This window comes from Lepus europaeus, chromosome 20 (assembly GCF_033115175.1).
Source record: "Lepus europaeus isolate LE1 chromosome 20, mLepTim1.pri, whole genome shotgun sequence".
Classification (NCBI taxonomy): Eukaryota; Metazoa; Chordata; class Mammalia; order Lagomorpha; family Leporidae; genus Lepus; species Lepus europaeus.
Window position 1 is genome coordinate 3,763,128 of NC_084846.1, and position 72,089 is coordinate 3,835,216.

At 41.2% G+C, this 72,089-nt stretch overlaps 2 protein-coding genes across 2 annotated transcripts; one reads left to right on the top strand and one right to left on the bottom strand.

Moving 5' to 3' along the window:
- Positions 1 to 9,464: 9,464 nt before the first annotated feature.
- On the bottom strand, positions 9,465 to 9,985 carry LOC133749187 (calmodulin-1-like). Its single transcript, XM_062178392.1, has one exon. It carries the CDS (start codon positions 9,983 to 9,985, stop codon positions 9,536 to 9,538), a length of 450 nt encoding a protein of 149 aa, XP_062034376.1. The 3' UTR covers positions 9,465 to 9,535.
- A 1,180-nt stretch (positions 9,986 to 11,165) lies between these two features.
- Positions 11,166 to 41,966, top strand: LOC133750021 (vomeronasal type-2 receptor 26-like). The gene is made up of 8 exons (XM_062179408.1): positions 11,166 to 11,246; positions 11,621 to 11,860; positions 28,590 to 28,675; positions 29,399 to 29,690; positions 30,914 to 31,720; positions 36,479 to 36,724; positions 37,916 to 38,039; positions 41,053 to 41,966. Exons 1-8 carry the CDS (start codon positions 11,166 to 11,168, stop codon positions 41,964 to 41,966), a joined length of 2,790 nt encoding a protein of 929 aa, XP_062035392.1.
- The last annotated feature ends 30,123 nt before the right edge of the window (positions 41,967 to 72,089 follow it).

Here is a 72,089-nt window from a genome sequence, read left to right on the forward strand (position 1 = left end):
TTATAAAGTATAACCAGTATAGTAGTATTTCATGTGATATGACATTTACATGACATTACTTAATGGATTGCCTTTTAAATAAGCCATTTTATATTAAGTTTTTAAAAAATGTTTTCTAAAACTAAGTAATGATAATCATTAATAATATAGAACAATGATAATATTCTCTAGTGGTTTAATTGCTTTGCTAATGAATACACTCACCCCAGAATCTTTCACACTTACACAAATACTAAAAATTGAATAAAACTTCCATTGTTCTTAAAAATGACAGTACTGAAATAAGGTAAACATTTTAAACATTAAGGTAATGCATTTCCACCCAGTTGAATCATAGAAATTTAATTTGTTTAAAATCTACTAAGATAACCTGGTTATCGAAACCATTTTTAGATGTCAATTTATAGAAACAGAGGGAAGCATACTTTTAGAATTCTCTATGTAACCTCTAAGGTAAAACAAACATATATTTTAAATAGAGATGGGGCTCAGGGACATGGATGACCATGGGCAGGGCTTACAGGCTGCTTGACTGCCTGTGTCCTGTGTGTCTCCAGCTCAGTGCAGGCTGGCTCACCTCTGTTGAGACTGGCTACCAAGTGTGCCCAGGCATGAGTATGCTCTCAATAACATCTAAATCATTGTTTGCTTTTCTCGAGGACAGGGATGAGAGTAGATATCCTTCCTACACACCAAGGAGATGGTCAGGATATGTCTAGTTCTGACCACACCATGCTCATAGTGCCATCCTCTCATCCAGAGTTGCCTCCCACTTCAGCCACTTATCCAGTCCTGTGGTCCCCCAAAGGCCTCTTGTCAGATATCCGGGTCTTTCGGAAAGCAAATCCTCTCCAAATCTCTCAGTTCAAGCCCTTTTCCAATAAAGGGTCCTGTGCTCAGAAACTGTAGACCCAGACAAATCCTGCTGACAATCATAACTTAAGATGTTAGAAGGCAGGAGGCTCCAATACTCTGGTAAGTTCAATAGGAGAGGAAAAATCCCCTTGGACCTCGGGTACAGTCAGCCCTTCACACATCCTGGGGAAGAAAAGTCAGAACCATGCACAAGGACAATTCAAATCCTGGCATCAGGAGAGACAATGTACAGATGTCCCCCTCCACACAGCCTTTACAATTTATTTCCCAGTCACAGGTGCAGAGCATCAGGGCTGGGGGTTTCTTTGGCTTCCTGGGATGGAGAGGGATAGAGCAATAAAAGGACACAGAGTTCTGATCTGCTCTGATCACAGAGACACATAGGCAAGGTCTCAGCACTGTGACTGACTTAGAAATCTCTCCCTTTGGCTTAGAGCTGTGTCCTTGTCTGGATCACCACACTGATGTGCATTCTGTAGGCTGTGGACACAGTAATCCTGTGATTTGGCTGTGCCCTGTACAGAGACCAGTTCACCCTCCAGAGGGCAGACCCTGCCGACAGTATCTACACCACGTTCTCCCCATTTCAGCTGACACTCTTGTCTCTGACTCTATGTTGGGGAGATCTTGACATGTCATCATCTCTGTATTTTCTTTGCCTGCAACTCCAACTCTTGCACACTTCACTGGATATGTTGATCTGCAGCTACCGAATTTATCTGAGGGTAAATGTCTACCCAGAAAGTCTACAGATAGAGATACAACCAGACTCTAATGTCAAACCAGTAAATACAGTGTCAGCATCTTGGTAAGTTCGAGGATGTGTGTATGTGTTAAGTATCATTTGTGACTGCAGGTGAGTGTATGTTTGTGCCTGTGTGTGTTCTGTCCCTATTGGCAATTCTGACAAATGTATGGCAGAAAGTCAGGTGAATGAAAGCAGAGGTCCTCACCCCTGTTGTGCCTTCCATAGAATCTTCCATTTGCTCCCCAGGCTTTCAGAGGCAGAGGACAGGCATCAAGATTTTTGTGCCCACCCCATAAGCACATTCTCTGACCCAACTCTGGGGTCTTGGCATGGATGAATTTTGAGACCCAGGACCACTAATAACAATGCACATATCTGTCTTGAAATGTGCCTAGGTATTCTGATGCATGCAGTAGCTCATTCAACCTTGCTGCCTTGCTTATTATTGTTCCATCTTATGACTGAAATTAATTTCTTATCGGAAGACAAGAATCTCTGTTTCATTTTGTCAGCCTTTGGGATGAGCTTCTTTCACTGCCCAATATTTTATTTTTTACCCATGTTGTACTGTATCAGTGAGAAGTATATTTTTTTTGAACATTTACATGGATTCTTTATATTAGCATATTTCTGGTTGCTTATAATAAGATGGGAATTTACAAGTATTTGTTCTTGAGCCTTCAATTTTTCTTCCAACTTTGTGCACAGTATAGAACTTAATAGATGACAGATTCATATTTTGGAAAAATATTAAAATACTCAATATTCAGTTGATTATCAGTGCTATAAATAACCCAGGGGTGAAAAATATACCCATCATAATGGCAAATTATATCACTAGGGTAAAAATGATTTTAATTTATTTTATTAACTTTTATTTAATAAATATAAATTTCCAATTACAACTTTTGGATTACAGTGGCATTCCCCCCCATAACTTCCCTCCCACCTGCAACCCTCCCATCTCCCACTCCCTCTCCCATTCCATTCACATCAAGATTCATTTTACTACATCATAAACAAGAGTGTCAATTTGTTAAGTCAACAACAGGAGTCACTGTGCACTTACTTCCCATGTGGGATCTCTGTCCTTAATGTGTTGTTCAATGTGAATTAATGCTATAACTAGTACTCAAACAGTATTTTACACTTTGTGTTTCTGTGTGGGTGCAAACTGTTGAAATCTTTACTTAATATATACTAAATTGCTCTTCAGTATATAAAGATAATTGAAAATGAATCTTGATGTGTATGGAATGGGAGAGGGAGCAGGAAATGGGAGGTTGTGAGTGGGAGGCAAGTTATGGGGGGGAGCCATTATAATCCATAAGCTGTACTTTGGAAACTTATATTTATTAAATAAAAGTTTTAAAAAAGAGACTCATTTTCAATTATCTTTACATACAGAACATCAATTTAGTATATATTAAGTAAAGATTTCAACAATTTGCTCCCACACAGAAACACAAAGTGTAAAGTACTGTTTGAGTACTAGTTATAGCATTAATTCACATTGAACAACACATTAAGGAAAGAGATCCTACATGGGGAGTAAGTGCACAGTGACTCCTGTTGTTGACTTAACAATTGACACTCTTGTTTATAGTGTCAGTAATCACCCTAGGCTCTTGTCATGAGTTGCCGAGGCTATGGAAGCCTTCTGAGTTCGCCAACTTCGATCTTCTTTAGATGAGGTCATAGTCAAAGTGGAAGTTCTCTCCTCCCTTCAGAGAAAGGTACCTCCTTCTTTGATGGCTCATTCTTTCCACTGTGATCTCACTCACTGAGATCTTCCATGTGGTTTTTTTTTTTTTTTTTTGCCAGAGTGTCTTGGCTTTTTATGCCTAAAATACTCTCATGGGCTATTCAGCCAGATCCGAATGCCTTAAGTGCTGATTCTGAGGCCAGAGTGCTGTTTATGACATCTGCCATTCTATGAGTCTGCTGTGTATCCCGCTTCCCATGTTGGTACATTCTATCCTTTTTAATTCTATCAGTAGTATTATCAGACACTAGTCTTACTTACGTGATCCCTTTGACTCTTAATCCTATCATTATGATCAATTGTGAACTGAAACCAATCACTTTGATTATTGAAATGGCATTGGGTACAGCAAAATGATTTTAAATAATTTAATTCACCACTCTTATTACTCAACTACTGAATTACTCAATGGATCCACAGCATAATTTTTGCACCAGATCTGTTTAGTGTCCCACAAGTGAGTCCTCTCTGTGATCAGAAATCCAATTTTGGTTCAGATGTGTATGGAAAAGGAACACTTGTTTATACCACAGGAGAAAATTTCAGATTCATGTGGAAGGATAATATATACAATACAATGTGACAAAGTAGAAAAGCGCCTTTATATTAAAAATGAAACACTGCCATTTTGAAACTGTGAATATACTATATGAAGGAACAAACGTGTTCCAAAAAAAAAAAAGAAATGTATCCCTTTGGTATTTGATACCATAGCTTACATGTAGAATATATTTAAGAGCTTCTATATCCATGTACATGGGACAAACACATTAATTAAATTAGTTGGAGGAATTAAAATCTGGGGAAAAGGCAAATAACCATATGTAAAAATTATCCTAGAAAGTTTCTTTCACCATCTAATTTCTCTTTTTATGCATAGTAATATTAATTGAAATGTTCTCTGTACTAAAGAATCCTTAGAAAAGAATGAATTATGGGGTTGGCACTGTGGTGCAGTGGGTTAATGCCCTGGCCTGCAGCACCGGCATCCCATATGGGTGCCAGTTTGAGATGTGGCTGCTCCACTTCCCATCCAGCTCTCTGCTGTGGCCTTGGAAAGCAGTGAAAGATGGCCCAGGTCCTTGGGCCCCTGCACCTGCGTGGGAGACCCGGAAGAAGCTCCTGGCTCCTGGCTTCAGATCGGCACAGCTCCAGCCATTGCAGCCAGCTGGGTAGTGAACCATTGGAGGAAAGACCTGTCTCTTTCTTTCTCTCTCTTTCTCTCTCTCTGCCTCTCCTCTCTGTGTAACTCTATAAAAAAATAAGTAAATCTTAAAAATAAAAAAGAAGTGAGTTTGTCAAAGGGTTCCAACAATATATTCCTGATATACCCTATATTAGGCATCTTATGACCCAGAAGACAAGGGTTAGCTCACGCTATAGATAATTTCAAAACAATGAGAAGATTTGGAAGTTTTCTTTTTGGTCATATCCTGAATTTATAATACCAAAAGGAATCACAGTCTCATAAAATAGTCCAATGGTAGAGACAGAAGAAAACCTGAGTGATATGTATACATAGAATTGCATTTATATATTTTTGTAAGTTTGGGCCTACCAGGTAATACAAGGTGCCTATAAACAGAAATTGTGAATTCTGAAAAATCTATGATGGATTTGTAATTGTTGAACAAAAACACAACTTGAATTTCATTTATTGAATTTAAATAGAATTATTTTAAAAAACTTAATCCTTATGTACACAGTAGTGCAACCTACACAAAAATCATAGAAACATCTCCATCCATGTTTTGCTTATGTTATCGAAGTACTACAATTAGCTAACATAATGTTGCAACCAAACCTCCGTGGGATGGGTTCCAGAACAGTCCATACCATAGCCACCCTTGCAACTACTTCATACACTTTTCTTGATTGAGTTAAAACAATGCCCAATTTGTTGAAAGGATGCATGGACAATCAATTTCTCATCATTTAAACTCATGAGATGGTGGCCACCAAAAACAAAAAACTAAGCTTCTACCAAAATGAAACCTTTAGGATAGGGAGTTGAGGAAAAATAAGGACCTCTGAGTACACATGCACCTCTCACCTCTCATTTGAGTGCTCTCTCTCTCCTTCCAAGTATGCCTTTCCTACAGCTTCAGCAACTTCCAAGGAAAAGCAAATTTTCAAACAGTGCTGGGGATGACATACCCTTCCATGATCGAGGCACTGTGTGACACACTATGATATCCACAGTGTGTGTATTTTCCTCTGGGTCTTGGGTTGTTGGCTAAAATTGGAGAGTTTCCCTGAAAGAGTGTACATGACCAAGTCTTGGTCATCAATGCAGAGATGATAGAATGGCCTCCTGCATTTAAGGCCATTCTGCCTGTCAAAATTAATTAATTAATTAATTAATTAGTTAAAAAAATTCCATGAGGCCAAGTGTCTACAGAGATGGAGACCTGGTACTGGGTGGGTTTCCCCCCTTTATTTCCTGGAACGAGAAACAGACATGGTCTCGTTATCTTTTTTATCCAGGCCAAATGATAAAATGGCAGTTAATTGATAAGTCCAACATTGAGTTATGTGTCAACTGTGGTTCAGACTGCAAGTGAGTGTGTGCTTGAATTGGTTAATCTTCTTGAGAATTCTAAAAAATGTACACAGAAGTTGTAGGAATGCAGATCATTGAAGGCTGGGGGTCCTTCCCTTCTTTTGCTTTTCACAACCTTCCCTTTCCATTTTATTTTGCTCTCTACTCCTTCAGGAGAGGAGAGAGAGAGACGGACATATTTTATATCCACTCTATTAATCTGATATCCTTATCAGCCTCTGAGAATCTTGAAATGAGTGAGACTAATGGAACTCCAGCCCCAATCCCTGTTCCCGCCCCTGCCTTCCCCAGCCAAAACCCATGATAGAGAATGGCCTGAGGACAGTGTTAGATCTAAGGCACTCACTCTGGGTGGCATTGCTAATAAATGTGCCTGGTAGAGAAGCTGCTCGTGTCTGAGATCTACCACCTGAATGAACAATGGGTCATAGAATAAATTAAAAGAGAAATCAAAATTTTCTGGAAGTCCTAAACAACACTCTGGCCTCAGAATCAGCCCTTAAGGCATTTGGATCTGGCTGAAGAGCCCATGAGAGTATGGTAGGCATGGAAATCCAAGACACCATGGAAAAGAAAAAAAAGAAGAAGACCTAAATGAAAGATCTCTGTGAGTGAGATCCCAGTGGAAAGAATGGGGCCATCAAAGAAGGAGGTACCTTTCTCTGAAAGGAGGCGAGAACTTCCACTTTGACTATGACCCTATTGGAATAAGATCAAAGGCAGCGAACTCTAAAGGCTTCCATAGCCCTGGCAACTCATGACTAGAGCCTAGGGAGATTACTGACGCCATAAACAAGAGTGTGAAATTGTTAAGTCAGCAACAGAAGTCACTGTGTACTTACATCCCATGTGGGATCTGTCCTTAACGTGTTATCCAATGTGCAGTGATGCTATAACTAGTACTGAAACAGTATTTTTACACTTTGTATTTCTGTGTGGGTGCAAACTGATGAGATCTTTACTAATTATATACTGAATTGATCTTCTGTATATAAAGATAATTGGAAATGAAAAAAAAAACCTGGTGTTAAATTGGAAATGGCATAGAAAATTAATTAATTTTTTAAAAAAAATATTATGTAGGATCTCTGTCTTTAATGTGCTGTACACTCTTATTTAATGCTATAACTGGTACTCCAACAGTATTTTTTTCACTTTGTGTTGCTATATGGGGGCAAATTGTTGAAATCATTACCTAATATATACTAAACTAATGTTCTGTATATAAAGAGAATTGAAAATGAATCTTTTTGTGAATGGAAGGGGAGAGGGAGCAGGAAAGGGGAGGGTTGCGGGTGAGAGGGAAGTTATGGGCGGGGGGAAGCCATTGTAATCCATAAGCTGTACTTTGGAAATTTATATTCATTAAATAAAAGTTTAATAAAAAATAAATTCATTTCTAAAAAAAAGAATGTATGTTTTTCTTTGTTATCAAAATTCTATTCAGTCTTTTTTACTTATATAACTTATTTCACATGATTTATATCTCATAACTTGGAAAAGCTAAACCTTATGAATTTTGGGATATACTGAACAAAATATTGGTTATGCATCAAATAATTTACCGAGTACCTCTCATGTACCAAACTAAACATGCTATGCATGGTTATAGAACAAATTATGAAATCACTGGGTGTCTACATGTGAAACAGATATTTTTATTTTTATTTATTTACTTATTTTTGATAGAGTTATACAGTGAGAGAGAAAGACAGAGAGAAAGGTCTTCCTTCCATTGGTTCACCCCCCAAATGGCCACTAAAGCCAGAACTACACCATCCAAAGCAAGGTGCCAGGTGCTTCCTCCTGATCTCCCATGCAGGTGCAGGGGCCCAAGCACTTGGGCCATCCTCCACTGCCTTCCCGGGTCACAGCAGAAAGCTGGACTGGAAGAGGAGCAACAGGGACTAGAACCCACTGCCTGTATAGGATGCCTGTGCTGCAGGCAGAGGATTAACCAAGTGAGGCATGGCATTGGCCCCGAAACAGATTTTTTTTTTATCTAGAATGATCACACATCCTGATTTGCTTCCTACAGCCAATTTATGCCAATAATCCTTAAATATTCATTAATATCATTTCTTCTTATTGTCAAAAGTGTACCAGCTTGGAATGTCAATTACATGGTCACTGTGGATATTGGAAGGAAAATGAGAACTGTTTACAGACATATAGGAGATAAAATCCTGACTTTGGCTTCTACCTGTTTATGACAACAAGCCTTGTTCTTCATCTGCTAATTAAGGATATTTCTACTGCAAAACAAAATTTTATTATGATCAAATTAAAGGTTTATAAAATGCTTGTCTCCTCTCTCACAAGTGTTCAGCATCCTTATAGATGAAATGTAATTACTTAATACATTTTTGCTAAGAATATATGCTTTTCTTTTTTTTTAAGTTAATGGTCTTTTTATTGGAAAAAAAAGACCAACATTTACAACTTGGAATGGACGTGATTGTAGTTTCTTGAACAGCCACGTTGACGGTTGTGCTGGAGTCCACAGCCACAGCCTACTCTGCCTGCTCCAAGTCATGCTGCAGGTTTTTAAAACAGAGAGTCCAGAGATGCTCCCTTGGGAAAAGTGTCTCATTAAAAATTTGCGTGAATGGTGACAGCCCAGCAGACGCTAAGCCAGCGCAGGCGGGTGTGCCACGAGGCTGCGTGGCTGTCACCGTGGGCCGGAGCACAGAGGGACAGGAGGACCATCCTGCAGTGGGCCTACGTCTCAATAGCTCACCCCTCAACCGTCTCACTGCACGGCGTCCTGACATAAACCAATTTTAAACGCGTTTGTTTTCAGGAAACCAGCTATGACAATTTATCCTAACAAATCGAACGAGAACCCATCTGGGTGAGTTTTGAATTTGTTGTTTTTTTTTCTTTCATTTTTTGGTTTTGACACAAACGCCTGACTGTACTGTCATCAGGCCGCATGCATGACGGACTGGCCAGCCCACACGCGTGTTAGGATCATCAGCAATGGGACCTGAAGGAGTCCACTAAGTGCTTCCTTATCGTTGTTAGTGCAAGTATGTATAGTGTAAAACGGATGTGTAGCTTGATCGTTAGGGACAGGACCACCAACCAATACATGCAGATTGTGTGTGTGTGGTTGTGTGTGTGTGTGGACAGAAGGTACTTTTTTTTTTATTAAACTTTTATTTAATGAATATAAATTTCCAAAGTATAGCTTATGGGTTACAATGGCTTCCCCCCTCCCATAACTTCCCTCCCGCCCGCAACCCTCCCCTTTCCCGCTCCCTTTCCCCTTCCATTCATGTAAAGATTCATTTTCAATTCTCTTTGTATACAGAAGATCAGTTTAGTATATATTAGGTAAAGATTTCAACATTTTGCCCATATAGCAACATAAAGTGAAAAAACTACATTGGATTACTAATTATAGCAAGGTACTTTTGACATTCAGTTTTGCTATATAGAAACAGAATGAATAAATGAACTTTTTTCTTTTTTTTTCTTCTTTTCTTTTCTTTTTCTTTCTTTTTTTTTTTTTGCAAGAGGTGAGTAAAAGATTCAATTTGATTCTTCTAGAGGGGGAACAGGAGCTGAAAGCAGGTCTTCATTTTGCGGTCATCATCTGTACGAATTCTTCGTAGTTGACTTGTCCGTCTCCGTCAATATCTGCGTCTCTGATCATTTCATCTACTTCTTCATCTGTGAGCTTCTCCCCCAAGTTTGTCATGACGTGGCGCAGTTCCGCCGCGCTGATATAACCGTTCCCATCCTTGTCAAAGACTCGGAATGCTTCGCGGATCTCCTCTTCACTAGCCGTGTCCTTCATTTTCCTAGCCATCATAGTCAGAAATTCTGGGAAGTCAGTGGTGCCATTGCCGTCGGCGTCCACTTCGTTGATCATGTCCTGCAGCTCCGCCTCTGTCGGGTTCTGACCCAGGGACCGCGTGACAGTTCCAAGTGCCTTCGTTGTGATGGTGCCATCACCATCTTTATGGAATAGGGAGAAAGCTGCCTCGAATTCAGCAATCGGTTCTTCGGTCAGCTGATCAGCCATGGCCCGGGCGAAGGGAGCACCATCGGAGGCAGCGAGGCTGGCTGCACCTGCGCGGGGGCTGTGACGGCGAAGGGGCCTCCGCTGCTGCTGCTGCCGCCGCTGCTGAGGCGCTGAGTGTGCCGCCGCCGCCGCCACCTGCGCCGCCGCCCGACTGCGAGTAACGGCGCCGCGTCCACGAGCCGCCCAGCGCCACTGCCAAGAATATATGCTTTTCAATCTTCTAGATATAAATTATCACTGGTGTTATCTATAACTTAAATAGTCAGCAAAATTGACCATTGAAGCAATGATAGATCTTGTTCTGCCTCCAGGTTCCAGGCTGTAGAATCAATCTTGCTTTATCATCAAATTTTTAAAAATTTTCCAAGTCTAAAAAATATTTCACACACAAGCACTTTTGTACCCTTATTTTTTTTTAATGAAACAGGGCCACATTTCAAAACATGTATCCATCTAATCACTATTAGAGACCGCTTTAAGTACCATGTCTTTTGAAATGACAGCATCAAGAACACTAAGTAGAATCTAATGAAAATCATTTTTTATATTCTAAATGTTTTTCAAGGTTATGAGAATCACAGAAATAGTTTGGAGATATCTTTTTTATTATGACTGCAGTTTATTGTAGACACTTGAAAGATGAGTTAAGAACACTGTAAAGATTTGAGTTTTGAGTGAGATGTCAGTCATGAGTACACACTACCATTGATGCTTGTGATCTCTGCAGGATTCTTATCAACTTTGTACATGGTCTAGAACTTAATACCCGGAAGTCATCTATTACGGGAAAAAAGAAGTAAACTTGCCAGCTTGCAGCTGACAACAAGTGCTGTAAGTAACCCAGCAGGAAAAAAAAGGCCTTCATAGGAAAATTAATTGCATTTAAGTAAAATGATTAAAAGCAAGAGACATTTCAATTAATACTCTTAATTTGCAATTCAAATAAGTAAATATAAGAATTAAACAGACTTCAGTAACATATAGATAGATAGATAAATAGATAAAATGGAATTCAGTGTGTGAAGAAAACAGTGAATAAAAATAAAGTGAATGTTGTAAGCATTCTGACAATTTGATGTTCTGAATGAAATGCTTATTTTCAAGGCACATACACTTGAATAAAATTTCTTCTGTGAGTGTTGGTATATTATATGGTAAATTACAGAAAAGGCTCATGAAAATGGCTTTGGTGAATAGCTTAGAGATGGTCCTGAATGCTTGGATAACTGACAAGTTAGATGTTGCCCAACTATTTCAGAAGGTACTGAAAACAGAGATGCTTACCTCTTGGGTTCCATCCTTAAGCAGAAGTGAAATCCCATGTTGGGGCACATCAAGGATTTCCTGAAGGGCTTGGGAAGGTGAGTGTGATCATGGACACAGTTTGCTTCAGAAGAGTCTGAGGATCAAACCACGATCTTCTAGAGCCCTTGGAACCTCACTCACTCCTCCGGCATGTGTCAGAGCTGAGGCACCACTGAGTGGCAGCCTGAGTCTGACCATTGCTGCCTCAGGGCATGGCTGTGTTGTTGCTCTGATTTCCATGGTGTCTCCCTGCTCCCTGATGCTGCCCCTCTCTTTAGGCAGCTGTGGAAGAACTACCAATATGTGCTGGCCTTCCGTTTTGCCATCCAGGAGATCAATAAGGACCCCCAGCTCCTCCCCAACCTGACCCTGGGTTTCCAGCTCTACAATTCCGTTACCAGTGGTCAGTTCACCCTGAGGAGCACTCTGCACTGGCTGACGGGGAAGCATCATCTCATCCCTAACTACACCTGCCAGACACAAGGCAAGACAGTTGCCATCATTGCTGGAACCACGTCAGCATTTTCGGCTGAAATTGGAACGATGTTGGAGCTGTACAAAACCCCACAGGTAAATGGGTTGTGAATTCTGGATTGAAATGCTTGCATATCCTGCCAGATCTGCCCAATTTGAGGCAAGGGTCATGTGTGGAAGCCAACTGCGTATATATCACCATGATTTGAAACATATTCTGGGGAATTCCTTAGACTGTGAGAAAGGGAATGAGCCCTGGATTATGAGAGCCTCAGCCCAGATCCCTGTCTAGGGCCAATGTATCCATTCCCACCTGCTGAGAATGTTAATTGCTGACTATTGATAGGAAATACAGCACAGACATATCCTAGGATGACGCAATGTTAGATGTGGGGATATAAAAACCTTGTCCTGTATTTTCCATTTGGAATGCACTGAGAACCATGACAGTCCCAAAGATCGTCAAGGAGTGTTTGAGGTTGTTTTACAGTTAAATGAGATTTTACCCTCTCTCTATGCCCAATGCTGACTTTCTCACATTCAGAAGATCCCTCCATGGGCTTTCTGTTCACTTCCCTGTGAAACTAAGAGATTTAAATCTTAGTGTGCATTTGACAGAATAAATAACAAGAGGGGCAGAGAATGCAAACCCCTTCACTGGTATAGTTACAAAATACCCACCATACTGCTGCTCCTGACTGCATGTGGTGAAGCATAGGCGTCTAGCACTCAATTCAAATCTCCCAAGAATGTGTCAGGAACCAATTGCATAATGCAATCAAGCTACCTACCAGGGTCTGTATTTTGCATTTCCTGAGTTCTTAAAGTAGACCCACTTCATATTCAAAGTGGAAGTTCTCTCCTCTCATCAGAGAAAGGTACCTCCTTCTTTGATGGTCCATTCTTTTTGCTGAGAACTCACTCATAGCGATCTTTTATTTAGGTCATTTTTTGACATAGTGTCTTGGCTTTCTATGCCTGAGAAACTCTCATGGGCTTTTTAGCCTGACCTGAATGTCTTAAAGGCTGAGTCTGAGGCCAGAGTGCTATTTAGGAATCTGCCATTTTATGTCTGCTGTGTATCCTGCTTCCCATGTTGGATCACTCTCTCTTTTTAATCTATCAGTTATTAGCAGACACTGGTCTTGTTTATGTGATCCCTTTGACACTTAATCCTATGAATGTGATCAATTATGAACTTAAACTGATCACATTGGTACATGCCACCTTGATGGGATTCAGTTGGAATCCCTAGTACGTTTCTAGCTCTACCATTAGGGGTAAGTCCAAGTGAGCATGTGCAAACTATACATCTATTCCCTCTCTTATTCCCAGTCTTATATTTAACATGGATCACTTTTCAGTTAAATTTAAATACCTAAGAATAATTGTGTGTTAATTAAAGAGTTCAATCAATGGTATTAAGTAGAGTCAAAAATACTAAAAGGAATAGAATAGTAAGTTGTTCCTTGACAGTCAGGACAAGGGCTGATCAACTCATTGTTTCTCATAGTATCTGTTTCACTTCTACAGTTTTACTGTTAGGTGCTTAATTAGTTGTCACAGAACAGGGAGAATATATGATATTTGTCACTTTGGCGCTGGCTTATTTCACTCAGCATGATGTTTTTCAGATTCTTCCATTTTGTTGCAAATAACCCGATTTCCTTTTTCACTGCTGTATAGTATTCTATAGAGTACAAATCCAATAATTTCTTTATCCAGTCTTCTGTTGATGGGCATTTAGGTTGATTTCATGTCTTAGTTGTTGGGAATTGTGCTACAATAAACATTGAGGTTCAGACAGCCCTTTTATTTGCCAGTTTTATTTCCTTTGGGCAAATTCCAAGGAGTGGGATGGATGGGTCATGTGGTAGGGTTATATTCAGGTATCTGAGGATTCTCCAAACTGACTTCCATAGTGTGTTTACCAGTTTGCATTCCCACAACAGTGGGTTAGTGTGCCTTTTCCCCCACATCCTTGCCAGCATCTGTTGTTGGTAGATTTCTGAATGTGAGCCATTCTCACCGGGGTGAGGTGAAACCTCATTGTAGTTTTGATTTGCAGTTCCCTGACTGCTAGTGATCCTGAACATATTTTCATGTGTCTGTTGGCCATTTGGATTTCCTCTTTTGAAAAATGTCTATTGAGATCCTTGGTCCATCCCTTAAGTGGGTTGTTTGTTTTGTTGTTGTGGAGTTTTTGATCTCTTTGAAGGTTCTGGTTTTTAATACTTTGTCAGTTGCATAATTTGCAAATATTTTTCCCATTCTGTCAGTTGCCTCTTCACTTGCCTGACTGTTTCTTTTGCAGTACAGAAACTCTCAGTTTGATGTTATCCCAATTGTTAATTCTGGCTTTGACTGCCTGTGCTTCTGGGGTCTTTTCTAAGAAATCTTTGCCTGTGCCCATATCTTGGAGGTTTTCTTCGATGTTCTCTTAATTTGAAGATGTTGGGTTGTAGATTTATATCTTTAATCCATGTTGAGTGGATTTTTGTGTAAGGTGTAAGGTAGGGGTCTTGTTTCATGCTTCTGCACACGAAAATCCAATTTTCCCAGAACCATTTATTGAAGAGACTGTCCTTGCTTCAGGGATTGGTTTTGGATCCTTGATCAAATGTAAGTTGGCTGTGGATGTTTGGATTGATTTCTGGTGTTTCTATTCTTTTCCATTGGTCTTTCCATCTGTTTCTGTACCAGTACCATGCTGTTTTGACTATAACTGCCCTGTAGTATGTCTTGAAATCTGGTATTGTGATTCCTCCAGCTTTGTTTTTGTTGTACAAGATTGCTTTAGCTATTTGAGGTCTCCTGTGCCTCCATATGAATTTCAGCATCATTTTTTCCAGATCTGAGAAGAATGCCTTTGGTATTTTGATTTGTATTGCATTGAATCTGTAAATTGCTTTTGGGAGAATGGACATTTTGATGATGTTGATTCTTCCAATCCATGACCATGGAATATTTCTCCATTTTTTGGTATCCTCTTCTATTTCTTTCCTTAAGATTTTGTAATTCTCATCATAGAGATCTTTACCATCCTTGGTTAAGTTTATTCCAAGGTATTTGTTTTTGTAGCTATTGTGAATGGGATTGATCTTAGAAGTTCTTCCTCAGCTGTGGCATTGCCTGTGTATACAAAGGCTGTTGACTTTTGTGCATTGATTTTATATCCTGCTACTTTGCCAAACTCTTCGATGAGTTCCAATAGTCTCTTAGTGGAGTTCTCTGGTTCCCCTAAATAAAGAATCATATCATCTGCAAAGAGGGATATTTTGAGTTCTTCCTTCCCAATTTGTATCCCTTTAATTTCTTTTTCTTGCCTGATGGCTCTGGCTAAGACTTCCAGAACTATATTGAAGAGCAGTGGTGAGAGTGGGCATCCCTGTCTGGTACCAGATCTCAGCGGAAATGCTTCCAACTTTTACCCATTCAATAGGATGTTGGCCGTGGGTTTTTCATATATTGCTTTGATTGTATTGAGGAATGTTCCTTTTATAACCAATTTGCTTACAGTTTTCATCATGAAAGGGTGTTGTATTTTATGATATGCTTTCTCTGAGTCTATTGAGAGAATCATGTTTTTTCTTCTGCAGTTTGTTAATGTGGTGTATCATGTTGATTGTTTTGCGACCATTGAACCATCCCTGCATACCAGGGATAAATCCCACTTGGTCTGGGTGGATGATCTTTCTGATGAGTTGTTGCATTCTATTGGCCAGAATTTTATCAAGGATTTTTGCATCTATGTTCATCAGGGATATTTGTCTGTAATTTGCTTTCAATGCTGCATCTTTTTTGGGTTTAGGGATTAAGGTGATGCTGGCTTCATAGAAATTATTTGGGAGGATTCACTCTTTTTCAATTTTTCTGAATAGTTTAAGAAGAATTGGAGTTATTTCTTCTTTAAATGTCTGGTAGAATTCAGCTGTGAATCCATCCGGCAAATTCATATAAGGGACTGCTCATCCCCAAATTTGGAACCAAGTCTTCTTCACTCACTGGAGAGTGTTGACACTCCGGAGACACCATTTGGGCAGATGGGCTTGACCTAATGATTCATGGAAGTCGCCCACTAAGCACAGGACATACATATGATCTGATACACCACTGTCTGTTCGTCTAATATAGGGAACCCCTGCATAATGCCATCAGCCACTGAGGTGCTAGGAATTGTTTTTTTTTTGGCAGAAGTGCTGTGGGTTTCTTTCCTTTGTCTAGAGTTGGCATGGCATGCCACTCTTAAGTGCTCAAACATGGGAAAGGTACCCCCTGTCAGAAACCCACACAGATTACCAAACATAATGAATCTGTGAGTTATAAGAGCCTGTCACTCCAGACATCTGCCACACAGGCAACAGTTGATAACTTGGGGAGAGATCTCTGACAGTGAAAATGACATGACAGCAGACAACACAGCAATGCTTAGTCATCCACTCCCCAAATACCCATGGGATGAACTTAGATGACCTCAAGGCAATAACCCATGTGAGGTCATCCCATCTGCACCCAGTGAGGATCCCCACATTTGTGGCAATTCCCAGGCACCCCAGGCTCTCAGGGCATCTGCTAGACTCCATCCCACCTGCATGTCTGTTGTTAATTTAGGAACAGACACAGAATTCAGGGCCTGGATTCTAATGATAGTGAATGACCTTACTATGCTAAAAAAGCCTTCTTAAGAGTCAGGTCCCAACTCTCCCTATTTTGGACAGGTGTTCACACAATGGGCAGTGAACCTTCAAACTCATTTTGACTGGGTTACACTGCTCAAAGCATGTTTGTTGAGACCACAGTTCTTACAGCGGAAAGCCTCCTATAAGGAAGAGGCTGTAACTGTGGCAAGGAATAATGCTGCCTATGGAATTGCAGTAACCTTTGATATGCTTACAGGACATGGCACCTACATATATCCTCTTGAACAGGCCCGCATTGGAGTAGTTGCCTATTTTGATCAGGTTAGAGATTTGGCACTTCGAGCCATAAACTATAAATCTTCCTAATTATAGTCAGCTCTTTAGAAACCTAGTACAAGGCCCAGGAAAATTGTTCCCCGATTTCCTCACCAGAGTCTTGGAGGCAGTGCAGAAAAGATTACCACTTGGTCCTGATCAAGACAACTTGGTCAAACAACTAGCTTGGGAAGGTGCTACCAAAGAGGCAAAAGTTGCAATTGCCCCTGTCTATAATGAAGACCTTTCTTCATTGGATAGTAGCTACAAAGGAGGTAAACCCTGCTGATACACCCATATAATCCCTGACTGTGTCCATTAACATACTGGACACAAGGAAGTCTAATTATCCTCAAATTTGTTTGGGGATGTCAGGAAACAGGACATCTACAGCAAAACTGCCCAAATACTGACAGGGCAAGCCCAAAACACTGTGTTCCAGATTTTAAAAAGGCTTTCATTGGGAAAGATACTGCAAGACCAAGCCTTTAAACTCCCATTGGGGCAACCTTCTGCCCAGCAGATAAGAGGGAGTCTCACCACCATTAACTGGTCGATGCCCATCTCCAATCTGAGGCCAAAATTGACCCTATACTTTGATGACATTGCCTTTTTGGGTTTAATTGATATAGGGGTGGATTCCACTGTCTTAAAAGCTAGGAACGCAAGGAAAATGCAGCATTGGAAGACAATTCCCTGGGCCCAACCTCCAAGGCATTGGAGGGTTAAAATTGGCTGATCAGGTCATCACGCCTGTAACTTGGTGAGATGACAGTGGAGATATGGGAACCATCTTTCCACTAATTGCTGAGGTTTCCATGACCTTATGGGGGAGCGATGTTCTCTCACAAATGCAAGTGGTCCTTACTATGGATCACAAATCTCCATGAGCTAACAGCTTTGATGGAGAGCCTACAAGTAAGATTCACCCCCATAGAATCCACTGCTCACCTCATACAAAACCCAGGCCCAAACCCCATTGAATGAGAAAAAACAAAACAAAACAAAACAGGAAACATCTAGGTAGTGCAGTGGCCAATATTACAATCCAAACTTGGCATCCTTAGAGAATTGGTACAGGAACAATTGGAAAAGGGACACATAGAGCCTTCCACTAGCCCTCACAACATGCCCAATTTTCTTACTTTTGATTATTTTGATTCCCAAGGGGTCATCCCAGCTTAAAAACACTGGGGATCCTCTCCATCCCAGACCCCAGATCCTACGGTTAGGTGGAAAGACTCACTGACTGGAGAATGGAAGGGACCACACCCTCTGCCAACAAAGGGCCGAGGATATGCTTGTGTCTTTCCAGAGAATGAGGGACAGCCCTTTTGGGTACCAGCAAAAACATCAAGCCTGCAACTGATAGTCAACCAGAACCAGCTGAGCAATTGAGAATCTGCCTTGTTAGCAGATGCACCTGGTACTGATTGTAAAGCTGCTGCTCTATCATCCTACCCTGAGAAACTGCCCACAGCCACATCTGCTACTGCTTTATACCCCACTTAGCTCAGATCAGCCACTCAAACAGCCCACAGCCTGTGTGCAGTCATGCCATTCCTGATTACCATTGTTCCTTATTCCTACCCCCATCTGAGCACGCACTCCTGTGTTCTCCATTTTGAGGGCTGGTTAGTCAATGATGGGTAAGATCCCCTGGGGACCAACCTAAGAGAGGCACAGCCACCTAGGGAGACCACATGGAAAGGGTCATCAATGGTATGGCCAAGAATCATGTCTCTCATTGCTCAAAAATAAACAAAAAGGGGGAAATGTGGAATAAGAAGGCCATGCCAAGATGGCCACTGGCAAGTCAGTGTCAGTTACTCAGGAATGGCTTCAGAACCCACCTGGCAATGGAGCCTCTCTGGCAACAGGCTGTGATTGGCTAGGGCATAAACCACCCCTTGACCGGATTGGCTGCCTTGGCTATATAAGCTGCTGTGCCAACTGAAATAAATGAGTCTGCAGGCTGCTCACCTCTGGCCTGCTTTCACCCAACTCCTGGTGTCTGTGTGGTGACTCTGCCCCTCTTGCCCCCACAGCACTCCTCTTAGAATGAATCCACAGCAACACAGATTTGTCTGGATATTATTCTACATTATCTGAATCCATCACTTACATGTAGAATAGATATAGTAACTCATGGGACATACAGATTAAATTAGTTGAAGAGATTAAAGTCCAGGAAAAAGGCAAATATGCATATGTAAAAAATCTCAGAGCTTATTACACCATCTAATTTCTTTTTTTACTTCTGAAAAGTCTATGGATAGACTTGTATTTGTTGAACCAAAATTGAGCTTGAATTTCATTTATTGTTCTTACATAGAATTTTAAAATAAATCTACAACTATATGTGTGACCTACACAAAAATCATAGGGACCTGTAAACCCATGTTTTGCATATGTTATTGAAGAACTAGGCTTAGCTTCCATAAAGATATAACCAAATCTTTGGGATGTGTTGCAAAGAGTCCATACCCTAGCCTACCTTGAAATACATCATACACCTATCTTGATTGTGTTAAGAAAATTCCCATTTTGTTGGAAGGGTTCATGGAAAAAAATTTCCCATCATTTGAACCTATGACATGGTGGCCACAAAAATCAAAAAACAAAAAACTAATTTCTACCAAAAAGAAACATTGAGGATAGGGAGGTTGAGGAAAAATGAGGACTGCTGAGTACATATCCACCTCCCACTTCTCATTTGATGGCTCTCTCTCTTTCCAATTATGCCTGTCCTATGGCTTCAGCAACTTCCAAGAAAAAGCCCACTTACAAACAGTGCTGGGGATGACGAATCCTCCTATGATCACAGCACCGTATGGCACACCATGATATCCATAGTGTGTGGATTTTCCTCTAGGTCTTTGGTTGTTGGTTAAAATCAGGTGTAGGGAACCAGACCGGAGGAACCGTGCCCCTAAGATGGCGCCGACTCCCTGCTTCCGGGTTCTTCCTCATCTCAGGGAGTTCCCGCTCTTGCTCGCTCCTTCCCGCCTTAGATTTCCCGCTCTAGCTCGCTCCTTCCCGCCTTGCCACGAGATTGTCCTATCCCCGCGCTTCTAGCCTATCACCTGATTTGTGACGTGTATTGTGCATATAAACCCTTGCTACGCGGGTGTAAGGGAAGTTCCTGCCCAGAAGAGATCGAAGCTGGATCTCCTGCTTGCCGAGCAATAAAGGAACCCCGTGCAAAGTGTTCGGTCTCTGTCTCTTGCTGGACGAGGACGGCGCCGAGCAGCTGGTGGCCCGTACGGGGAGCTTCCTCTACGTTGCCCGGTAAGTAGAAGGTAAGCGAGGTCAGTCTTACCGTCTGGGCCCCGCGAGTGAGGTATATCTCGTGGTTGGAGGGTGGACGCACCCTAAGATAGCGGACGTGTTTCCCCGCTTTAAACTGAAAGAATAGCAGACTTGTTTCCCCGCTTTAAACTGAAAGAATAGCAGACTTGTTTCCCCGCTTTAAACTGAAAGAATAGCAGACTTGTTCCCCCGCTTTAAACTGAAAATAAGATAGCGGACGTGTCTTCCCGCTTTAAACTGAAAATGGGAAATTCATCTAGCCATTCAATGTTGCTTAATCCGTTAAAAGCATTATTGCGTAGCAAAGGGATTAAGGTTTCTAAGACCACACTTGTCAGGTTCCTTGGAAGTGTTGATTTCTTTGCGCCGTGGCTCACCCACGAGGGCCAAATAACTCTTGAGTCTTGGGAGAAATTAGGAAAGGATCTCCGGCGCACAGTTAACGATCCCCAGGAACCCGATATCGACCCCGTTGTTCTCCCCTTATGGGAACTACTGCGGGCGTGCCTCCAAGAGGAGAGGTCGGTGGGAGCGGACCGCCCGACTCTTACGGCGGTTCGCGAGGCTCTCGAGGAAGTTCGTTCTCAGAGCTCGGACGGCGCCCGGGACCTCATACAATTTAAGGACACGGGATGCCAGACTTCCTCACTGGCCTCAGGCTCCGAATGTGGCTCCGCCTCCTCTGAGTCTGAGGGGGAAGGGGACGGCGATCCTAAATCCCCGCCTCCTACGTATGCGCAGCTGCGGCAAAAGTTAAAAGATGCCTGTTTACGCCCTCTAGTGCCTACGGCTCCTCCTATCGATGTCGTGCCCGCCCATCAGATTAAAGACGCAGCGCCTCCTACTGGCGGTCATGTAGGCGTGCCTCAGCCCCATCTAACACCCGTGCCGCCATGGCCATTAAACGTCCCAAATGTGCCACCTTTTTCAGGCAGACAGTTTCATCAACAAGCCTGGAAACAGTTGCGAACTGGCGCTCCCGCTGCCCCCGCTCAGGCTTACCCTGTTTTGGCTTTGGGCACGCGAGAGGCCCGGCACGAACCATTGGACATGACAGTATTAAAACAACTTAAGGCTGCGGTCCATGACTATGGACCCACAGCCCCATTCACATTGTCACTCCTTGAATCAGTCGGCCAGTCCATTTTAACACCTAGCGACTGGACCCAATTGGCTCGGGCCTGTTTAAGTCCAGGCGGCTTTCTTTTGTGGCAATCTATGAATACAGAGTGCTGTCATGACCAGGCAGATGAAAATGCTGAGGACGGCCACCCTACGTGGAATGCTGATATGCTTTTAGGGCGTGGACCTTATCAGGCTGACCAGACCCAATTCCCTAGACAAGTATACAGGCAAATTTCCAACTGTGCCCAACGTGCGTGGAGGCAGGCGTCCAATCCAAGTGACTCAGCTAGCCACCTCACCAAGATCGTTCAGGGCACGGCCGAACCCTTCGCTGATTTTGTCGCTCGCATACTTGAGGCTGCGTCGCGTATTTTCCCTTCCGAGGTTGACGTTCAGCCACTGGTCAAACAAATTATTTTTGAGCAGGCTAATAAAGAGTGCAAAAACATTCTTCGACAATATAGACATAAATCTCTGGACTCCTGGTTAAAATACTGCAGAGATACCGGTGGGCCACTTACTAATGCGGGCCTAGCTGCGATGCTGGCAAAAGTCAAAGAAAACAGTCCAAAATCTAAATCGACCCGACCCCCCATATCTTCAGGACTTTGCTTCCAATGTCATCAACCGGGTCACAGAAAACGCGATTGCCCCAATCTCAGCCATGGGTATTCCACGGCACAGCCTTCAGGCATAGAGCCTTGTCGCCGTTGCCGCAAGGGCCCTCATAGGGCAGAGGTATGCCGTTCTGCTTTCGATATCGATGGCAACCCACTTACAGGTAGCGCCCAGGGGCCAAAAAACGGCCAGAGGGGGCTCCCCAACCCAGCGAGGAGCCCCCAAAATCAAATCTACTCTCAGGTTCCACCTCCCGTGTCTGCGCTACACCCAGTGCACCCTCAGCCCGTGCCACTCACGGGTCCGCAGGCCTGGACCTCCGCGCCACCTCCCCTCTCCTCTTAACTCCGGAGATGGGGGTACAATTAGTGGAGAGCGACTGCTCCGGTCCTCTGCCCCCGGATTCGGTTGGATTAGTGTTGGGTCGGTCCTCCGCCGCCCTCCGAGGGCTAGCTGTGATCCCCGGGGTAGTTGACTCTGATTTCACTGGTAAAGTAAAGATCATGGTTCAGGCCCCTCAGGGACCTTTAGTAATCAATCCTGGAGACCGTATCGCACAAATGTTATTACTGCCCAGTCTTCACTCTTTAATCCCAGCTAAAAACCACGTTCGCGGCGCTGGTAACTTTGGGTCCTCTGGCATTAATTTTACCGGCTTACATATGCTTTTAAATGAACGTCCCACTTTAGTGTTGCAGATTAATGGCAAGGACATTAAGGGACTTTTAGACACAGGAGCCGACAAATCCATTATAGCAACAAAGGACTGGCCTAGTACATGGCCTACAAATGTGGCGGAACAAACCTTGCAAGGACTTGGTTTTGCTCATTTCCCAAAAATCAGTGCAGCCTTGTTGTCATGGCAGGATAGCGAGGGTCATAGAGGACAGTTTTCTCCATTCATTTTACCTCTACCCATTTCCCTTTGGGGGAGAGACGTCCTGGCAGAAATGGATGTTGCTTTGGTCACCACTTCCCCTGCAGTACGATCTATGCTACAAAATATGGGTTACGTCCCAGGCAAGGGACTCGGTGTCCAGCTCCAGGGCCACCCTTCCCCCATTGAACCAAAACAAAGACCAAGTAAAGTTGGCCTGGGTTTTTCCTAGGGGTCACTGTTTCGCCTCCTAAACCAGTGGAGCCTTTACCCATCTCGTGGCTAACGGACGTACCCGTCTGGGTTCCACAGTGGCCCCTATCTCAGGAGAAACTGGAGGCAGTCAACACTCTGGTCTTGGAGCAGGTCAACGCTGGCCATTTGATCCCATCCACCTCTCCATGGAATACGCCTATTTTTGCCATCCGCAAAAAATTAGGTCAATGGAGACTCTTACATGATCTTAGGGCAGTCAACGCACAGATGCAGCCTATGGGCCCTGTGCAACGTGGTCTTCCTCTGCTTTCGGCACTTCCCAACCAATGGCCTGTTATTGTAATAGATCTTAAGGATTGTTTCTTTTCCATTCCATTGGACAAAAAGGATACCCCACGTTTTGCTTTTACTGTCCCCACCCAGAACCAGGAACAACCGGACAAGCGTTGGGAGTGGACAGTCTTGCCTCAGGGTATGACTAATAGCCCCACCATGTGTCAAGTCTATGTAGCCCAAGTACTAAAACCTCTTAGAGACCGATATTCCGACTGCAGGTGCCTACATTATATGGACGACCTACTGTGTGCAGCCCCCACAGCAGAGAGGCTCCTGGCCTTATACAGTACACTCCAACAAGTGCTGGAAGGGGCAGGGCTGCATATTGCACCTAATAAGGTGCAATTGTCGTCTGTAGTTTCTTATCTTGGGGCTATAGTCGCCCCTACTCAAATTAGACCTCAAAAAATTCAAATAAAAATCAATGCTATCTCCACTCTAAATGACTTACAAAAACTTTTAGGGGATATCAATTGGATTAGGCCCTACCTTAACATTCCTAATGCTGCATTGCAGCCCCTCTTTAATATACTTAAAGGAGACCCGGATCTTGCTTCCCCCCGAACCTTCACCTCTGAGGCCAAACAAGCACTGTCAATTGTCAACGATGCCCTTAGTAAAGCCGCCCTAAAACGTTGGGACCCTGCGGGAGACCTTACTCTTTGGGTCCTCGACACCCTTAAACAGCCCACCGCGGTCCTATGGCAGGATGGGCCTCTCCTCTGGATCCATCCCTCAATGTCATCTACTAGATCTATTAGTTACTATCCCGTGGCAGTGGCGGAGATAACTCTCCTAGCCATTCAGAGGGCTATCCAACATTTTGGACGCGAACCATCCACCATTGTTGTCCCCTATTCCATGGAACAGGTACGTGTGCTAATCGCTTGTACTGATGCTTGGGCGGTTTTAGTCTGCTCCACTTCCGCAACTATTACAAACAGAACACCCTCTGATCCTTTGCTAACCTTTGTTCAGTCTCACCCAGTTATTTTTCCAAAGTCCACATCCCAAAAGCCCTTACAGGGAGCCCCAGTAGTGTATACCGACGGTTCTAAAACAGGAGTCGGTGCATATGTTGTTTCAGGATCTGTGCCAAAAACATTCCAATTCGCTACTAACTCCCCCCAGGTAACTGAACTTCTTATAGTTAACCAAGTCTTCTCTGATTTCCCCGGACCTGTCAATATTGTGTCTGATTCACGCTATGTGGTTAATTCTGTGTCTATCCTTGAGGCCGCAGGACTAGTCAATTCTTCATCCTCCGTAGCGACAGTTTTCCTCACCCTGCAAAAATCTATTTGGAATCGGTCTGCTCCTTTCTTTATTACTCATATTAGAGCTCATTCTTCCTTACCTGGACCCATGACCACAGGCAATGCTATAGCTGATCAAGCCACACGCCCCATTTGGATACTCCAATTTTCTTCCCCAGAAGAGCAGGCTATCCAGTTTCATTCAGAGTTCCATGTAAACGCAAAAACCCTTGCCGCCAAATTCGGTCTTTCTCGTGCTGCCGCTCGCGATATTGTTCGCCATTGTGCCGCATGCCCTACTTTAACCCCTGTGCCTTCGGTGGGGGTTAATCCCCGAGGATTACTACCAGGACATATCTGGCAGATGGATGTCACCCACATATCCGAGTTTGGGACCTTAAAGTATGTTCATGTGTCAGTTGACACCTGTTCCCAAGTAATTTTTGCTTCTCTGGAGACGGGTGAGCGTACCACCCATGTCATTAATCACTGCCTTGCTGCATGGGCAGCCTGGGGCAAACCAAAAACTTTAAAAACAGATAATGGTCCTGCATACACAAGTAAATCATTCCAAGATTTCTGCACCCGTATGCAGGTACAACATAAAACTGGAATCCCTTATAACCCTCAGGGACAGGCCATAATTGAAAGGGCTCATCGAACCCTCAAGGCTTTTCTCTTAAAACAAAAGGAGGGAATTGCCACGGGCAAAACCCCTCGAATGCGCCTCTCCCTTGCACTGTTTACTATAAACTTTTTGAATTTGACAGATCATTCTATGTCCCCCGCTGAGAGACACATGTTAAAGGAGCCATCTTCACGAGGCTATGTCCGTTGGAAAGATGTCCTCACGGGAAAGTGGTACGGCCCGGATCCGGTATTATGCTGGAACCGAGGCGCGGTCTGTGTCTTTCCACAGGAATCTGGAAGAGAACCTCTCTGGATACCGGAAAGATTGGTCAGAAAAACAGCCCCGCCGCCACAAGATACACCTCTATCACCTACGGACGACATCTCCCCCGAGATAACCGAGATTACCACGCTCTCACAGGACGACAAATTGCAACAAAACAACGAGACGTCCCTGTGTACTTCGCTGGGTGAGCTCCTTCATCAACAACAAGTTGGAGAGCGTCAGACATCAGTTCCGCGCGGCAGCGTATGCTGCTCTCCATCACCGTGATCCGGATGCATATGCCATGCTGGCTCGCATGACTTATGACCGGGTCCATACCAGCGATTAAAACCCTCGTCCCCCCATCCCTACTCACGCCTCACATATGGACAATGCCTCCATCAGGCACACACCTTCCTCGAGTTGTCTTGTTCCCCCTCTCATTCATTGGGCTGTATCACCCATCCCTGACGGGGAGCGAAAACTGGGTATGCGAGACCAAAGGTACTGCAGCAGGAGTCCACCCGGGGGTTCCGGGGGTCCTGGGAGAGCATATGCATATGCATGCAGGTTCAATTCCCAGCCTGCCCCAGCAAAAGGGAATAAAAACTGATCCCTAACGGAGACATCAGGGGTTGTGGCCAGGCCCTTGAAGTTCCGTAACTAACGGATCACAAGCACGCTGGGTATGCACCTCTACTCTCTGCCTAGTAAATATTCTCCCGGCCCTCATGAGCCAGGGCCGTCGGGGATGTGATTTGTGCAAAAACAAAAGGAGGGAGATGTAGGGAACCAGACCGGAGGAACCGTGCCCCTAAGATGGCGCCGACTCCCTGCTTCCGGGTTCTTCCTCATCTCAGGGAGTTCCCGCTCTTGCTCGCTCCTTCCCGCCTTAGATTTCCCGCTCTAGCTCGCTCCTTCCCGCCTTGCCACGAGATTGTCCTATCCCCGCGCTTCTAGCCTATCACCTGATTTGTGACGTGTATTGTGCATATAAACCCTTGCTACGCGGGTGTAAGGGAAGTTCCTGCCCAGAAGAGATCGAAGCTGGATCTCCTGCTTGCCGAGCAATAAAGGAACCCCGTGCAAAGTGTTCGGTCTCTGTCTCTTGCTGGACGAGGACGGCGCCGAGCAATCAGGGAGTTTCCCTGCCAAAAGTGCACATGACCAAGGGTTGGTCATCCATGCAGACAGCTAGAAAGGCCTTCTGCATTGAAGGAGGTTTCGTTCCATGAGAAGAATTCTAAACAGAGGGAGAGAGAGGAGATAATGTGTTAAATTTTAAGTATGCATTCAATTCTTATTTCACATGTATGCATAAAATATGATGTTCCTCACACATGTCATCAGCAAATGTCTTTCAATTGTGCAGCTTTCTATCAGCAGCTGAGAGAATATTAGGAACAAAGCTAATACATGGGTTAGAAGCAATTTAAGATAAAAGAAGCATGCACAACCACACACAACACAGCTGCTATATATATATTCATATATATATAAATAATTCTTAATGGCTTAATTATATATGGTGCAAAACTTTACTGTATTTTGAAGTATAGTGACCATAATTAGATTACATCAGATCATGTATAAGTGTAGGAATGAACTAATGCCCTTCTCTGGATATACTTATTTGCAATTCATGAAGACTGTTTTTCCATTAAAGTACTACAGGCCTGAGAGAGATATTAGGCACAGCTATGAAGAGATTTCCTGGGGTACATACAGGGTCATGAGTGGTGAATAAGACCTTTCACCTTCTTGATAAATAATTATTTGACATGATGAAACTGAGTATTTTTTAAAATTCCAACACTAATTATTTCTACAATTGCCAAATCCATAAAAATGCTAGACTGACCTAACAACTCTTGGCCCATGTGCATGAAGGTTTACAGAGCTCTGTCCCAGCAATGCCCTAGGGAGGAATGAGAGTCCAAAGCATGTTTTTCCAAAGCAGTTTTTCCCCTTACTGGAGAGTAGCAGGTACATAGCCTCAGGGTGGGGTGATGCTATGAGTTCCTGATTGGGACAGAAATGAAGCAATGGAAATATATAGAAACCAGAGCTGATCTGATCACAGGGACATTAAGTCAAGGCCTCAGCCCTGTGACTCCCTTTGAAATGTCTTCCTTGTGATTTCAGTTGGGTCCCTGTGTGACTCAATAGACTAGCACACACTGTCTACAGGTTTAGTGCATATAGCTATACTGGAATCAGCTGTGCCCTACACAGAGCTCTATTCTCCCTGCAGGGAGCTGAGAGAAAAGAAATAATCCAGACCATTTTCTCCTAATATCAACAGAGATTTGGGCCTTTAATTTTATGGTTGGTTGACTTGAGATGTGGTTTTCAGTGATTTTTGTCAATGTACTCCTGAATTTTTCATGCAGTTCACAGGACATACCTCCCAGGAACTGTTATAATTCCATGAGACCAAGTGTCTACAGAGGTGGAGACCTGGTACTGGGTGGGTTTTTCCCCCTTTACTTTATGGAACCAGAATCAGACATGATCCGGTTTTCTTTTTTATCCAGGCCAATGGATAAGATGGCAGTTAATTGGTAAGTGCCACATTGAGTTATGTGTCAACTGTGCTTCGGACTATCAGATTGTGCTTGTGCTTTATCTGTGAGTGTTTAACTGCACTTGAGAATTCTAAAAAAATAAATATACAGAAGTTGCAGGAATGCAGATAAGAGAGGGCTGGAGTTCCTTCTGTTCTTTTGCCTTTCACAACCTCCATTTCCATTTTCTGCTTGATCTCCACTACTGCAGAGAGTAAGAAATGGACATTTTGTATTCACTCTATTGATTTCAGCAGAAACATTTCAATTTAATGCTCCTAATTTCCATTAAAATAAGTAAAAGTAAGTATGGAACCGTCTTCAGTGGCATATTTTTTGATGGGTCTACTTAGTGTATAACAAGTAAGCTCTGTTTCTGAAATAAAAATCTTTTGGAATCAACCATTCATTGAATAGAACAAAATTTGACTATTTTTAGGTAAAAAAAATAAAGTTTCAAATTCTGTATGTAATAATAATACAAAATTGTATGAACCTTGAGAATAAATGTATTAACCTTGAATCAAAGACTGCATTTTAGAAAATGCATTAACATATTTCATGAATTTAACATATTGAAATGGCAATCTATAAAGCTCAATATTCAAACACATGAATCAATGCACCTACACCACAGATGATTGCATCAATTATTAAATTCTACATAGTCTATTGACAAGTATGTATTTCTTGACATTCAAATTATGGATGAATTGAAAAATAAGGAAAAAAATTTCCAAGAAGAAGAGCAAAGGTATCCATTGTGTGAAAATAAAACATCCATAACACTGTTGGACAGCTAATATTTGGGAGCCACTACTAAATCCCAAGAACTCATAATTTTGCTTAAGCTATATAGAAACATGCAGAGAATGTTAAAGAATAAAAGGAGAAATGTTAAAATAGATTTCAGTGAATGAGAAAAACAGTGAATAAAAACAAAGTGAACCTTGTAAATATTCTAACAATTTGACCTTCTGAATAAAATGCTCATTTTCAAGGAAAATATATTTGAATGAAAATGCTTCTGTGAGTGTTGGTATATTAAGTGGAAACTTACAGAAAAGGCTCACAAAAGTGGCTTTGGTCAATAGAGATGTTAAAAAACACTTGGGTAACTGACAAGCCAGATGATGTTCAACGATTTTAGAACTTACTGAAAAGAGAGATGCTTGTCTCTTGCTTTCTATCCCTTAGTAGAAGTGAAATCCCATGTTGGGGCACATCAAGGCTTTCCTGAAGGGCTCGAGAAGGTGAGTGTGATCATGGACACAGTCTGATTCATAGGAGTCCAATGGCCATTCCACAATCTTCTAAAACCCTTGAAACCTCACTCACTCCTCCTGCATGTGTCAGAGCTGAGGCACCACTGAGTGGCAGCCTGAATATGACCATTGCTGCCTCAGGGCATGGCTGTGTTGTTTTGCTCTGATTTCCATGGTGTCTCCCTTCTCCCTGATGCTGCCCCTCTCTTTAGGTGGCTGTGGAAGAACTACCAATACGTGCTGGCCTTCTGCTTTGCCATCCAGGAGATCAATAAGGACCCCCAGCTCCTCCCCAACCTGACCCTGGGTTTCCAACTCTACAATTCTGTTACCAGTGGTCAGTTCACGCTGAGGGGCACACTGCACTGGCTGACTGGAAAGCATCATCTCATCCCTAACTACAGCTGCCAGACACAAGGCAAGACAGTTGCCATCATTGCTGGAACCACGTCAGCATTTTCGGCTGAAATTGGAACGATGTTGGAGCTGTACAAAACCCCACAGGTAAATGGGTTGTGAATTCTGGAGCGAAGTGTTTCCATCTCCCAGCAGATCTGCCACATCTGAAACAGGGGTCATTGGAAGCCAAGTGACATGTACCACTGTGAGTTGAAAGAGATTCTGGAGATCTCATTTGGCTGTGAGAAAGGGAAGGAGCAGTGGAAGCTGAGAGCCTCCACCCAGATCCATCTTGGACCAATGTATCCATCCCCACCTGCTGGCAATGCTGATTTTTGACTATTCACAGGAAATACCCACAGCACAGACATATCCTAGATGACTCCATGTTAGACATGGGTATATAAATCATCGGCATATACTTTCATTTGGAACACACTGAGAACCATGACAGTCCCAGTGATCATCAAAGAATGTTTGGTGCTTAGTTGCAGTTACATGAGATCTCACACTCTCCCTATCCCAATCCTGACCTCATCACATTCAGCAGATTCTTTCACAGGGCTCCCTGATCACTTTCCACATCAACACAGTGATTTAATCTTAGAGTGTGTTTGATAGACTGAGAAACAAATAGAGGCAGGCAGTGCACACACATTCACTGGTTTAGTCACCCAATACCCACTATGGTGCTGGTACTGACGCTCTGTGGTAAAACTGAGGGACTAGCACTCAATTAAAATATCAAAAAAGTTTTCAGGAACAAAGTACATAATTCAATCAGCTGCCTACAAGGGTCTGCATTCACATTTCCAGCATTCTTAAAGGACACCAACTTCAAAGAGGTAGCAATCTGCACTGATTAACATCAAGCTAGACTGGAATAGCTTAGGAAGATTGTGGTCTGAAAAGCATCTTTACCAAAACTCATAGCTGGTAGGAGAATGAATTATTCAAGGCAATTTAGGTTATGCTGTGCAAACAAATGAAATTCAAACTATGAAGTGAACAACAGAGTAAAGGGTTGTTTGTCTCAGAGGTAGCATTTAACACCAGTTGCAGTGTGGGCTGCTCTCCATATGTGACATGGGGTGAGAAGTGGGGAAGACCAATGTCCTGGTCCAAAATCCATGCACTGTTATTCTCTTGGATGAATATGAAGATAAATGGGTGTCTTGCACATTTTCTTTTATGCTATGAATGAGGATATGTATTTCTCCTCCTGAAAGCAATAGGCATTGAAGCATAGATTTCTCTGAGCCCACTGGATAGAAATTGTCCTTCTCTACCCAAAAGAGCTGGATTGTGATGGTTTTCTTTCCATTCAGATCACATATGGTCCCTTTGATCCCATGCTAAGTGAGAGAGCCAAGTTTCCATCGCTCTATCAGATGGCCACCAGTGACAGCTCTCTGGCCTGCGGAATGCTCTCATTGCTGCTACATTTTGGCTGGATTTGGGTGGCGATCTTTGTATCTAATGATCTGAAAGGAGAGCAGTTCCTTCAGAATATTTTAGCCGAGATGGTAAAGAAAGGTGTCTGCTTGGCCTATTCAGTAAGGCTCCAGGACACTAAGAAAATGTATGAGAGAACTGACACATCTTTCCTAGCGCAGATCCAAATTTCATCAGCAAATGTGCATATTCTATATGGTGATGTGACGAGTCTCTATACCATGGAATTTCTAAGCAAATACTATTTAACCCTGGGGAAGGTGTGGATCATGGCTGCAAAATGGGAGATTGTTCAGCTCGAGACAGAACACATGCTGCACTCTTTCCATGGAGGCTTCTCATTTTCACACCACAAGGGGGAAATCCCTGGCCTCAAGCATTTTGTCAAGACAGTGGACCCTTCCCACTACCCAGAAGATTTCTTCCTCAGTCAACTATGGCTTCATGCTCTTCACTGCTTACCTCCTGGGTCACACTGTGGAACAGTTGGAGTCTGCCCCCCAAATGCTTCCTTTGAGTTTTTCCCAGGACACATTGACATGCTGACCATATCTGACTCCAGCTATTTCATCTACAATGCTGTGTATGCAGTGGCCCATGCCCTCCATAAGATGCTTTCAGAGCAAATAGAAAAGGGATCTCCAGGAGATGCAGCTCAACCTAGGATTCTTCCATGGCAGGTAAACATCTCCCAGAACAGGACATGCACTGAACACCTGTTGGCATCCTCAGGTATTTTATTGCACATAAGTCTACAGATAAATGAGTTTTTGTCATTGCATCACACTCATAATCAACACCCAAATTCAGCACATAGCATTACTAGTATCCCAAAGGAGCGCAGTACCCCAACTCAAATTTTTTAACATGTGAAAGAGGAGCATATTGTTATTAACATGATATGACACAGTGAAGCAACATTAATATTATATAGTCAGTGATCTGACATTTACACTATTTTATACTCTATGTATTAACTAGAACAAATAAGACAAAAAGTGATATTTTTTAGGTCTGGCTTATATAATTTACTGTAATGATCTCCAGTTTTAAATCTCAAGTATTCATTCTTGATTATGGTTGAATATTATCCCACTATACATGTATATATATATATATATGCATATATATATATATGTACCTGTATTATATATATGTACATGTATGTATATATGTATGTGTATATGTCACATTTCCTTCATCCAGTCATCAGTTGATGGACTTCTAGATATTCCACATCATAGCTAATGTGCATTGAGCTGCTATAAACATGGGAGTATAGGTGATTCCTTCATGTGCTGATTTCATTGCCTTTGAATACAATCCCAGGTGTGGACAGCTGGACCATATGGTAAAACTAGTATTGGTTTTGTGATAATCACTCTACTATCTTCCATTATGGTTGTACCAGCTTAGAATCTTTTCCATCACAATTTATTGAGGTACTTCTTATCTAGATCCTCACCAGACTTTGTTATTTTTCTTATTTTGGATAATACACATTTTAAGTAGTGGGGGGGAGTGAAGTCTCACTGTAGTTTTTATTGGCACTTCCCTCATGGTTAGTGGCCTGAGCATCTTTTCATGTTTCTCTTGGCCATTTGTATTTCATCCTTTGAAAAATGCCTGTTCATGTCCTTGGTTCATTTCTTTTTTTAAAGATTCATTTATTTATTTGAAAGTCAGAGTTACACAGAGAGAGGAGAGGTAGAGAGAGAGAGAGAGGGAGGGAGAGAGAGAGAGAGAGAGAGAGAGAGAGAGAGAGATGTCTTCAATCCGATGGTTCACTCTCCACTTGGCCGCAATGGCCAGAGCTGTGCCCATCCGAAGCCAGGAGCCAGGAGCTTCTTCCAAGTTTTCCATTTGGTTCAGGGTCCCAGGGACTTGGGCCATCTTCTGCTTTCCCAGGTCATAACAAGAGCTGGATTGGAAGTGGAGCAACCAGGTCTCCAACCAATGTCATATGTGATGCTGGTGCTTCAGGCCAGGGCATTAACCTGCTGGACCACTGGACCAGCCCAAGTTCATTCCTTACTAGGAATGTTGTTAATGTTGTTCTTATGTTTCTTGAACTCCCTCTACAATCTGGAGATTAGTACTTTATCGGATGAATATTTTACAAATATTTTCTCCCATTCTGTAAGTTGAATCTTCAATTTGATGAATGTATCTTTTGTGGAGCAGAAGTTATTAGCTTCTTGTAATCCCATGTGTCTATTGTCATCTTTATTGCCTGTACTTTTGGGGTCTTATCCAAGAAATTAGGCACATGTCCTGCAGTGATTCCCCAGTGCTTGCCTTTGTAGTTTGATAGTTTTGGTTTTAGGCTTAGATCCTTGAAAAATGATGAATTAATATTTGTATAAGGTATAAGGTAGCAATGTGATTTCAAATCTCCTCATGTGGAAATCCAAATGTCTACATTTGTTGAACAGACTACTTTCTCTAGGGAGTGAGTTTAGCTCCATGTAACTTTCACTTCAGACTAATAATGAAAGATCATAGAAGAATAATGTTTCTCACTGTATGATGAAATGCTATAAAATATCTTAATACAGCTCATTACAAGGATTAGGAAAAAGGTAATGATCAAAACTATACTTTCTTTGGAATGATCACAAAGCCAGGAAATATGGACTATGGTATATCCCACAGCAGCTATCTCCTCTATAATGCTGTACGCTGTAGCGCATGCCCTCTGTGAGATGCTGATGGGGAAATTAGAAGTGGGGTCAACGTTATTTCATAAAATGACTCTGACCCAGGAAGTGATGTCATACAGAAAACCTGCCACAAGCAGTGAGGAGGGGCTGTGAACCTATTATTATATACAAGATCACTAAGCATGCACATAAGCACAGGGTACACCCACTGGGATATACATGGATTTGTCTGGATTTTAACTCTGGCTCACATAAATCTAATACCCACTGTAGAACACAATCAGGAACGTCTCCATGTATGCACAGGAAAATATACTAATCAAATTATTTAGTCAATCAAGTAAATTTAATGTCTCACAGAAGAAATATATATAATCTATATTATACATATATGTAAATGAACATCAGCATGTTTACTTGACTATGTAATGTCTGTGTTTATGTACAATAATAATTGACATATAATTTGTGATTTGGTAGCCTCATAATTAGAAAAGTAAGTATATTGGCCAAGAATGTTTCCAAAGATAAGATTATTGTTATTTATGAAGTCCTTGGTTCAAGTTAGTGAAGACATGATGATAGTTGTTTAAAGAATTGGTCATCCCACAAAGGCACCAGGAGACCCTGGAAGTCAGGGCTAGTGCACACTGTTCAGATCCTAACTACCATCAGGGTATTCTTAATTATCTTTTTGGTTATAAAATATTTCCCCTATCATCTCAATGGTACCTGTATTCTCAAAAAATTGTCAAAGTGCAGAGAGACAAATAAAAGTCATGCATACAGCTGGAGCCATGGCTCAATAGGCTAATCCTCCACCTTGCAGCTCTGGCACACCGGGTTCTAGTCCCGGTCAGGGCACCGGATTCTGTCCTGGTTGCACCTCTTCCAGGCCAGCTCTCTGCTGTGGCCCGGGAGTGCAGTGGAGGATATACCAAGTGCTTGGGCCCTGCACCCCATGGGAGACCAGGAGAAGCACCTGGCTCCTGCATTCGGATCAGTGTGGTGCACCGGCCACAGCACGCCAGGCGCGGCGGCCATTGGAGGGTGAACCAATGGCAAAAAGGAAGACCTTTCTCTCTGTCTCTCTCTCTCATTGTCCACTCTGCCTGTCAAAAAATTAAAAAACATTTTTAAAAAAAGTCATGCATATTACTTTTAAACTCTACTGAGGTGAAAATGCTATATAAATGGACCCACACATACAAAACATACACATTTTTTAAGTTTAGAACTATCAGGTGCAGCCAGGGATGTACAAGTGGATTTTGCAAAGTGTTTACTAAGAAAAATTATGCTTGGATTTCTAATTTGTTTAACCTAGTTACTATGAGAGAGAAAGAGAAGACAGATCTTGCATCTGCTGATTCACTCCCCACTGGCTGCAAGGACCAGGACTAGGCCAGGCCAAACCAGGATGTAGGAGCTTCAACCACATCTCCCATGTGAGCACAGGGGCCCAAGCTCTTGGACCCTCATCTGGTGCTTTCCCAGGCATGTTAGCAGAAAGCTGAATCAGCAGTAGAACAGCTAGAATTTGAACTGGCACACACAGGGTTGCTGGGCACTGTGGACAGTGGCTTTACCTGCTGTACCACAAGGTCAGCCAAAATTTGTTAAATTAAAGAGAAATTTACTGATATACAAGAACAGGTTTCATGTTTTCATTGATACAATTCTTTTTTTTTTGATAGACAGAGTGGACAGTGAGAGAGAGAGTCAGAGAGAAAGGTCTTCCTTTACCATTGGTTCACCCTCCAATGGCTGCTGTGGCCAGCACACCGCACTGATCCAAAGCCAGGAGCCAGATGCTTCTCCTGGTCTCCCATGTGAGTGCAGGGCCTAAGGATTTAGGCCATCCTCCACTGCACTCCGGGGCCACAGCAGAGAGCTGGACTGGAAGAGGGGCAATCGGGACAGAATCTGGCACCCAAACCCGGACTAGAACCCAGTGTGCCAGCACCGCAGGCCGAGGATTAGCCTATTGAGCCATGGTGGCAGCTCATTAATTCAATTCTAAGAAGATAACCATTGTTTCTTCCTTTCCTATCTCAATCCCCTCTAATTCCTTTACTAATTTTCTTTTAATGTCAATTAACTTTAAATCACAGGTTTAACACCACACTAATCATAATGTTCCAGAAGTGAAAAGTAGAAATACCACTGCTACACAGGAATTTACACAAGGGTGATAAAATATAATCAAATCCAGAGATATCAGTTTCATTTTTATACATTGTGGTTTTTTTTTTCTTTCTGTATTATGTAGTACCTATTACCAACAAAACTTATATGATATTTTCTTTATGGAATGAGTATATTTCACAATGAATAATGGTATCCAGTTGCATCCATTATTTTGCCAAAGAACAGATTTCATTCGTTTTTGGGGACTGGATAAACTTTTGAAAGTGCACATGAATGTACTCCCCTGGGGAACCATCACAACAATCAAGATATTTCACATATAGAGCCATGTTGTTCTCATGTGGAAGAACCAAGATGAGCTTTCCTAAACCTCTAACCAATCGTTCATGGTCAGCCACCATGTGGGACACATCCTGAATTTCTCTGTTTGGATTCAGATGGTCCCCATCATTTTAATAGGGGAGAGGCAGAATTCTCAGCACTTGAACCTACAATATGGTGACCATTCAGCCCAAAATCAGCCTCCATGAAATAGACTCTCTGAAGATAGAGAGGAGGGGAGAGAAGGATTTCTTGGTACATGTGCACCTCCCATCTCTAATCTGAATGTTCTCCCTCTTTCCAATTGTGCCTCCACTCCAGCTTCATCCACTTCTGAGGAACATCCAATTTACCAACAGTGCTGGGGAGGATGTTTCCTTCCATGAAACGAGACACCGTATGAAACACTACGATATCCACAACATTGTGAACTTTCCTGCTGGATTTCGGTTGCTGATTAAAATTGGGGAGTTTTCCTCTGAGAATGCACATGACCAAGGCTTGGTCCTCAATGAAGAGATGATAGAATGGCCTGTGGCATTCAAGGAGGTGTGGATCCATGGGAATGTTGGGTACCTGCAGAGGGTCTGAGGAGAGTCTGAGAGGACAGAATATGTGGGATTTTAAATGAGCATTCAATTCTCAGTTCCCATCTTGGCTTCAAAAGATATGGTGTTGCTTACACATATATGAGCCAGTGTGTATAAAAGTGCACATTTGTATTAGATATTGTTGTTTTTACTCTGGGCATATTTATGCATCCAGAGGTTGAGTGACTAGAAAGGGCAATGTTAAGGAATAGAGATAGAGATCAATATATAGACATAAAATTATTAAATGCACATCTACAGAAATTCTAAAATTTCATTTCAACTCTTTTATTTATATAAAGTGAAAAAACTTCATGTATTAGATATATATTTATAAGCATAGTTATATTTTAATCATATGGTGAGAGTCATTATTATGTTTTGATGCAGTATGAACACAAGTAAATTATGAGTGGACTTACCCATCACCTGTTTGTAGAAACTATTCCTATTTTCTATATTTTCATTGTGTTTGCCAATCAATTCAGTTTTTCATCTGAATAGCACCTCATAGGTATGATAAAAAATTTTATCATCATTGTACTGTTGAAATACCCCAGACAATTTTGCTATTATTTTATACAGCTGCTGTACATTATATTACAAATCTTTGATAATATATAGAATTGTTGCTCTCCCTTGGTCTAGAAGTTCAGAAGTAAATCAATGTACAATTCATGGTTTATAACATTTTCTCATCATTTCTGTGTGGGCTTGTCTTTTCCTGAGTAGTTATTCAGAATTGTACATAGTGATTCTGATTTTTGGATATTTTTTCTGGCATTTAAAATCTACTCAATCAAGGAAAGAAGCATGTAAAATAGTCTCAGACATACAAATCTCAAAATAATTATCACTTTAAAAGCTGTATGGAAAAGATTTCAGAGGAAGCAATTCAATGAAGAAACAAATGCTTAGCATAGATCTGGTTATGAACGAAATTTAAGTGATCAGGTACCCTCATAATATTTGCTAGACAGCTGATAAACCTGGGATGAGAATCATAGAAATTCGCCTAAGTAAAATCTAGGAGATACAGATCAGGGAGGGTGTAGTGATGACCTGGGGGGTGATGAGGCAAATAGAGACACCCTATCACAGTGCCTAATGACATATAAAACAATGACCATCACTTCTCTTTTCCCCTCAGACTCCTCAGTCTTTGTGTAGCCAGAGGTGTGGTCCAGGATTCAGGAAAATGACACAGGAAGGAAAGTCTCTTTGCTGCTATACTTGTGTTGTTTGTCCGGAGAGAGACATTTCCAATCATACAGGTAAAAAACATATAACTGAGCTATAAGAGCTCCAGTCTCTGAACTATTTCTTGATTCAAAGGAAACCAAGAACATTTGCAATGGGATCAGAGTGCCCTATTGTTCTCCATGCACACCTTCACTCACGCTTTCCATACCCTTGTTGTATGCTCACTATCACCATCTCATTATGTATAAGCTGTTGTCTGGCGGTGCTTATCCTCTCTAGCTCTTCTCTGACACTGATTCTATCTGATATCCTTCTTTCCCATCCAGTGCAGGACAAGATTGTCTCAATCTGAGATCTAAGATCTAAACAAGAAATATAATATTTGTGCTTGTTAAGGCTCCATTTGAATATCTAGAAGGCTTGAAATCAAAACTTTTTCATATACAACTTACAAGCAGGGAGATACTTCACATAAATTGTGATGGCAATACTTTGTTATTTTCTGTGCTACATCTTTGACATTGTGTATGGTGTGCAGTACACACAGCGAATGGCACCAATTTGTCCTTTGGATGTATATAATAGAGTAAGAGAAAAAACAAGGTGAATATAGAGATACAACATCCTAAAAATGATCCAACTTAGTAACACAAAAACCCTTTGCAAAAGGCAAACATTTAAGCAATGTTAAATTTCAAAGCCAATTGTTTTAAAAAATGCAAAAATGTACTGTCTCATTGGTAAATAGTTACACTATTCAATGTATAATAAATATATTTATAATAATTTGAATTCTTCCAAAAGGATTTTCAGTTCACATGATCTTAGCTCTAGAATTGTTTTCATTTCAGTTACTTCAAACAAGCTATATAGCTTTCAGTAAAAAGATGGTAACAAAAAAAATGACTTCAAGTTTTGTGAAAATAATCAACATGAAGTAAGTTAGTGAAAAAAAGAAAACAAATGTGTCATACACAGACCCATTGTACAATGTACATTTGCAAATGTGTGCAGTTTGTCTTGAGACAGGTGTCAGAAGCACCTACAAATTCTATAAAAAGTAAAATGTACACCTTGAAAAGAATTTTCAGAGAGAATTCCTCAAATTTTTACAGATGCTTATATTCTCTCTATTTTTTTCAAAAATATGTTTATTTCTTCATTTCAATGTCAGTTACAGAGAGAGGCAGAGCCTAACAGAGAGAGGGAGAGAAGTGACAGAGAAGATCTCCCATCAGGTAGATTCACTCCCCAGATAGCTGTAATGACCCAAACTGGGCCTGGCCAAAGCCGGAAACCTCTGCGTTGCAGAGGCTGAAGTATTTGGCCTTCCTATGATGGTTTCTCAGGCACCTTGGCATGGAGTTGGTTTGGAATAGGAGCAGCCAGGACATGAACTGGTGCCTGTATGAGGTGCCATCATCCTTGGCAGTGGCTTTTCCTCCTACATCACAACTCCAGTCCCTGAAGCTTGTATTCTTGCATGAACACCAAGGATAAAAACAGAGTAGGACTCTTACTGCAAGTGTAGTCCTACTAGTACCATTTTCTTGCTTTTGAAAAAAAGATGTATTTTATTTGAAAATCAGAGATTCAGAGAACTGGAGAGAGAGAGAGAGAGAGCGAGTGGGCAAGCCTCAATGTAATTTCTCATGCCCCAGATGAAAACAATGGCCCGAGCTGGGCCAGGCAGAAGCCAGGAACCAGGAGTATCATTGGGTCTTCCAGATGGTGTGGGTGTCTCAATTACTTGGACCACCTTCTGCTGCTTTTTCTAGGTTATTTGCAGGCAGATAAATTGGAAATTGATCAACTGGAACACAAAACAATGTCAATATGGGATGCTGGCATTGCAGGTGGTGGCTTTACCTACCATGCCACAACACAGACCATATTTTTGTTTGTTTAATGGACATTTGATTGAAAGAGAGACATATTCACGAACTGGCCTATACTTAATGACTTCTCTCATGCTGTGGCAGCAGAAGTGCATTATTTCAAGTGAGACAATATGGTGTCCGGTGTGGTGTTCATATGAGTTAAAATGGTGAAAAAGCCATGCTTTCAGGTTAGAAAGGGTGTCTTTCAGTGACATCATGATAATACCACTTACTGCTATATAACCTCAGAAAGACAACCAGTTACAATTCTCTTATTCAATCACAGAATCACAATATTTAAGTGGAAAGAATGAAAAGGTTAGTTGTCGGGGACCACGCAACATGTGGCCTCTTAGCGGTAAACTACTGAAGTAGAGCTAAGCAGCCCAGGCCGGAAAGTACTGATAACGCCACCCTGTGTCTTAAGAGTTTCTGACCATTCCCCCACCTGCACAAGCATTGCAGCTGCAAAACAAACTTGTGACCTCCCTCTGCTTGCACAAGCATTGCAGCTGCAAGGTAAACTACCCTCCTTCCCCCGCCCGACATCCTGCCTTCACGATATGTAAGTGAGTGGTTAAAAAAATAAAGACACAGCTTGAACAGTCATGTTGTCTTGCTGTCATCTTTGTGTCTCCTGTCCCTTTCATTCCCCATTCTAGGTACTTGGCACTAGTTGACGTCCCGTGGGATGGGACAGTTAGTCCATGTAGAAAATTATAATAGTGAAAAAATTTATAGAGGTCCCAGGAATCAGACATCATTTATATATGTCATCACCATTTGAGGATAAGTGAGAAAAACATTAACACTGATGACCCCAGATAAATATTCTAACCCATGTGAACAAAGGGCTTCTCCTGAGAAAGACACTGTTGACTGTAGAGAAGAGGGCTTGGAAGAATCTCATGCCCATATGAAATACATGAAACTCATCATTTTATAGAAATTAAAACACTAAAAAAAACTCTCAGTGACAGGATTAGACCACAGAGCCCCACGTGCAAAGGAGCTTCCTTGAAACAGTTTCTTCTACAGGAGATAAGCATTCTCCCAGGGTCAGGAGTGCAGAAATATCCTTTAGTGTTTCTTGGTATACATCAGAGCAGGCTGGACTCACCCTGACATTGAAAAAGTGACCCTTTTCCTGAACAGGGAAAAAGGACCAAATTGTGAAATGGAAACAGTCTTCTTTTCCCCACAGATTCAGAACAGTGCACCCCATGTGCAGATCACGAGTACCCAAACCTGGAGAGAAACCACTGCCTCCCCAAGCTGGTGACCTTCCTAGGCTTTGAGGAATTTCTGGGGATGGCTCTGGCCTGCATGGCTCTGTGCTTCTCTGTCCTCACAGCTGTGGTCCTCTGGGTCTTTGTGAAGCACCGAGACACTCCCATCGTCAAGGCCAATAACAGGACCCTCAGCTACATCCTGCTCATCACTCTCCTCCTGTGCTTCCTCTGCTCCTTACTCTTCATTGGCCGTCCCAACACAGCCACGTGCCTCCTCCGGCAAATAACATTTGGCCTTGTGTTCACAGTGGCTGTTTCCACTGTGCTGGCCAAGACCATCACTGTGATTCTGGCCTTCAAAGCTCTGAAACCTGGAAGAACAATGAGGCGATTGCTGGTAATAGGAGCTTCTAACTTCATCATTCCCATCTGCTCCTTGATCCAACTGGCTCTCTGTGGCATCTGGCTGGGAAGTTCTCCTCCCTTTATTGACACAGATGTACACTCTGAGCCTGGCCACATAATCCTGGTGTGCAACAAGGGCTCGGTCACTGCCTTCTACTGTGTCCTGGGCTACCTGGGCTCCTTGGCCCTGGCTAGCTTCACTGTGGCTTTCCTAGCCAGGAATCTGCCTGACACGTTCAATGAAGCCAAGTTCCTGACGTTCAGCATGCTGGTGTTCTGCAGTGTCTGGGTGACCTTCCTGCCTGTCTACCACAGCACCAAGGGGAAGGTCATGGTGGCCGTGGAGATCTTCTCCATCTTGGCCTCCAGTGCAGGGCTCCTGGGCTGCATCTTTTTCCCCAAATGCTACATTATTCTCTTAAAACCTGATATAAATTCTTTGAAAGCTTTCAAGAATCAGAGCAGTTCTAGGAGATCCTAAATTATTATTCTCAGGAGTTGCTTCACATTTTCAACCTTTGTAAACAAAAGGTTGTTTACCAAGTGACATAGCCTTCCAACATTGTCAAATAAGCAAAACTAAAAACCATTGTTTGTTAGGCATTTGGCCTAGCAATTAAGATGACCTTGTTCCCCATGATAGTAGCTAGCGTTCTAATTTGGCTCTGACTCCTGACTACAGATTCTCATGCAAAAAAAAAAAACATTGAGTGAGTGGTAACAACTCAGAGCTATTGGGTCCCTTTCAGTCAATTATTTCCTGGCTTCTGGCTCTGACCTCAATTCAGGCTCAGCCACTGCAGACATTGAGAGGTGAAGCACTGAAAGGTTGGTCTCTCAAACTTGTCTCTCTTTCTCTCAGTTTCTTTTTCTTCCTCTCAAAAAACACAAGGCAGTCTAGAAATATTTTCATATAAAGTAAAAGGAATCACTGTTTAAACTGAAACACAGAAGACCATCTGCTTATAAATAGCAACGTCATTTTATATGATAGGGTTAGTCCTGAAAATATGCACACTGATTAATTTCCTTTTTGTTTATCAATTTAGATGCTGTAAATGTTCATAATTGGAAACATGTCTCAGTTATACCTGCTTTATGTTGCTTCCATGAAGGTCATGAATTTATCATTTTTTGTTATAATTTAGTGAAATTTATTTCCCAAACACAAGAGTCAACTAATCCTTGAGAATTCTTTACTTTGGACATTGTATTTTTCACAAACATCTTAGTCAATAATCACTGCCTGACTATTTGGATATGGTATCTTTATCACTGATATAGGTAGATTCCATGATTATAGGCAATATTCTGTAATTTTGTCCTCCATCTTTTGACCACTTTCTCTTTTTGCCTTTGGTTAGAGTTTTTTTTTTTTTTTTACAGGCAGACTGGACAGTGAGAGAGACAGGGAGAAAGGTCTTCCTTTACCATTGGTTCACCCTCCAATGGCCACTGTGGCCAGCTCACTGCACTGATCCAAAGCCAGGAGTCAGGTGCTTCTCCTGGTTTCCCATGTGAGTGCAGGGCCCAAGGACTTGGGCCATCCTCCACTGCACTTCTGGGCCACAGCAAAGAGCTGGCCTGGAAGAGGGGCAACCGGGACAGAATCCAGTGCCCGGACTGGGACTAGTACCTGGTGTGCTGGTGCTGCAGGTGGAGGATTAGCCTATTGAGCCACCACACCAGCCTTTGCTTAGAGTTCTTATTCCATCTATAATAGCATCGGAATGATGCTATTATTGATGTGAAAATAACATACCCTATAGGAACCACTGAATTAATGTACAAGAATGCAATATTACAGCACTTTCACATTCAAATTCTACATTGGCTTTTTATTTCTTTTTTTTTATTTTTGACAGGCAGAGTGGACAGTGAGAGAGAGAGAGACAGAGAGAAAGGTCTTCCTTTTGCCGTTGGTTCACCCTCCAATGGCCGCCGCGGTAGCGCGCTGCGGCCGGCGCACCGCGCTGTTCCGGTGGCAGGAGCCAGGTGCTTCTCCTGGTCTCCCATGGCATGCAGGGCCCAAGCACTTGGGCCATCCTCCACTGCACTGCCTGGCCACAGCAGAGAGCTGGCCTGGAAGAGGGGCAACCGGGACAGGATCGGTGCCCCGACCGGGACTAGAACCCGGTGTGCCGGCGCCGCAAGGCGGAGGATTAGTCTGTTGAGCCATGGCGCCGGCTTACATTGGCTTTTTATAAAGTATGTTCACAGCTTTGTGTAATTAACATGTCTGTGTGGCTTGAAGCCCTTTGCATCATCCCATAATCAAAGCCTTTGTCCACTAAGCAGCCACTTGCAAACTTCCATGAATGTGATTCATGAAACCATTCATCTCCATTAGTTGCTAGGTGTTTACCTATTCTGGACAGAACCTAGCAATGGGATGAGATAATCTGAGAGCTCTCAAATCTTGGCATTACATTTTCAATTCATCCAAATTACAGCAGGTAATTCAACTTATTCAATCATTCAGTAATGATGATTTGTGTTGTCTCCACAGTTTCAGTGTTATGAACAGGTTGTTCTGAGCATTCTTGTAAAAATATATGTTTGAGTATACACCTTTAGCTCTTCTGAGTGCACAGGATATTTCAAATGGTTCTGAGGAAAATGCAGAGGATACATATGTTTATTTTAGCAAAAACTTTTAGTTTTTATTTATTCATGTTTTGGGCAAGATTCCAAAACTTAAAGCAACTAAAAAGACACTCCCCAAAATAAGTGACTTCCAAGTGAAAAGTTTTTCAAAATAATGAAGACACTAAAGAAAAATAACTCTCTGCTATCCTAATATACAAAATACTTAAATATAAATATGTTGATTGTTAAATTTCTAGACAAATATAACTTATAAAGGTATAAGCAGCATAGTAGTATTTTATGGGATATGACTTTTTCATGACATTACTTAATGGATTGCTTTTTATTTTTTTATTTTTTATTTTTTTTTTAATTAAACTTTTATTTAATGAATATAAATTTCCAAAGTATAGCTTGTGGGTTACAATGGCTTCCCCCCTCCCACAACATCCCTCCCGCCCGCAACCCTCCCCCCTCCCGCTCCCCCTCCCCTTCCATTCATGTAAAGATTCATTTTCAATTCTCTTTGTATACAGAAGATCAATTTAGTATATATTAGGTAAAGGTTTCAACATTTTGCCCCCATAGCAACATCGAGTGAAAAAACTACCATTGGATTACTAATTATAACATTAAATAGCAATGTACAGCACATTAAAGACAGAGATCCCACATAATTTTTTTTTCAAAATAATTAATTTTCTATGCCGTTTCCATTTTAACACCAGGTTGTTTTTTGTTTTTTTTTTTTTTTTCATTTCCAATTCTCTTTATATACAGAAGATCACTTCAGTATATAATTAGCAAAGACCTCATCAGTCTGCGCCCACACAGAAACGCAAAGTATAAAAATACTGTTTCAGTACCAGTCATAGCATCACTTGGCTTTAGACGACACATTAGGGACAGATCCCGCATGGGGTGTAAGTACACAGTGACTCCTGTTGCTGACTTAACAATTTGACACTCCTGTTCATGGCGTCAGTAATCTCCCTAGGCTCTAGTCATGAGTTGCCAGGGCTATGGAAGCCTTTAGAGTTCACTGACTTTGGTCTTATTCCGATAGGGTCATAGTCAAAGTGGAGGTTCTCTCCTCCCTTCGGAGAAGGGTATCTCCTTCTTTGATGGTCCCGTTCTTTCCACTGGGATCTCTCTCACAGAGATCATTCATTTAGGTCTTTTTTTTTTTCCCATGATATCTTGGCTTTCCATGCCTGCTATACTCTCATGGGCTCTTCAGCCAGATCTGAATGCCTTGAGGGCTGATTCTGAGGCCAGAGTGTTGTTTAGGACATCTGCCATCCTATGAGTCTGCTGTGTATCCCACTTCCCATGTTGGATCTTTCTCTCCCTTTTTGATTCTATCAGTTAGTATTAGCAGATACTTGTCTTGTTTGTGTGATCTCTTTGACTCTTAGACCTATCAGAGCTATCAATTGTGAGCTGAAATTGATCACTTGGACTAGTGCGATGGCATTGGTACATGCCATCTTGATGGAATTGTGTTGGAATCCCCTGCACATTTCTAACTCCACCATTTGCGGCTAGTCCGATTGAGCATGTTCCAAATTGTTCATCTCCTCCCTCTCTTTTTCCACTCTTAGATTTAACAGGGATCACTTTTCAGTTAAAATTTAAACACCTGAGAATAATTGTGTGTTAATTACTGAGTTCAACCAATAGTACTAGAACAACAACAACAACAACAAATACTAAAATGGATAAAGTATTACATTGTACATCTAAAGTCAGGACAGGAGCTGATCAGTTCATTGTTGCTTATAGTGTCCATTTCACTTAACAGGTTTCCCCTTTGGCGCTCAGTTGTCATCGATCAGGGAAAACAAATGATATTTGTCTCTTTGGGACTGGCTTAATTCACTCAGCATGATGTTTTCCAGATTGCTCCATCTTGTTGCAAATGACTGGGTTTCATTGTTTCTTACTGCTGTATAGTATTCTATGGAGTACATGTCCCATAATTTCTTTATCCAGTCTACTGTTGATGGGCATTTGGGTTGGTTCCAGGTCTTAGCTATTGTGAATTGAGCTGCAATAAACATTAATGTGTAGATGGCTTTTTTATTTGTCAAATTAAATTCCTTTGGGTAAATTCCAAGGAGTGGGATGGCTGGGTTGTATGGTAGGGTTATGTTCAGGTTTCTGAGGAATCTCCAGACAGACTTCCATAGTGGCTTAACCAGTTTGCATTCCCACCAATAGTGGGTTAGTGTCCCTTTTTCCCCACATCCTCTCCAGCATCTGTTGTTGGTAGATTTCTGAATGTGAGCTATTCTCACCGGGGTGAGATGGAACCTCATTGTGGTTTTGATTTGCATTTCTCTGATTGCTAGTGATCTTGAACATTTTTTCATGTGTCTGTTGGCCATTTGGGTTTCCTCTTTCGAAAAATGTCTATTGAGGTCCTTGGCCCATTTCTTAAGTGGGTTGTTTGTTTTGTTGTTGTGGATTTTCTTGATTTCTTTGTAGATTCTGGTTATCAATCCTTTATCTGTAGTATAGTTTGCGAATATTTTTTCCCATTCTGTTGGTTGCCTCTTCACTTTCCTGACTGTTTCTTTTGAAGTACAGAAACTTCTCAATTTGATGCAATCCCAAATGTTAATTTTGGTTTTGACTGCCTGTGCTGTTGGAGTATTTTCCAGGAAGTCTTTGCCTGTGCCTATATCTTGCAGGGTTTCTCCAATGCTCTCTAATAATTTGATGGTTTCGGGTCGTAGATTTAAATCTTTAATCCATGTTGAGTGAATTTTTGTGTAAGGTGATAGGTATGGGTCTTGCTTCAAGCTTCTGCATGTGGAAATCCAATTTTCCCAGCACCATTTATTGAATAGACTGTCCTTATTCCAGGGATTAGATTTGGATCTTTGGTCAAATATAAGTTGGCTGTAGATGTTTGGATTGATTTCTGGTGTTTCTATTCTGTTCCATTGGTCTATCCATCTGTTTCTGTACCAGTACCATGCTGTTTTGATAACAACTGCCCTGTAGTATGTCCTAAAATCAGGTATTGTGATTCCTCCGGCTTTGTTTTTGTTGTACAGGATTGCTTTGGCTATTCGAGGTCTTCTGTGTCTCCATATGAATTTCAGCATCATTTTTTCTATATCTGAGAAGAAGGTCTTCGGGATCTTGATGGGTATTGCATTGAATGTATAAATTGCTTTTGGGAGGATAGACATTTTGATGATATTGATTCTTCCAATCCATGAGCATGGAAGATTTCTCCATTTTTTGGTATCCTCTTCTATTTCTTTCTGTAAGGTTTTGTAGTTTTCATCGTAGAGATCTTTAACGTCTTTGGTTAAGTTTATTCCAAGGTATTTGATTGTTTTTGTAGCTATTGTGAATGGGATTGATTTTAGAAGTTCTTCCTCAGCCGTGGCATTGCCTGTGTATACAAAGGCTGTTGATTTTTGTGCATTGATTTTATATCCTGCTACTTTGCCAAACTCTTCGATGAGTTCCAGCAGTCTCTTAGTAGAGTTCTTTGGGTCCCCTAAATAAAGAATCATATCATCTGCAAAGAGGGATAGTTTGAGTTCGTCCTTCCCGATTTGTATCCCTTTAATTTCTTTTTCTTGCCTAATAGCTCTGGCCAAAACTTCCAGAACTATATTGAATAGCAGTGGTGAGAGAGGGCATCCCTGTCTGGTACCAGATTTCAGTGGAAATGCTTCCAACTTTTCCCCATTCAATAGGATGTTGGCCATGGGTTTTTCATATATTGCTTTGATTGTATTAAGGAATGTTCCTTCCATACCCAGTTTGCTTAGAGTTTTCATCATGAAAGGGTGTTGTATTTTATCAAATGCTTTCTCTGCGTCTATTGAGAGAATCATATGGTTTTTCTTCTGCAGTCTGTTAATGTAGTGTATTACGTTGATTGTTTTGCGAATGTTGAACCATCCCTGCATACCGGGGATGAATCCCACTTGGTCTGGGTGGATGATCTTTCTGATGTGTTGTTGCATTCTATTGGCCAGAATTTTATTGAGTATTTTTGCATCTATGTTCATCAGGGATATTGGTCTGTAATTCTCTTTCAATGTTGCGTCTCTTTCTGGCTTAGGAATTAAGGTGATGCTGGCTTCATAGAAGGAATTTGGGAGGATTCCCTCTTTTTCGATTGCTCTGAATAGTTTGAGAAGAATTGGAGTTAGTTCTTCTCTAAATGTCTGGTAGAACTCAGCAGTGAATCCATCTGGCCCTGGGCTTTTCTTTGTTGGGAGGGCCTTTATTACTGTTTCAATTTCTGTGTCAGTTATTGGTCTGTTTAGGTTTTCTATGTCTTCCTGGCTCAATTTAGGGAGGTTGCATGTGTCCAAGAATCTGTCCATTTCTGATAGATTTCCCTGTTTGCTGGCATACAAGTCCTTGTAGTAATTTCTGATGATTCTTTTTATTTCTGTGGCGTCTGTTGTTACGTTTCCCTTTTCATCTCTGATCCTATTGATTTGGGTCTTTTCTCTTCTTTTTTTAGTGAGTTGGGCCAATGGGGTGTCAATTTTGTTTATTTTTTCAAAAAACCAGCTCCTCGTTTGGTTGATTTTTTGTAATTTTTTTTTGGATTCAATCCTGTTGATTTCTTCTCTGATTTTAATTATTTCTCTTCTCCTACTGGGTTTGGGTTTGGTTTGCTGCAGATTTTCTAGATCCTTGAGATTTCTTGAAAGCTCATCTATTTGGTGCCTTTCCAATTTCTTGATGTAGGCACCTATTGATATAAACTTTCCTCTTAACACTGCTTTTGTTGTATCCCATAGGTTTTGGTATGTTGTGCTGTTATCCTCATTTACTTCCAGAAAATTTTTGATTTCTCTTTTAATTTCTTCTATGACCCGTTGTTCATTCAGGAGCATATTGTTCAATCTCCATGTGTTTACATGTGCTTTAGGGATTCCTGAGTTGCCAATTTCCAATTTCATTCCTTTGTGGTCTGAGAAGCTGCATGGTATGATTCTAATTCTTTTGAATTTGCTGAGACTTGCTTTATGGCCTAGTATGTGGTCAATCCTAGAGAGGGTTCCATGTACTGCTGAGAAGAATGTAAAGTCCTTAGATGTAGGATGAAATGTTCTGTAGATGTCTGTTAGATCCATTTGGGCTATAGTGTCATTTAAATCTACTGTCTCCTTGTTGATCTTCTGTCCTGTTGATCTGTCTATCTCTGAGAGTGGAGTATTGAAGTCCCCCAGTACTATTGTATTGGGGTCTAAGTCTCCCTTTAAGTCCCTTAACAAGTCTTTTAAATAAGCTGGTGCCCTGTAATTAGGTGCATATACGTTGATAATCGTTATATCTTCTTGTTGAATGGATCCCTTAATCATTATATAGTGCCCCTCTTTGTCTCTCCTAACAGTTTTTGTAGTAAAGTTTATGTTGTCCGATATTAAGATGGCTACGCCCACTCTCTTTTCATTTCTGTTGGCGTGGTATATCTTTTTCCAGCCTTTCACTCTCAGCTTGTATGGATCATTGTTGGATAGATGGGTTTCTTGTAAGCAGCAAAAGGATGGGTTTTGTTCCTTAATCCAATCAGCCAATCGGTGTCTTTTAACTGGACAATTCAAGCCATTAACATTCAATGTGACTATTGAGAAGGAGTAACTTTGCCCTGCCATTTGCCAAAGATATTTTCTAATATCTGGTTTGAGATTCCTGTGATCTTTTGCTCTGAGGTTTCCTTCCTTTACCTTCTTTCATATTGGTGACCGTGATTCTGTGTTTCTGTATGTAACACGTCTTTAAGCATCTTTTGCAGGGCTGGACGAGTGGCGACAAATTCTTTCAATTTCTGTTTGCTGTGAAAGGTCTTAATTTCACCTTCATTCACAAATGAGAGCTTTGCAGGATATAATATTCTGGGCTGGCAGTTTTTCTCTCTTAGTACCTGGGCTATATCTCGCCATTCTCTCCTGGCTTGTAGGGTTTCTGATGAGAAATCAGCTGTAAGTCTAATTGGAGATCCTCTGAGAGTAATCTGGCGTTTCTCTCTTGCAAATTTATGATCTTTTCTTTGTGTTTCACTGTGGTGAGTTTGATTACGACGTGTCGTGGTGAGGATCTCTTTTGATCATGTTTATTAGGGGTTCTCTGAGCTTCCTGTACTAGGATGTCTCTGTCCTTCTCCAAACTTGGGAAATTTTCTGCTAGTATCTCACTAAAAAGGCCTTCTAATCCTTTCTCCCTTTCCATGCCTTCAGGAACTCCTAGAACCCGAATGTTGGGTTTTTTAATAGTATCCTGTAGATTCCTGACAGTATTTTTTAGATTTCTGATTTCTTCTTCTTTTCTTTGATTTGACTGTTTCCTTTCCTGTTCTCTGTCTTCTAATTCCGATATTCTCTCCTCTGCTTCATCCATTCTGTTTTTAAGGCTCTCTAATGTGTTTGCCATTTGATCTATTGAGTTCTTCATTTCATTGAGGTTTTTTTTCACTATCGCAATTTCCTGTTCCACTAGTTGTTTCATTTCATTTTGATTCCTCCTTAATATTTCATTTTCACGGGAGAGATTTTCTATCTTGTCCATTAAGGATTTCTGTAGTTCAAGAATTTGTTTTTGAGAACTTCTTAATGTTCTTGTGAATTTTTTGAAATCTGCTTCTTGCATTTGCTCTATCTCTTCATCTTCATAATCTTGCATTGGCATGTCTTGTTCACTTGGGGGCGTCATAGTGCCTTCCTTGTTCTTGGTACCTCCGCTTCTATATTTCTTGCTTGGCATGTTAGAGATAATTTGTGGTGTTTTTGTTTTTGTTTTTTTTCTCTCGTTATACTATGCCTCTAAGTGAGCTGTCTGTTTTGTTGGAGCCTTAGGGGCTGTGATGGGTGTGGTCAGAGAGCTATGCTTGTTTCTTGAGGTTTAAGGCTGTGTAAAGAGCGACTCTCCCAGATTATTTGCTCCTTGCTGGGACACTCTCTCTCTCTCTTTTTTTTTGTTTTGACTTAGTTGGGAGTGGGGTTGGGGGTAGTTGAAATCTAGCCTCTGTGAGTATTCGTTTGATCTACCCCTGGGACTATACACAGAGTTTATGCAGCCCTCAATGTGTTCTCCAGTTTCGCTAAAGATACTGAGTTTGGCTGAGCTTTACATATGTAAAATCGCGGTGCTCTTTGTTTTGCTTGGTGAGTGAAGGGAGAGGCCTCTGTTCCCCCTCCCCCCAATGTCTCGGACTTCTCAGGTCTTTGTCTTTCTTGCCCTCCTCAGTTCCCGCTTGGCAAGTTAGAGATAATTTGTGGTGTTTTTTTTTTTTCTCTCGTTATACTATGCCTCTAAGTGAGCTGTCTGTTTTGTTGGAGCCTTAGGGGCTGTGATGGGTGTGGCCAGAGAGCTATGCTTGTTTCTTGAGGTTTAAGGCTGTGTAAAGAGTGACTCTCCCAGATTATTTGCTCCTTGCTGGGACTCTCTCTCTCTCTCTCTCTCTCTCTCTCTTTTTTTTTTTTGTTTTGACTTAGTTGGGAGTGGAGTTGAGGGTAGTTGAAATCTAGCCTCTGTGGGTATTCGTTTGATCTACCCCTGGGACCATACACAGAATTTATGCAGCCCTCAATGTGTTCTCCAGTTTCGCTAAAGATACTGAGTTTGGCTGAGCTTTACATATGTAAAATCGCGGTGCTCTTTGTTTTGCTTGGTGAGTGAAGGGAGAGGCCTCTGTTCCCCCTCCCCCCAATGTCTCGGACTCCTCAGGTCTTTGTCTTTCTTACCCTCCTCCGTTCCCGCGCTGGCGAGATTCTGTGGCTCTGCCTCCTCTCCCGCCGCTGCCGCTCGGCTTGTCTCGGTTGGTTTTCCACGCGGTGGGTTCCCTGTAAGTCCTCTGTGTTTCCTCCACAAGATCCGGAAGTGATTCCTCTGCAGTTTTTTTCTTGAGTCTTTTCCTGATGCTACAGTAATTCCGCTTTTATGAAAGTTTATTTTCCCAAACTACGGTGCACGTCCTCACTATCCGCCATCTTGGCTCCGCCCCAATGGATTGCTTTTTAATGACTATTTTCTTAAATATCTACTTCATAAGCCATTTATTTTATATTAAGTTTTTAAAAAATGTTTTCCAAAACTAACCAATGATGTTGTTTAATAATATTGAATGATGATAAAATACTCTAGTAGTTTAAATGTTTTGTAACCATTTCAAACATTAAGGCAATGCATTTCCCCCAGTTGAATCATAGAAATTTTAATTTGTTGTGAAGGACCCTTATTGGGGGAAGGACAAGAAACTAGGCCTGGGCAAATATCAGGGGCTTCTTAAGAGGTTAGATGTTCCCCAGAGTCTAGCGGGCAGGACATTCTCTGGGAAGGAAAAGTCAATCCCCTTCAGAGAACCTCTAGGCACGCCCAGAGCAGAACTGCCCCTCCCCTCCGGGAAACCTCTGGGCGCGCCCAGAGCAGAACTGCCCCTCCCCTCCGGGAAACCTCTGGGCGCGCCCAGAGCAGAGCTGCCCCTCCCCTTTGGAGAGTCTCTAGGCACGCACTTATGATGTCACTGCGACCGGCCAATCCTGTAACACCTCAGCACTCTCCCTCAGCACTCTCCCTCAGCATTCTCCGGTATGCTAATTGTCCCTCCGAACCAGCCAATCCCGTGCCACCTCTGCATTTTACACCAGCACTCTCCACCAGCATTCTTCGCCAGCATTCTCCCATATGCTAATGGTCCCTCTGAACTGACCAATCCTATGCATGCGCATTAGGAATATGCTAATTCGTTGCCTATATAACCTGTGTGAAACTGCCGCTCAGGGCTCCTCACTGCCTGAGATGGGGGCCCGTTTGCGCAAACGTTCAATAAAAACCTCGTGCCTTTTGCATCAACTGGTCTGGAGTCTGGATCTTTGGGCGTCCTTCCGAGCAAGTGGGCATCTCTGCAACTGAGAGGTCCAACAGTTGAAAGTCTATTAAGATAACCTGCTTATCTAAACCATTTTTAGATGTCAATTTATAGAAACAGAGGGAAGCATACTTTCAGAATTCTCTATGTAACCTCTAAGGTAAAACAAACATGTATTTTAAATAGAGATGGGGTTCAGGAACATGGATGGACATGGGCAGGGCTTACAGCCTGCTTGACTGCCTGTGTTGTGTGTGTTCCCAGCTCACTGCAGGCTGGCTTACCTCTGTTGAGACTGGCTAACAAGTGTGCAAGAGTATGCTCTCGATAACATCTAAATCATTGTTTGCTTTTTCTTAAGGACAGGGATGAGAGTAGATATCCTTCCTACACACCAAGGAGATGGTCAAGACATGTCTAGTTCTGACCACACCATGCTCATAGTGCCATCCTCTCATCCAGAGTTGCCTCCCACTTCAGCCACTTATCCAGTCCTGTGGTTCCCAAAAGGCCCTCTTGTCAGATATCCGGGTTTTTCAGAAAGCAAATCCTCTCCAAATCTCTCAGTTCAAGCCCTTTTCCAATAAAGGGTCCTGTGCTCAGAAACTGTAGACCCAGAGAAAGCCTGTTGACAATTATGACTCAGGATGTTGGTGACAGGAGGCTCCAATACTCAGGTAAGTTCAATAGGAGTGGAAGAGTCCCCTTGGACCTCGGGTACAGTCAGCCCTTCACACATCCTGGTGAGGAAAAGTTAGAACCATAGCAACAACTAACAGAGTACCAAAAAGGAAATCTGTTAAATGAAATGCACACTATGAGAAATGGTGACTTGATCAGCTCTTGCCCTGACTGTTGATGAACAACATATTACGTTATCCCTCTTAGTATTATTTTGTCTGTTCTACTTAATACTATTGGTTTAATTCTGTAATTAATACACAGTTATTCTTAAGTGTTGAAACTTAACTGTATAGTGATCCCTGTTAAATATAAGAATGGGAATAAGAGAGGGAAGAGATGTGCAATTTAGGACATGCTCAAGCTGACTTGCCCCAAACGGTAGAATTAGAAACATACCAGGGGATTCCAATTCAATCCCATCAAGGCTGCATGTACCAATGCCATCTCACTAGTCCATTTGATCAATTTCTGTTCACAATTGATCATAATGATAGGATTAAGAGTCAAAGGGATCGCATAAGTAAGACTAGTGTCTGATAATACTACTGATAGAATTAAAAAGGATAGAATGTACCAACATGGGAAGCGGGATACACAGCAGACTCATAGAATGGCAGATGTCCTAAACAGCACTCTGGCCTCAGAATCAGCCCTTAAGGCATTCAGATCCCGCTGAAAAGCCCATGAGAGTATTTCAGGCATGGAAAGCCAAGACACTCTGGCAAAAAAATGACCTAAATAAAAGATCTCTGCAAGTGAGATCCCAGTGGAAAGAACAAGTCATCAAAGAAGGAGGTACCTTTCTGTGATGGGAGGAGAGAACTTCCACTTTGACTATGACCTTGTCTAAAAATGATAAGAGTCAATGAACTCAAAAGACTTCCATAGCTATGGCAACTCATGACAAGAGCCTAGGGTGATTACTGATGCCATAAACAAGAGTGTCAATTTGTTAAGTCAACAACAGGAGTCACTGTGCACTTACTTGTCATGTAGGAGGATTGTGATTTAATGCTATAACTAGTACTCCAACAGTATTTTTCACTTTGTGTTGCTATGTGGGGGAAAACTGTTGAAATCTTTACTTAATATATACTAAACTGATCTTCTGTATATAAAGAGAATTGAAAATGAATCTTGATGTGAATGGATGGGGAGAGGGAGTGGGAAAGGGGAGGGTTGCGGGTGGGAGGGAAGTTATGGGGGGGAAGCCATTGTAATCCTGTAAGCTGTACTTTGGAAATTTATATTCATTAAATAAAAGTTAAAAAAAAAGAAAAAAGAAAAGTCAGAACCATGCACAAGGACAATTCAAATCCTGGCATCAGGAGAGACAATGTACAGATGTCCCCCTCCACACAGCCTTTACAGTTTATTTCCCAGTCACAGGTGCAGAGCATCAGGGCTGGGGGTTTCTTTGACTTCCTGGGATGGAGAGGGATAGAGCAATAAAAGGACACAGAGTTCTGATCTGCTCTGATCACAGAGACACATAGGCAAGGTCTCAGCATTGTGACTAACTTAGAAATCTCTCCCTTTGGCTTCGAGCTGTGTCCTTGTCTGGATCACCAGACTGATGTGCATTCTGTAGGCTGTGGACACAGTAATCCTGGGATTTGGCTGTGCCCTGTACAGAGACCAGTTCACCCACCAGAGGGCAGACCCTGCAGACAGCATCTACCCCACGTTCTTCCCATTTCAGCTGACATTCTGGTCTCTGACTCTATGCTGAGATCTTGACGTGTCATCATCTCTGCTTTTTTTCTGCCTGCAACTCTACCGCTTGCACACATCACTGGCGATGTCAGTGAGCAGTACCAAACCTATCTGAGGATAAATATCTACACAAAAAGTCTACAGAAAGAGACACAAAGAATTCTTATGTTCAAGCCAGAAAATACAGTGTCAGCCTCTTGGTAAGTTCATGGTTGTGTGTATGTGTTAAGTATCATTGTGATCAAAACCACTATGTGGTTTCAACTTACCTTGGTTAGAATGGCTTACATACAAAAATCAACTAATAGATGCTGGCGAGTATGTGGGCAAAAAGGCACACTAATCCACTGTTGTGGGAATGCAAACTGGTAAAGCAACTATGAAAGAAAGTTTGGAGATGCCTTAGAAATCTGAATATAGCTCTACCACATGACCCCGCCATCCCACTCCTTGGAACTTACCCAAAAGAAATTTCATTGGCAAATAAAAGAGCTGTTTGCACCTCAATGTTTATTGCAGCTCAATTCACCACAGCTAAGACATGGAATGAACATAAATGCCCATCAACAGGAGACTGGATAAAGAAATTATGTGATATGTACTCTATTCAATCCTATATAACTAAAAAAAATGGAATCTAGTCGTTTGCAATAAAATGGAGGAATCTGGAAAACATCATGCTGAGTGAATTAAGCCAGTCCCAAAGGGACAAATATCATATGTTCTCCCTGATTGGAGACAACTAACTGAGCACCTAAAAGGAAACCTGTAGAAGTGAAACAGGCACTATGAGAAACATTGACTTGATCAGCCCTTGTCCTGACTGTCAAGGAAAAACTTATTATTTCATTCCTTTTGGTATTTTTTGTTCCACTTAATACCATTGGTTGAACTCTTTAAATAACACAAAATTGTTCTTAGGCATTTAAAATTAACTGAAAAGTGATCCCTGTTAAATATAAGAGTGGGAATAAGAGAGTGAGGAGATGTATAGTTTGGCACATGCTCACGCGGAATTAACCCTAATGGTAGAGCCAAAAACGTGCCAGGGGATTCCAATTCAATCCCATCAAGGTGGCATGTACCAATACAATCTCACTAGTCAAAGTGATCAGTTTCAGTTCATAATCCTTCATGATAGGATTAAGTGTCAAGGGGATCACAGACACAAGACTTGTGTCTGCTAACAATGGCTGATAGAATTAAAAAGGAGAGTACAATCCAACATGGGAAGCAAAATAGACAGCAGACTCATAAAATGTTAGATTCCTAACAGCACTCTAGCCTCAGAATCAGCCCTTAAGGCATTAAGATCAGGCTGAAAAGCCATGAGAGTGTCTCAGGCATGGAAAGCCCAGACACTGTGGCACAAAAAAATGACCTAAATGAAAGATGTCTATGAGTGATATCCCAGCGGAAAGAAGGAGCCATCAAAGAAGGAGGTGCCTTTCTCTGAAGAGAGGAGAGAACTTTCTCTTTTTTTATTAAACTTTTATTTAATGAATATAAATTTCCAAAGTACAGCTTATGGGTTACAATGGCTTCCCCCTCCCAAAACTTCCCTCCCACCCACAACCCTCCCCTTTCCCACTCCCTCTCCCCTTCCAATCACATCATGATTCATTTTCAATTCTCTTTATATACAGAACATCAGTTTAGTATATATTAGGTAATGATTTCAACAGTTTGCCTCCATATAGCAACACAAAGTGAAAAAAAAATACTGTTGAGTACTAGTTATAGCATTAAATAACAGTGTACAGCACATTAAAGACAGAGATCCTACATAATATTTTTTAAAAAATTAATTAATTTTCTATGCCATTTCCAATTAACACCAGGTTTTTTTTTAAATTTCCAATTATGTTTATATACAGAAGGTTGATTCAGTATATAATTAGTAAAGATCTGATCAGTTTGTACCCACGCAGAAACACAAAGTGTAAAAATACTGTTTCAGTACTAGTTATAGCATCACTTCACATTGGACAACACATTAAGGACAGATCCCACATGGGTTGTAAGTACACAGTGACTCCTGTTGCTGACTTAACAATTTGACACTCCTGTTCATGGCGTCAGTAATCTCCCTAGGCTCTAGTCATGAGTTGCCAGGGCTATGGAAGCCTTTAGGGTTCGCTGACTTTGATCTTATTCCGATAGGGTCATAGTCAAAGTGGAAGTTCTCTCCTCCCTTCAGAGAAAGGTACCTCCTTCTTTGATGGCCCCGTTCTTTCCATTGGGATCTCACTCACAGACATCTTTCATTTAGGTCTTCTTTTTTTATTCTTTTCCATGGTATCTTGGCTTTCCATGCCTAGAATACTCTCATGGGCTCTTCAGCCAGATCCGATGGCCTTAAGGGCTGATTCTGAGGCCAGAGTGTTGTTTAGGACGTCTGCCATTCTATGAGTCTGCTGTGTATCCCACTTCCCATGTTGGATCTTTCTCTCCCTTTTTGATTCTATCAGTTAGTATTAGCAGACACTAGTCTTGTTTGTGTGATCCCTTTGACTCTTAGACCTAGCAGAGCCATCAATTGTGAGCTGCAATTGATTACTTGGACTAGTGAGATGGCATTGGTACATGCCACCTTGATGGGATTGTATTGTAATCCCCTGGCACATTTCTAACTCCATCATTTGCGGCAAGTCTGATTGTGCATGTCCCAAATTGTACACCTCCTCCCTCTCTTTTTCCACTCTTAAATTTAACAGGGATCACTTTTCAGTTAAAATTTAAACACCTAAGAAGAATTGTGTGTTAATTACAGAGTTCAACCACTAGTACTAGAACAACAACAACTACTAAAAAGGATAAAGTATTGCATTGTACATCTAGAGTCAGGACAAGAGCTGATCAGGTCATTGTTTCTTATAGTGTCCATTTCACTTGACAGGTTTCCCCTTTGGTGCTCAGTTGTCCCCGATCAGGGAAAACAAATGATATTTGTCTCTTTGGGACTGGCTTAATTCACTCAGCATGATGTTTTCCAGATTCCTCCATTTTGTTGCAAATGACTGGGTTTCATTGTTTCTTACTGCTGTATAGTACTCTATGGAGTACATGTCCCATAATTTCTTTATCCAGTCTACTGTTGATGGGCATTTGGGTTGGTTCCAGGTCTTAGCTATTGTGAATTGAGCTGCAATAAACATTAATGTGCAAATGGCTTTTTTATTAGCCAAATTAGTTTCCTTTGGGTAAATTCCAAGTAGTGGGTTGTATGGTAGGGTTATGTTCAGGTTTCTGAGGAATCTCCAGACTGACTTCCATAGTGGCTTAACGAGTTTGCATTCCCACCAACAGTGGGTTAATGTCCCTTTTTCCCCACATCCTCTCCAGCATCTATTGTTGGTAGATTTCTGAATGTGAGCCATTCTCACCGGGGTGAGGTGAAACCTCATTGTGGTTTTGATTTGCATTTCTCTGATTGCTAGTGATCTTGAACATTTTTTCATGTGTCTGTTGGCCATTTGGATTTCCTCTTTCGAAAAATGTTTATTGAGGTCCTTGGCCCATCTCTAAAGTGGGTTGTTTTATCTGTTGTGGATTTTCTTGATTTCTTTGTAGATTCTGGTTATCAATCCTTTATCTGTAGCATAGTTTGCAAATATTTTTTCCCATTCTGTTGGTTGCCTCTTCACTTTCCTGGCTGTTTCTTATGAAGTACAGAAACTTCTCAATTTGATGCAATCCCAATAGTTAATTTTGGTCTTGACTGCCTGTGCTCCTGGGGTCTTTTACAAGAAGTCTTTGTCTGTGCCTATATCTTGCAGGGTTTCTCCAATGCTCTCTAATAATTTGATTGTTTTGGGTCATAGATTTAAGTCTTTAATCCATGTTGAGTGAATTTTTGTGTAAGGTGAAAGGTAGGGGTCTTGCTTCAAGCTTCTGCACGTGGAAATCCAATTTTCCCAGCACCATTTATTGAATAGACTGTCCTTATTCCAGGGATTAGATTTGGATCTTTGATCAAATGTAAGTTGGCTGTAGATGTTTGAATTGATTCCTGGTGTTTCTATTCTGTTCCATTGGTCTATCCATCTGTTTCTGTACCAGTACCATGCTGTTTTGATAACAACTGCCCTGTAGTATGTCCTGAAACCTGGTATTGTGATGCCTCCGGCTTTGTTTTTGTTGTACAAGATTGCTTTAGCTATTTGAGGTTTTCTGTGTATCCATATGAATTTCAGCATCATTTTTTCCAGATCTGAGAAGAATGCCTTTGGTATCTTGATTGGTATTGCATTGAATGTATAAATTGCTTTTGGGAGAATAGACATTTTGATGATATTGATTCTTCCAATCCATGAGCATGGAAAATTTTTCCATATTTTGGTATCCTCTTCTATTTCTTTCTTTAAGGTTTTGTAATTTTCATCGTAGAAATCTTTAACATTCTTGGTTAAGTTTATTCCAAGGTATTTGATTGTTTTTGTAGCTATTGTGAATGGGATTGATCTTAGAAGTTCTTCCTCAGCCGTGGCATTGCCTGTGTATACAAAGGCTGTTGATTTTTTGCATTGATTTTATATCCTGCTACTTTGCCAAACTCTTCGATGAGTTCCAGCAGTCTCTTAGTAGAGTTCTTTGGGTCTCCTAAATAAAGAATCATATCATCTGCAAAGAGGGATAGTTTGAGTTCTTCCTTCCCGATTTGCATCCCTTTAATTTCTTTTTCTTGCCTAATAGCTCTGGCCAAAACTTCCAGAACTATATTGAATAGCAGTGGTGAGAGTGGGCATCCCTGTCTGGTACCAGATCTCCCCATTCAATAGGATGTTGGCCGTGGGTTTTTCATATATTGCTTTGATTGTATTGAGGAATGTTCCTTCCATACCCAGTTTGCTTAGAGTTTTCATCATGAAAGGGTGTTGTATTTTATCAAATGCTTTCTCTGCATCTATTGAGAGAATCATATGGTTTTTCTTCTGCAGTCTGTTAATGTAGTGTATTACATTGATTGTTTTGTGAATGTTGAACCATCCCTGCATACCAGGGATAAATCCCACTTGGTCTGGGTGGATGATCTTTCTGATGTGTTGTTGCATTCTATTGGCCAGAATTTTATTGAGGATTTTTGCATCTATGTTCATCAGGGATATTGATCTGTAATTCTCTTTCAGTGCTGCATCTTTCTCTGGCTTAGGAATTAAGGTGCTGCTGGCTTCATAGAAAGAATTTGGGAGGATTCCCTCTTTTTCCATTGTTTTGAATAGTTTGAGAAGAATTGAAGTTAGTTCTTCTCTAAATGTCTGGTAGAACTCAGCAGTGAATCCACCTGGCCCTGGGCTTTTCTTTGTTGGGAGGGCCTTTATTACTGTTTCAATTTCTGTGTCAGTTTTGGGTCTGTTTAGGTTTTCTGTGTCTTCCTGGCTCAATTTAGGTCTGTTGTATGTGTCCAAGAATCTGTCCATTTCTGATAGCTTTCCCTGTTTGCTGGCATACAAGTCCTTGTAGTAATTTCTGATGATTCTTTTTATTTCTGTGGTGTCTGTTGTTATGCCTCTATTTTCATCTCTTATCCTATTGATTTGGTTCTTTTCTCTTCTTTTTTTAGTGAGTTGGGCCAATGGGGTGTCAATTTTGTTTATTTTTTTAAAAAACCAGCTCCTTGTTTGGCTGCTTTTTTTGTAATTTTTTTTTGGATTCAATCCTGTTGATTTCTTCTTTGATTTTAATTATTTCTCTTCTCCTACTGGGTTTGGGTTTGGTTTGCTGCAGATTTTTTAAATACTTGAGATGACTTGAAAGCTGAGAGGAGAGAACTTTCACTTTGACTATGGCCTTGTCTAAATAAGATAAAAGTTTGTGAAATCAAGAGGCTTCCATAGCCTTGGCAGCTCATGACTAGAGTCTCGGGTGATTACTGACATCATAAATAAGAGTGTCAATTATTAAATCAACAACGGGAGTCACTCTGCACCTACTTTACATGTAGGATCTCTGTATTAATGTGTTGCACTATGATAATTAATGGTAGAACTACTACTCAAACACTGCTTTATACTTTGTGTATCTGTGTGGCTGCAAACTGTAGAAATCAATACTTAGTATATACCAGGTTGATCTTCTGTATATAAAGATAAATGAAAATGAATCTTGATGAAGAATGGGATGGGAGAGGTAGTGGGAGATGGGGTGGTTGTGGGTTGGAGGGAGGTTATGGGGGGAAAAGCCACTATAATCCAATAGTTGTACTCTGGACATTTATATTTATTAAATAAAAGTTGAAAAAATAAGTGTCATTGGGACTGCATGTGAGTGTATGTTTGTGCTTGTGTGTATTCTGTCCCTATTGGCAATTCTGAATAATGTGTGGCAGAAAGTCAGGTGAATGAAGGCAGAGGACCTCACCCTTGTTGCGCCTTCCATAGAATTTTCTGTTTCTCCCTAGCCTTTCAGAGGCAGAGGACAGGCATCAAGATTTTTGGGCCCACCACATAAGCACATCCCTTGATCCAACTCTGGGGATCTTTGCATGGATGAGACTGTTGGGACCCAGGAAGACTACTGCCAGTGTCCAGATCTGTCTGGAGAGGTGCCTAGGTATTCTGATGCATGCACTACCTCATTCAACCTTGCTGCCTTGCTTATTGTTGTTCCATCTTATGTCTGAAATTAATTTCTTGTTGGAAGACAAGAACCTCTATTTCACTTTGTCAGCTTTTGGGATGAGCTTCTTTCACTGCCCAATATTTTCATTTTTTTACCCATGTTGTACAGTATCAGTGAGAATTATACTTTTTTGAGAACATATACATGGGCTTTTTGTATTAGTATATTTCTGGTTGCTTATAATAAGATGGGAATTTTACAAATATATGTTCTTGAGTCTTCAAGTTTTCTACCAACTTTGTGCACAGTATAGAACTTAATAGATGACAGCTTCATATTTTGAAAAAATAGATTAAGGTACTCAATATTCAGCTGAGTGCCAGAATTATTAGAAACCCAGGGGTGAACAAATACACCCATCATAATGAAAAGTACATCACTAAGGCAAAATGATTTTAAATAATTTAATTCACCACTCTTATTATTAAAATACATAAAATTGCTCAATGGATCCACAGCATAGTTTTTGCACCAGATCTGTTTAGTGTCCCACAAGTGAGTCCTCTCTGTGATCAGAAATCCAATTTTGGTTCAGGTATGTATGGGAAAGCAACACTTCTTTAGACCACAGAAGAAAATTTTAAATTCAAGTGGAAGGATAATATATACAATACAGTGTGACAAAATAGAAAAGTACCTTTATACTAAAAATGAAACACTGCCATTTTGAAACGGTGAATATACTATATGAAGTAACAAAAGTTTTCTAAAAAAAAGAAATGTATCCCTTTATTATTTGATAACATTGCTTACATGTATATCCATGAGCTTGTATATCCATGACATGGAACAAACACATTAATTAAATTAGTTGGAGGAATTAAAATCTAGGGAAAAGGCAAATAAAAATACCTAAAAATTATCCTAAAAAGTTTCTTTCACCATCTAATTACTCTTTTTATGTATAGTAATATTAATGGAAATGCTCTCTGTACTAAAGAAATCCTTAGAAAAGAAGTAAATTTGCCAAAGGGTTCCAACAATATATTCCTGATATACCCTATACTAGGCATCTTGTGACCCAGAAGACAAGGGTTAGCTCACGCTATAGATAATTTCAAAACAATGAGAAGATTTGGAAGTTTTCTTTTTGGTCATATCCTGAATTTATAATACCAAAAGGAATCACATTCTCATAAAATAGTCCAATGGTAGAGACAGAAGAAAACCTGAGTGATATGTATACATAGAATTGCATTTATATATTTTTGTAAGTTTGGGCCTACCAGGTAATACAAGGTGCCTATAAACAGAAATTGTGAATTCTGAAAAATCTATGATGGATTTGTAATTGTTGAACAAAAACACAACTTGAATTTCATTTATTGAATTTAAATAGAATTATTTTAAAAAACTTAATCCTTATGTACACAGTAGTGCAACCTACACAAAAATCATAGAAACATCTCCATCCATGTTTTGCTTATGTTATCGAAGTACTACAATTAGCTAACATAATGTTGCAACCAAACCTCCGTGGGATGGGTTCCAGAGCAGTCCATACCATAGCCACCCTTGCAACTACTTCATACACTTTTCTTGATTGAGTTAAAACAATGCCCAATTTGTTGAAAGGATGCATGGACAATCAATTTCTCATCATTTAAACTCATGAGATGGTGGCCACCAAAAACAAAAAACTAAGCTTCTACCAAAATGAAACCTTTAGGATAGGGAGTTGAGGAAAAATAAGGACCTCTGAGTACACATGCACCTCTCACCTCTCATTTGAGTGCTCTCTCTCTCCTTCCAAGTATGCCTTTCCTACAGCTTCAGCAACTTCCAAGGAAAAGCAAATTTTCAAACAGTGCTGGGGATGACATACCCTTCCATGATCGAGGCACTGTGTGACACACTATGATATCCAGAGTGTGTGTATTTTCCTCTGGGTCTTGGGTTGTTGGCTAAAATTGGAGAGTTTCCCTGAAAGAGTGTACATGACCAAGTCTTGGTCATCAATGCAGAGATGATAGAATGGCCTCCTGCATTCAAGGAGGTGTCATTCCATGAGAAGAATTAGAAACAGAGAGAGGTGGGAGGAGATGATATGTGAAATTTTAAATATGCATTCAATTCTCACTTCACATGTATGCATAAAATATGATGTTCCTCACACATGTCCTCAGCCAGTGTCTATCAGATGTGCAAGTGTGTGTCAGCAGCTGAGAGAATGGTAGGGGCAAAATTAATACATGGAGAAAGAAGCAACTTAAGAAGACAGAAGGCAAACACATACACATACACAGATGCTACATATATTTCTTTATACATTCTAAATCACTTAATCATATATGGTGAGAATCCTTGATATATTTTGATGTACTATGAAATCAAGCAGATTACACAAGAAGTTGAGTGAAAGGATTAACTTTGTGGATGTGTCAGTATGGGGCTCAACTTCTGCCCTTCTCTGGATATGCTTACACATTGGTAAATCATGAAGCCCATTTCTCCATTAAAGTTCTGCAGGTCTGAGAGAGATATTAGGCACAGCCATGAAGAGACTTCCTGGGGTACACATGGGGTCATCAGTGGTGAATGTGACCTTTCACCTTTTCAATGAAGGATCATGTGAAATGATGAAACTGAATGTGTTTTTTTTAATTCCAACACTAATTCTTTCTACAATTGCCAAATCCCAAATTCCCGTTACATCTACTGATGTAACGACCCTTGCCTCTGTGCACGCAGGTTACTGAGTTCTGTTCCAGCAATGTCCTAGGGAGGAATGAGAGTCCAAAGCATGTTTTTCCAAAGCTGTTTTTATGCTCATAGAGAGTGGCAGATGCATAGCCTCAGGACAAGGTGATGCCTAGAGTTCCTGGATAGGGCAGAAGTGAAGCAATGAAAATCAGATCAGCTGATCTGATCACAGGGACATTAAGGCAAGGCCTCAGTCCTGTGACTTCCTTTGAAACATCTTCCTAGTGATTCTAGCTGTATCTCTGTGTGACTCAGTAGACTAGCACACACTGTCTACTTGTTGAGAGCATACAGCAATACTGGGACCAGCTTTGCCCTACACAGAGATATCTTCCCTGCAGGGAGCTGAGATAGCAGACATAATCCAGTCCATTTTCTCCTAATATCAGTAGAGACTTGGGCCTTTAACTTTATGTTGGGTTGACTTGACATGTTTTCTGTGATTTTTCTCAAACTACTTCTGAATCCTATATGCAGTTCACAAGACATTCCTCCCTTGAACTGTTATGATTTCATGAGGCCAAGTGTCTACAGAGATGAAGACCTGGTACTGGGTGGGTTTTCCCCCCTTTACTTCTGGAACCAGAAATAGACATGGTCTGGTTACCTTTTATATCAGGGCCAAAGGATAAAATGTCAGTTAATTGGTAAGTCCAACATTGAGTTATGTGTCAACTGTGGTTCAGACTGCAAGTGAGTGTGTGCTTGAATTGGTTAATCTGTATAAGAATCCTAAAAAATGTACACAGAAGTTGCAGGAATGCAGATCAATGAAGGCTGGGGGTCCTTCCCTTATTTTGCCTTTCACAACCGTCCCTTTTCATTTTATTTTGCTCTCCACTCCTCTAAAAGAGAAGAGAAAGAGATGGACATATTTTATATCCACTCTATTAATCTGATATCCTAATCAGCCTCTGAGAATCTTGAAATGAGTGGATTAGTGGAACTCCAGCCCCCATCCCTGCTCCCACCCTTGCCTGCCCCAAACAAAACCCATGGAATAGAGAATGGCCTGAGGTGAGTGTTAGGTCTAAGGCACTCACCCTGGGTGTCATTGCTAACAAATGTGCCTTGTGCAGAAGCTATTATTGTCTGAGATCCACCACCTGGAATAGAGCCTGGCCCCCCCCACATTACATTCTACCTACTGTTCAACTGGCAAACAATGTCCATCTCCATTCTATGAAGAAGAGAGTCAGTCATCATGTGTGTACTTCTCATGTCCAAGGAATTACTGTGCCTAGATGTAAAAAAGTCCTATATGAGCACAGACTGCCAATTCTATGTGTCATTAGACTTCCACATGAAGCAATATGCTATGAAAGTATTTCCCCCTAACTGATGGACATTATGTTATGGCCACCAAGTGTCATTTTATATGCACAACTCATACTTGTTTACCCAATATTGAATATTTGGAATGTCACTCATTTCTTGCTTTTCTATGTAATATACTAATGATCATTTTATTTGTATATTTCTCTGACTGAAATAATTGGGGCAAATTCTTGGATCATGAGGTATATTTCTTTATAAAGCTGTGGTACTTCTTGACAAATCCTTGCTGATAAACCCACAGATTTCCATTACCTTCACAAATCCCTGCACCCATTGTCAGTGTCTCCCCATACTCAGGCCTTCCTCCTGCCCAGCACACCCCCAGTCCACCTTGTGTCTATGGGTCTGCTTGTTGTGGAGACTGCATATAAACTGATTCATAGCCTTTGTTATCATCTGTTGATTGGCACCTTTCATTGCACAATGTTATAACTTTTCCATTTTTTGGCTTGTAACAACCTGTAGCATACTTTTCTCATAATATATTTTTTTTGAGTTTGCTTTTATTTCATTTTATAAATTCGACATTAAAAACAGTAATAGCTCCTGTTCATTATTAAGTCCCTGTTGCAATTTTTTATTAAACTTTTATTTAATGAATATAAATTTCCAAAGTATAGCTTATGGGTTACAATGGCTTCCCCCCTCCCATAGCTTCCCTCCCGCCCGCAACCCTCCCCTTTCCCGCTCCCTTTCCCCTTCCATTCATGTAAAGATTCATTTTCAATTCTCTTTGTATACAGAAGATCAGTTTAGTATATATTAGGTAAAGATTTCAACATTTTGCCCATATAGCAACATCAAGTGAAAAAACTACCATTGGATTACTAATTATAGCATTAAATAGCAATGTACAGCACATTAAAGACAGAGATCCTACATAATTTTTTTTTCAAATTAATTAATTTTCTATGCCATTTCCATTTTAACACCAGGTTGTTTTTTTTTTTCATTTCCAATTCTCTTTATATACAGAAGATCACTTCAGTATATAATTAGAAAAGACCTCATCAGTCTGTGCCCACACAGAAACGCAAAGTATAAAAATACTGTTTCAGTACCAGTCATAGCATCACTTGGCTTTAGATGACACATTAGGGACAGATCCCACATGGCCAAGGACCTCAATAGACATTTTTCGAAAGAGGAAATCCAAATGGCCAACAGATACATGAAAAAATGTTCAAGATCACTAGCAATCAGAGAAATGCAAATCAAAACCACAATGAGGATTCACCTCACCCCGGTGAGAATGGCTCACATTCAGAAAGCTACCAACAACAGATGCTGGAGAGGATGTGGGGAAAAAGGGACACTAACCCACTGTTGGTGGGAATGCAAACTGGTTAAGCCACTATGGAAGTCTGTCTGGAGATTCCTCAGAAACCTGAACATAACCCTACCATACAACCCAGCCATCCCACTCCTTGGAATTTACCCAAAGGAAATTAATTTGGCAAATAAAAAAGCCATCTGCACATTAATGTTTATTGCAGCTCAATTCACAATAGCTAAGACCTGGAACCAACCCAAATGCCCATCAACAGTAGACTGGATAAAGAAATTATGGGACATGTACTCCATAGAATACTATACAGCAGTAAGGAACAATGAAACCTAGTCATTTGCAACAACATGGAGCAATCTGGAAAACATCATGCTGAGTGAATTAAGCCAGTCCCAAAGAGACAAATATCATTTGTTTTCCCTGATCGGTGACAACTGAGCGCCAAAGGGGAAACCTGTTAAGTGAAATGGACACTATAAGCAACAATGAACTGATCAGCTCCTGTCCTGACTTTAGATGTACAATGTAATACTTTATCCTTTTTAGTATTTGTTGTTGTTGTTCTAGTACTATTGGTTGAACTCAGTAATTAACACACAATTATTCTTAGGTGTTTAAATTTTAACAGAAAAGTGATCCCTGTTAAATCTAAGAGTGGAAAAAGAGAGGGAGGAGATGAACAATTTGGAACATGCTCAATCAGACTGGCCGCAAATGGTGCAGTCAGAAATGTGCCAGGGGATTCCAACACAATCCCATCAAGATGGCATGTACCAATGCCATCGCACTAGTCCAAGTGATCAATTTCAGCTCACAATTGATAGCTCTGATAGGTCTAAGAGTCAAAGAGATCACACAAACAAGACAAGTATCTGCTAATACTAACTGATAGAATCAAAAAGGGAGAGAAAGATCCAACATGGGAAGTGGGATACACAGCAGACTCATAGGATGGCAGATGTCCTAAACAACATTCTGGCCTCAGAATCAGCCCTCAAGGCATTCAGATCTGGCTGAAGAGCCCATGAGAGTATAGCAGGCATGGAAAGCCAAGATATCATGGAAAAAAAAAGACCTAAATGAATGATCTCTGTGAGTGAGATCCCAGTGGAAAGAACGGGGCCATCAAAGAAGGAGGTACCCTTCTCCGAAGGGAGGAGAGAACCTCCACTTTGACTATGACCCTATCGGAATAAGATCAAAGTCAGCGAACTCTAAAGGCTTCCATAGCCCTGGCAACTCATGACCAGAGCCTAGGGAGATTACTGACGCCATGAACAGGAGTGTCAAATTGTTAAGTCAGCAACAGGAGTCACTGTGTACTTACACTCCATGTGGGATCTGTCCCTAATGTGTCATAATATTTTTTAAAGATTTATTTATTTATTTGAAAGTCAGAGTTACACGCAGAGAGAAAGAGAGGCAGAGAGAGAGAGAGAGAGGCAGAGAGAGAGAGAGAGAGAGAGAGGTCTTCCATCCATTGGTTCATTCCCCAGTTGGCTACAATGGCCAGAGCTGTGCCAACCTGAAGCCAGGAGCCAGCATGCTACTCAGGGTCTTCTACACAGGTGCAGAGGCCCAAGGACTTGGGCCATTTTCTACTTCTTCCCCACACATAACAGAGAGGTGAATTGGAAGTAGAGAAACCAGGACCTGAATTGGCACCTATATGGGATGCCAGCACTGTAGAAGGTGGGTTTACTGGGTATGCCACACTATCATCCCCTTTCTCATAATAACTTAATAGCTAGGACTACATTTGGTATCCAGATACTTGTGTTTACTTATTATTGATGTAAAATTAGGAATATATGTTTTTCTTTGTTATCAAAATTCTATTCAGTTTTTAAACTTATATAACTTATTTCACATGATTTATATCTCACAACTTGGAAAACCAAAGCCTTCCTTATGAATTTTAGGATACACTGAACAAAATATTGGTTATTCATCAAATAATTTACCGAGTACCTCTCATGTGCCAAACTAAACATGCTATGCATGGTTATAGTACAAATCATGAAATTACTGGATGTCTACATGTGAGACAGAATATTTTTATCTAAAATAATCACACATTCTGGTTTGTTTCCTACAGCCAATTTATGCCAATAATCCTTGAGTATTCATTATTGTCATCCCATCTTATTGTCAAAAGTGTACCAGCTTGGAATGTCAATTACATGGTCACTGTAGACACTAGAAGGAGTATGAGAAAAGTTTACAGACAGGTAGGAGATATAAATCCTGACTTTGCCTTCTATCTATTTATGACATCAAGCCTTATGTTCTTATCTGCTAATTAAGAATATTACTAATGCAAAACAAAAATCTTATTATGATAAAATTAAAGGATTATAAAATGCTTGTCCCCCCTCGCTCAAGTGTTCGGCATCCTTGTAGATGAATGAAATTACTCAATATGTTTTTGCTAAGAATACATGCTTTTCAATCTTCTGGATAGAAACTTTACCATTGGTGTTATCTATAACTTAAATATTTGTCAAATTGACCAATGAAGCAATCAAAGATCTTGTTCTGCCTCCAGGATGCAGAGATGGTAGAATCAATCTCCTTACTCAGAAGTGTACCTCGTCATTCTGATTTTTGGATATTATTTTTCTGGCATGTAAAATCTACTCAATTAAGGAAAGAGGAATGTAAAATATTCTCAGGCATACACATTCTCAAAATAATAACCAAATAAAAAGCTGAACGGCAAAGATTTCAGAGGAAACAATTCAATAAAGAGAGAAATGTCAGGAAGCATATATCTAGTGATGAATGAAATTTAAGTGATCAGGTACAATCCTATTGTTTGTTACACAGATGAAAAACCTCTAACAAGCATCATAGATACTGTAAATTGGATGTCTAGGTAAAATCAAGGAGATACAGATTGGGAAGGACATAGTGATGTCCTTGGAGCTGATGAGGCAAATAGAATCTTCCTATCACAGTGCCTAATGTCGTGCAAAGCAATCATCCTCACTTCTCTTTTCCCCACGGACTCCTCAGTCTTTGTGTAACCAGAGGTGTGGTCCAGGATTCAGGAAAATGACACAGGAAGGAAGACCTGTCTGCTGCTATACTTGTGTTATTTGTTCAGAAAGAGACATTTCCAATCATACAGGTAAAATCCCTAGAACTGAGCTATGAGAACTTCAGCCTCTGAACTTTCTCTTGATAAAAAGGGAACCAAGAACATTTGCAATGGGATCAGAGTGCCCTATTGTTCTCCATGCACACCCTCACTCACTCTTTCCATACCCGTGTTGTATGCTCACTAACGCCATCTCATTATGTGTAAGCTGTTGTCTGGCGGTGCTTATCCTCTCTAGCTCTTCTCTGACACTGATTCTATCTGGTATCCTTCTTTCCCATCCAGTGCTGGAGGAGACTGTCTCAATCTGAGACCTAATGTCTAAACAAGAAATATAATATTTGTGTTTGTTAAGGCTCCCTTTGGATTTCTAAAGGGCTTGAAATCAAACCTTTTCCATACACAACTGATGAGCAGGGAGCTACTTCACATGAATTGTGATGTGAATACTGTGTATTTTCTGTGCGACATCTTTGAATTTGTGCATGGTGTGCAGTACACATAACGAATACCACCACTTTGTCCTTTGGATGTATATAATAGAGTAAGAGAAAAAACAATGTGACATATAGAGACACAAAATCCTAAAAATGATGCAACTTGGTAACCCCAAAATCCTTTGCAAAAGGCAAACATTTAAGCAATGTTAAATATCAAAGCCAATCGTTTTGAGAAATGTAAAAATGTACTAAGTCTCGTTGGTAAATAGCTCCACTGTTCAATGTAGAATAAATATGTTTATAATAATTTGAATTCTTTGAAAAGGATGTTTCATTTCCATAGTCTTATCTCTATAAATATTTTTATTTATTTATTTATTTATTTTTATTTTTGACAGGCAGAGTGGACAGTGAGAGAGAGACAGAGAGAAAGGTCTTCCTTTTGCCGTTGGTTCACCCTCCAATGGCCGCCGCGGTAGCGCACTGCGGCCGGTGCACCGCGCTGTTCCGATGGCAGGAGCCAGGTGCTTCTCCTGGTCTCCCATGGGGTGCAGGGCCCAAGGACTTGGGCCATCCTCCACTGCACTCCCTGGCCACAGCAGAGAGCTGGCCTGGAAGAGGGGCAACCGGGACAGGATTGGTGCCCCGACCGGGACTAGAACCTGGTGTGCCGGCGCCGCAAGGCGGAGGATTAGCCTGTTGAGCCACGGCGCCGGCCTATTTTTATTTTAGTATCTTGAAATAAGCTCTATATAATTTCCCTTATGAATAAGATAACAAAAAATGACTTCAAGTTTTGTGAATATATTCAATATGCAGTAAGTTAGTGAAAGAAAAAAACTACAGTATCATGCACTGACCCATTGTACAATGTACACTTGCCTATGTGTGTCCAGTGCATCTCTGATACAGATGCCAGAAGCACCTACAGATTCTATAAAAAGTAAAGGGTGCACATTGAAAAGAATTGTAAGAGATAATTCTTCAAATATTTACAGATGCTTATATTCTCTCTCTTTCTCTTTCTCTCTTTTTAAAATATGTTTATTTCTCTGTTTGAATGTCAGTTACAGAGAGAGGGAGACCTAACAGAGAGAAGGAGAGAAGTGAAAGAGAAGACCTTCCATCCGGTAGATTCACTCCCAGAAAGCTGCAATGGCCTGAACTGGGCCTGGCCAAAGCCAGAAACCAGGAGCTACTTCCAGGCATTGCAGAGGCCCAAGTATTTGTCCTTCCTATGATTGTTTCTCAGGCACATTGGCATGGAG

What these genes read in the sequence shown, in the direction of transcription:
- LOC133749187 (XM_062178392.1), bottom strand. Translation starts at nt 9,985, where the DNA reads ATGGCTGATCAGCTGACCGAAGAACCGATTGCTGAATTCGAGGCAGCT.
- LOC133750021 (XM_062179408.1), top strand. Translation starts at nt 11,166, where the DNA reads ATGGCTTTGGTGAATAGCTTAGAGATGGTCCTGAATGCTTGGATAACT. An exon ending in AGCTGTACAAAACCCCACAG is followed by an intron (nt 11,861 to 28,589) that starts GTAAATGGGTTG and finishes AATTCTACATAG; the next exon opens with TCTATTGACAAGTATGTATT. An exon ending in AGCTGTACAAAACCCCACAG is followed by an intron (nt 29,691 to 30,913) that starts GTAAATGGGTTG and finishes CTTTCCATTCAG; the next exon opens with ATCACATATGGTCCCTTTGA.